Raw genomic sequence first — 72,089 nt, forward strand, 5'->3', positions numbered from 1 at the left:
CCCTCTCGACCCTCTCGCCCCCCTCTGCCCCTCTTGGCCCGTCCCGCCCCTCTCGACCCTCTCGCCCCCCTCTTGGCCGTCTCGCCCGTCCCGCTTCTCCCGCCCCTCCAGCCACCCCCCCACCTGCTCCCCTCCCTCCCGCCCCTCTCACCCGTCCCACCCCTCTTGCCCCTCTCGGCTGTCCTGTCCCGCCCCTCCCGCCTCCCTCAGCCTCTCCCGCCCCCCTCTGCCCCTCTCTCCCTTCCAGTCGCTCTCATCCCCCTCCCACCCCTGTCGCCCCTCTCGGCTGTCCTGTCCCGCCCCTCCCGCCCCCCTCTGCCCCTCCGGTCGCTCTCATCCCCCTCCGCCCCTCTCACCCTCCTCTGCCCCTCTCACACCTCTCGCCCCCCACCAATATCCCACAGCATTTGGGGAGGTCACAACACAGGGCTGTTAGCCGGAGATAATTTCCCTTGGGACAGCGTGGCATAGAGGACCTGGGTAAAAATACACCAACAGCTGACACCAGATCAGGTCTTCCACCAATGGTATAGGGTAACGTGCATCTCAAAAAAAATCACCCTATTCCCTTCATAGTGCACTACTCTGGTCTAAAGTAGTGCACTACTCTGGTCTAAAGTAGTGCACTACTCTGGTCTAAAGTAGTGCACTATGAAGGGAATAGGGTGCCATTGGAGATGCATCCATATTATCTCCCCAGGATAGAACAGCCTAACAGCTTAACCCCAGACCTCTACCATCCTCTCTATGCCACCTCAAACATGCCACCTATTCCAATGTGTGTTCCGGTGTGGGTGGTAATCTTGGCTAAGGAGGATTATGTTATGATGGTTTGATCATATTACTTTTGGTTTTCCATTGCAAGATAGAACGCAAAGGAGAACATACGGTGTCCCTGTCCGAAAACCCATACAAGCCACAGAGAAACATACAGTGTCCCTGTCCGAAAACCCATACAAGCCACAGAGAAACATACAGTGTCCCTGTCCGAAAACCCATACAAGCCACAGAGAAACATACAGTGTCCCTGTCCGAAAACCCATACAAGCCACAGAGAAACATACAGTGTCCCTGTCCGAAAACCCATACAAGCCACAGAGAAACATACAGTGTCCCTGTCCGAAAACCCATACAAGCCACAGAGAAACATACAGTGTCCCTGTCCGAAAACCCATACAAGCCACAGAGAAACATACAGTGTCCCTGTCCGAAAACCCATACAAGCCACAGAGAAACATAGTGTCCCTGTCCAAAAACCCATACAAGCCACAGAGAAACATAGTGTCCCTGTCCAAAAACCCATACAAGCCACAGAGAAACATAGAGCGTATATTCATTTTGAGTAAAGCTAAACGCAGACGTATTGTCGACAAGCTACTGTAACGTAACAAGTGCCGTAACAAGTGGATCTAACACATTATCGAAGGAGAAAAGGTTAATCAGGAACAGTACAGTGATCTGCTAGCGTGCCGTGTCTGGGAGATGGAGCTTCAGCCGTGGAGTTGTGTGTTGCTGACTCATTAAGGTGATATTAATGGTCGCCTGGTAGCTGTCCTTCACTGAGCTACGCCAGTTGCCTGGCCTGAGGTTGACACAGCTGTCGTGGCGCTGTGACTGCTCCCACATGGTGTGGCAATGGAGCAGAAAGGCCAGGGGTCACCAGCATTTAGGCTGAACAGGTGAGGATCTGGTCCCAAGGAGAAGTGAAGGGAAAGAGGACAGAGGCAGACAGCGAGAGAGAGAGACAGCAAGAGTGAGAGAGAGAGAGAGAGACAGACAGCGAGAGAGAGATAGCGAGAGAGAGAGAGAGAGACAGTGAGAGAGGGAGAGAGAGAGAAAGCGAGAGAGAGAGAGACAGCGAGCGAGAGAGAGAGAGAGACAGCGAGAGAGAGGGAGCGAGAGAGACAGCGAGAGCGAGAGAGACAGCGAGAGCGAGAGAGACAGCGAGAGCGAGAGAGACAGTGAGAGAGAGAGAGACAGCGAGAGAGAGAGAGAGATGCAAGCAGACCTGGCTCTCAAGAGAAGACAGGCTATGTGCCCACTGCCCAGAAAATTTGGTGGAAACTGAGCTGCACTTCCTAACCTCCTGACAAATGTGTGATCACATTAGAGACTCAGATTACACAGACCCACAAAGATTTTGAAAAACAAACCCAATTTTGATAAACTCACATATCTTTGTGCCATCACAGCAGCAAGATTTGTGACCTGATGCCACAAGAAAAGGCCAACAAGTGAAGAACAAACAGGACATTTCAAATGTCTTTATTCTTTTGGAACTGCGTGATGTTTACTGAGAGAGAGAGAGGGGGGGGGGGGTGTAGGGAAATAAATATATAAATATATATATATAGAGAGAGAAAACAAAGGAACAGACATCAACATGAGCCGATCTGAGAACAGACATCAATATGAGCCGATCTGAGAACAGACATCAATATGAGCCGATCTGAGAACAGACATCAATAAGAACTGATCTGAGAACAGACATCAATATGAGCCGATCTGAGAACAGACATCAATAAGAACTGATCTGAGAACAGACATCAATATGAGCCGATCTGAGAACAGACATCAATAAGAACTGATCTGAGAACAGACATCAATAAGAATTGATCTGAAAACAGACATCAATATGAGCTGATCTGAGAACAGACATCAATAAGAACTCCCAGCTCTTCTTCATGTTGCTCTGAATCCTCTGTGCATTGATTCCCATCCATAACCTTCTAGAACAATGTACCTTGTGTACAACCTGATAAAAAAAAACATATCTTACTTGAGAACACAATACAATGGCTCCAATATAATAGTCTGTGGTATAGCTGTCTACTACATTTAGAAACTATCAGCATAATTTTACCAATTAATAAACCATAAAAAAAAAAAAGATAAAATAAAAATAGATAAAATATGGATCTTTGTCTCCATGCGCCACTATTCAGAACCACAAATGGTGTAAAACTAACAGGATATGCCCCTCTGGACTTGGTTACCCCCTCAAACACCCCTTTCACTCAGACAGAACCAGAGGTGTTACAGTGTCCCTGTCTGAAGAACCAGAGGTGTTACAGTGTCCCTGTCTGAAGAACCAGGTGTTACAGTGTCCCTGTCTGAATACAGCTACAGTATCCCTGTCTGAATACAGCTACAGTGTCCCTGTCTGAATACAGTTACAGTGTCCCTGTCTGAAGAACCAGAGGTGTTACAGTGTCCCTGTCTGAATACAGTTACAGTGTCCCTGTCTGAATACAGCTACAGTGTCCCTGTCTGAATACACCTACAGTGGGACCTGTGTTGCTGCTGGAGCTGGTGTCAGTGACCCTGTTGGAATTGTCTTTATCCCAAATGGCACCCTATTCCCCATGTACCCCAAATGGCACCCTATTCCTCTAATTATCCCAAATGGCACCCTATTCCTCTAATTATCCCAAATGGCACCCTATTCCTCTAATTATCCCAAATGGCACCATATTCCTCTAATTATCCCAAATGGCACCCTATTCCTCTAATTATCCCAAATGGCACCCTATTCCTCTAATTATCCCAAATGGCACCCTATTCCCTATATATATATCCCAAATGGCACCCTATTCCCTACATAGTGCACTACTTCTGACCAGAGCCCTGTGGGCTCCTTTTTTTGGCAGGGTTTATAGACTCTTTGGACCCAGATCTGATAATGATATGACAGGGTTTATACCCAGATCTGATCATGATATGACAGGGTTTACACCCAGATCTGATAATGATATGACAGGGTTTATTTCAGATATGTCAACAAATCATTATATTCTTCCAGTTCATTACAGGAATGCACTTTTTATTTATTTTATCAATACAATATGAATCCCCATTGTGACCTGGTGTTAAATCTCCACACAGCGTACATCTCCGAGGACACTATCTTACTACATAGGCTCATCTCCTCCCCTTGTAATCCTTCATCTTCATTAACACCAGAGCCATCACAAGGCCACATGCAAGTACACCTTCTCTTCTTGTGCACTAGAGCCATGGAATAGTCTACAATCCCTGCTTCATCTAGATGTGTTAGTGACTCTGAATGGAATAGTCTACAATCCATGCTTCATCTAGATGTGTTAGTGACTCTGAATGGAATAGTCTACAATCCCTGCTTCATCTAGATGTGTTAGTGACTCTGAATGGAATAGTCTACAATCCCTGCTTCATCTAGACATGTTAGTGACTCTGAATGGATTTAAAATATTGATGGGAGACTCTGTTACAGAGGAGTGTAAATGTCCCCAGTCCACCTGGCCGTGCTGCTGCTCCAGTTTCAACTGTTCTGCCTGCGGCTATGGAACCCTGACCTGTTCACCGGAAGTGCTACCTCTCCCAGACCTGCTGTTTTCAACTCTCTAGAGACAGCAGGAGCAGTAGAGATACTCTCAATGATCGGCTATGAAAAGCCAACTGACATTTACTCCTGAGGTGCTGACCTGTTGCACCCTCTACAACCACTGTGATTATTATTATTGAACCATGCTGGTCATTTATGAACATTTGAACATCTTGGCCATGTTCTGTTATAATCTCCACCCTGCACAGCCAGAAGAGGACTGGCCACCCCTCATAGCCTGGTTCCTCTCTAGGTTTCTTCCTAGGTTTTGGCCTTTCTAGGGAGTTTTTCCTAGCCACCGTGCTTCTACACCTGCATTGCTTGCTGTTTGGGGTTTTAGGCTGGGTTTCTGTACAGCACTTTGAGATATCAGCTGATGTAAGAAGGGCTATATAAATAAATTGTATTTGATTTTAATGTTTTTTTTTTAGGCTGGATCATGTATTGATGTAATGTATTGATTGTTGCTGCCTTCTTGGCCTGGTCTCCCTTGAAAAAGAGACTCTGGAAAAGAGACTCTGGGTCTCAATGATATGACTTTCAGTTGTATGATAGTATAGAAAAAAAGGGATCAACCTCCTGCCATGTGACATACATCTCCACATGATCCCCCCATTCCTCCCTCCACTGCTCTGCTTGCAGAATGTGGTGAGGCTGTCTGGCAGACCGGGGGTCAGTTACACAGCTGCCCCATCAGCCATTCCATCCAAAGAGAGAGACAACTGCAGGCAGAGCCAAGTAACAACAGCAAGCCGCAAGCCCAGTTAGGTGTTAGTGAGGTAGACAAGGGGGTTGAGTGGGGTTGAGTGGGGGTAGACAAGAGGGTTGGAGTGAGGGTAGACAAGGGGGTTGGAGTGGGGGTAGACAAGGGGGTTGGAGTGGGGGTAGACAAGGGGGTTGGAGTGGGGGTAGACAAGAGGGTTGGAGTGGGGGTAGACAGGGGGGGTAGACAAGGGGGTTGGAGTGGGGGTAGACAAGGGGGTTGGAGTGGGGGTAGACAAGGGGGTTGGAGTGGGGGTAGACAAGAGGGTTGGAGTGGGGGTAGACAGGGGGGGGGTGGAGTGGGGGTTGACAAGGGGGTTGGAGTGGGGGTAGACAAGACTGAACTCCAGTGTTCAACATATACAATACTTTGCAGGTACACATTATGTACAAATAAGTACATTTAAAGATACCGAAAAGTGTAACACCCAGTAATTCCATTGTACTTCTACAGATACTGCACCACTGGGTTCATCCTCCCAGTTGGATGGCAAGGTAGTTCAGGTTGTCATAATGGGTAATGTAATAAAAATATAGATAAATAAATATACATAATCTGGGATAACACTCGTATGGTAGTCAGTGAGGTGGACCTATATCCGATATGTTTTTGTAAACTCAACCAAGTTAACACAGACGCTGCACTTTTTAGGGGGCAAGCAACAACATCGAGTGGAGATTTTGAAGAGTGCACATTCACGGGTAGGTAATTAGAGCATTTTTAAAATTTTATTTAATTAGGCAAGTCAGTTACCCGTGGCCAAACCCGGACGACGCTGGGCCAAATGTGCGCCACCCTATGGGACTCCCAATCACGGCCCGGGGTTATGATACAGTACAGCCTGGAATCGAACAAGGGTCTGTAGTGACGCCTCTAGCACTGAGATGCAGTGCCTTAGACCGCTGTGCCACTCGGGAGTTCCTTTTGAGCCTCCAACGCATCTGTCCACAACAGATTGCAACCTTGTGACCGTTATTACTGAATCGGATACAGCCGAGAAGAAACTAAACATTAAAATTGGTGAAGGTGTAACGACGTGGTAACAAGATTTCGTCGTTACACCTCTGTAATAACAGACTACAATTACCATCAGATACGTGTTGTCATTACAGCGTAACTATGAATTATTAACTACAACACTGTTTACACTGTATTAAGGATCCCTTAACAGGAAGTGTTACTCTATTTGTCCATATCATTGTGGTTGAGGGGGAGGGGGGGGGGGGGGGGGGGGGGGGGGGTTGGAGGGTTGGTGTCTTTGACCATTTTTAGGGCCTTCCTCTGACAACGTCTGGTATAGAGGTCCTGGATGGCAGGGAGGTCGGCCCCAGTGATGTACTGGTCCGTACACACTTCCCTCTGTAGCGCCTTGCGATCAGATGCCAAGCAGTTGTCATACCAAGCGGAGATGCAGCCAGTCAAGATGCTCTCAATGGTGCAGCTGTAAAACTTTCTGAAGATCTGAGAGTCCATGACTAATCTTTTTAGCCTCCTGAGGGGGAAGAGGCGTTGTCGTGCCCTCTTCACGACTGTGTTGGTGTGTGTGAACCATGATCATTCCTTAGTGGTGTGGACACCGAGGAAGTTGAATCTCTCAACCTGCTCCACTGCAGCCCCATTGATGTGAATGGGGGCGTGGCTCGGCCCTCCGTTTCCTGTAGTCCACGATCAAGCTCCTTTGTCTTGCGGACGTTGAGGGAGAGGTTGTGGTCCTGGCACCACACTGCCAGGTCTCCTACCACCCCCCTGTAGGCCGTCTCTTTGTCGTCAGTGATCAGGCCTGCCCCCGTTGCGTCGTCAGTAAACTTAATGATGGTGTTAGAGTCGTGAGCAGCCACACAGTCGTGGGTGAACAGGGAGTACCGGAGGGGACTAAGCACTCACCCCTGAGGGGCACCGTGTTGAGGATCAGACGTGTTGTTGCCTACCCTTTGAGATTCTGAATCCATCCTTTCAGTGGGATCAACATTATCCTGATCTATCCTAATCACTACTTGAGTTTGAGTTTTGAAAAACACAAAAAAATTACAATTTAATTTAATCCTGATTAAAGGTCAGATTGGATTTCCAATGCAATAATTATGTCACCTTTAATGTATATACTGTCACATCATTCAATTGTTATGTCACCTTTAATGTATATAAATCAAATCAAATTGTATTGGTCACATACACATGGTTAGCAGATGTTATTGGTCACATACACATGGTTAGCAGATGTTATTGGTCACATACACATGGTTAGCAGATGTTATTGGTCACATACACATGGTTAGCAGATGTTAATGGTCACATATACATGGTTAGCAGATGTTATTGGTCACATACACATGGTTAGCAGATGTTATTGGTCACATACACATGGTTAGCAGATGTTATTGGTCACATACACATGGTTAGCAGATGTTATTGGTCACATACACATGGTTAGCAGATGTTATTGGTCACATACACATGGTTAGCAGATGTTATTGGTCACATGGTTAGCAGATGTTATTGGTCACATATACATGGTTAGCAGCTGTTATTGGTCACATACACATGGTTAGCAGATGTTATTGGTCACATATACATGGTTAGCAGCTGTTATTGGTCACATACACATGGTTAGCAGATGTTATTGGTCACATGGTTAGCAGCTGTTATTGGTCACATATACATGGTTAGCAGATGTTAATGGTCACATACACATGGTTAGCAGATGTTATTGGTCACATGGTTAGCAGATGTTATTGGTCACATATACATGGTTAGCAGATGTTAATGGTCACATACACATGGTTAGCAGATGTTATTGGTCACATGGTTAGCAGATGTTATTGGTCACATACACATGGTTAGCAGCTGTTAATGCCAGTGTAGTGAAATGATTGTGCTTCTAGTTCCGACCGTACAGTAATATCTAACAAGTAATCTAACAAATTTCACAACAACGACCCAATACACACAAATCTAAAGGGAGGAATAACAATATGTACATATGAATATATAGATGAGAAGCATAGGCAAGGTGCAATAGATATAAGGTACAGTATATACATATGAGATGATTAATGTAAGATATGAAAACATTGTTAAAGTGGCATTATTAAAGTGACTAGTGATCCATTTATTAAAGTGACCAATGATTTCAAGTCTGTATGTAGGCATCAACCTCTCTCTAGTGGTGGCTGTTTAACAGTCTGAGGGCCTTGAGATAGAAGCTGTTTTTCAGTCTCTCGGTCCCTGCTTTGATGCACCTGTACTGACCTCGCCTTCTGGATGGTAACGGGGTGAACAGGCAGTGGCTCGGGTGGTTGTTGTCCTTGATGATCTTTATGGCCTTCCTGTGACATCGGGTGGTGTAGGTTTCCTGGAGGGCAGGTAGTTTGCCCCCGGCGATGCGTTGTGCAGACCTCACTACCCTCTGGAGAGCCTTACGGTTGTGGGCGGAGCAGTTGCCGTACCAGGCGGTGATACAGCCCGACAGGATGCTCTCGATTGTGCATCTGTAAAAGTTTGTCAGAGCTTTAGGTGACAAGCCAAATTTCTTCAGCCTCCTGAGGTTGAAGAGGCGCTGTTGTGCCTTCTTCACCACACGGTCTGTGTGGGTGGGACCATGTCAGTTTGTCTGTGATGTGTACGGCGAGGAACTTAAAACTTATATAGTTACGTCACCTTACTACACTATTAATGCACAGTACCAGCCAAAGGTTTGAACACACCTACTCAGCCCATGCAGCATCTACATACTAACCAGTTGATCCCAAAATCAAATGTAATTGTATTCAACATTCCCAGCATGTTAGAGGACCTGAGAGGAACCCAGCATGTTAGAGGACCTGAGAGGAACCCAGCATGTCAGAGGACCTGAGAGGAACCCAGCATGTCAGAGGACCTGAGAGGAACATTCCCAGCATGTCAGAGGACCTGAGAGGAACATTCCCAGCATGTCAGAGGACCTGAGAGGAACATTCCCAGCATGTCAGAGGACCTGGGGGGAACATTCCCAGCATGTCAGAGGACCTGAGAGGAACATTCCCAGCATGTCAGAGGACCTGAGAGGAACATTCCCAGCATGTCAGAGGACCTGAGAGGAACATTCCCAGCATGTCAGAGGACCTGAGAGGAACATTCCCAGCATGTTAGAGGACCTGAGAGGAACATTCCCAGCATGTTAGAGGACCTGAGAGGAACATTCCCAGCATGTCAGAGGACCTGAGAGGAACATTCCCAGCATGTCAGAGGACCTGAGAGGAACATTCCCAGCATGTCAGAGGACCTGAGAGGAACATTCCCAGCATGTCAGAGGACCTGAGAGGAACATTCCCAGAATAAACACTGTATTCTCCCAGATGGTGGATTTAGAAATACAACCTCTGATCCCCAGGCACCAATTCAATCTGCATCTACAATAAAACATGTTTCAACACAACTGGAGACAGGAGACAGAGCTTTATTGGCATATTTTAGACGTGCCTTCATTAAGTATTCACAACCCTTTGTTTTTTTCACACATTTTGTTGTTGTTACATCTTGCGTTTAAAATGGATTTAAATTGAGATTTGTTGTCACTTGCCTACAAACAATACCCCATCATGTCAAAATGGAATTATGTTTTAATGATTTAAAAAAATTAAAAAAATAATGAAAAGATGAAATCTGGAGTCAATAAGTATTCAACCCCTTTGTTTATGGCCAACCTAAATCAATTCAGGAGTAAAAATGTGCTCATGTCACACCCTGACCATAGAGAGCTGTTTATTCTGGGGCGGCAGGGTAGCCTAGTGGTTAGAGCATTGGACTAGTAACCGGAAGGTTGTGAGTTCAAACCCCCGAGCTGACAAGGTACAAATCTGTCGTTCTGCCCCTGAACAGGCAGTTAACCCACTGTTCCCAGGCCGTCATTGAAAATAAGAATTTGTTCTTAACTGACTTGCCTGGTTAAATAAAGGTAAAAAAAAAAAAAAAAAATTCTCTATGTTGGTTGGGGTGGGACAGTGACTAGGGTGGTTTATCTAGGTGAATTTGAGATCTCGTGGGATCTTGTCTATTTTGAGCTTCACATTTCGGTTGTTCATGTTTTTGTTCTTTAAGTTTCTCTTCTAAATAAAAGGATGGAAACACGACGCTGCATCTTGGTAACGTGGTAACGTGGTAACGTTATAACGTGACAGCTTAACAATTCACATAATAAGTTGCATGGACTCTCTGTGCAATAATAGTGTTTAATATGATTTTTCATTGACTCTCTCATCTCTGTACCCAACACTTTACAATTATCTGTAAGGTCCCTCAGTCGAGCAGTGAATTTCAAAACACAGATTCAACCACAAAGACCAGGGAGGTTTTCCAATGCCTCACAAAGAAGGGTGCCTATTGGTAGATGGGTTAAAAAAAACAGACATTGAATATCCCTTTGAGCACAGTGAAGTTATTAATTACAATAACCTCAAATACATGGCCAAATCTGTACTCGAGATGCTTACCAAGAAGACAAGGAATGTTCCTGAGCGACCGAGTAACAGTTTTGACTTGACTTGAAAATCTATGGCAAGCCTTGAAAATAGTTATCTAGCAATAATCAACAACCAATCACATCTCCATCTCAAAAATAAATGTTAAAGATAATGACTAAACCAATTTGACAGCACTTGAAGAACTTAGAAAATAATAATGAGCAAAGATTGTACAATCCAGGTGTAAAGCTCATAGAGACTTACCCAGAAAAGACTCACAGCTGTAATCGCTGCCAAAGGTGATTCTACAAAGTATTGACTCAGTGGTGTGAATACTTATGTAAATTAAATAGTTCTGTGTTTAATTTTCAATACATTTGCAAAAATGTATAAAAACATGTTTTCACTTTGTCATTACGGGTAATTGTGTTTAGATCGGAGAAAAAACAACATATTTAGACCCATTTTGAATTCAGGCTGTAACACAACTAAATGGGTCTGAATACTTCCTGAAGAAACTGTACAGGATCACAAACTCACTGTTACGGTTTTCATCCTGGGAAGGAGAGGAGGACCAAAATGCAGCGTGGTTATGGTTGAACATCTTTAATAAAGATGATAACGTGAACAACATACATATACAAAATAAAACTGGTGCAAAACACAGAGACAGGAAACACTCACCCACGAAATACCCAAAGATTATGGCTGCCTAAATATGGTTCCCAATCAGAGACAATGATAAACACCGGCCTCTGATTGAGAACCACTCTAGGCAACCATAGACTTACCTAGAATACTATACTAAACACAACCCCATTATCTACAAAACCCCTAGACAAGACAAACACATAATCACCCACGTCACACCCTGGCCTGACCACAATAATAAAGAAAACACAGAATACTAAGGCCAGGGCGTGACACTCATTGAATGAGAGGCAACATAAAAGCAGCTATTTAGATGTTTCTTCTTTCCTGATTAAATGTCCACTGGGAACAGGAAGGAAGGTTGAGAGGACAACCTGAAGGTAATTCACTTTGCACACAACAGCAGCATCCAGGCCTCCACTGAGTACGGACGGGAGCTGTTCACTGAGGTAAACAATGCAATTGTTTCAAATGTGTGGTTGACTTGGTGTTGTTGTTTGTCTATTGGTGTTGTTGTTTGTCAGTGTTGTTGTTTGTCTATTAGTGTTGTGGTTTGTCTATTAGTGTTGTTGTTGTCTATTAGTGTTGTTCTTGTCTATTAGTGTTGTTGTTGTTGTTTGTCTATTAGTGTTGTTGTTGTCTATTAGTGTTGTTGTTGTTGTTTGTCTATTAGTGTTGTGGTTTGTCTATTAGTGTTGTTGTTTGTCTATTAGTGTTGTTCTTGTTTGTCTATTAGTGTTGTTGTTGTCTATTAGTGTTGTTGTTTGTCTATTAGTGATGTTGTTGTCTATTAGTGATGTTGCTGTCTATTAGTGTTGTTGTTGTCTATTGGTGTTGTTCTTGTCTATTAGTGTTGTTGTTGTTGTTTGTCTTAGTGTTGTTGTTGTCTATTAGTGTTGTTGTTGTTGTTTGTCTATTAGTGTTGTTGTTTGTCTATTAGTGTTGTTGTTGTTGTTTGTCTATTAGTGTTGTTGTTGTCTATTAGTGTTGTTGTTGTCTATTAGTGTTGTGGTTTGTCTATTAGTGTTGTTGTTTGTCTATTAGTGTTGTAGTTGTCTATTAGTGTTGTTCTTGTTTGTCTATTAGTGTTGTTGTTGTCTATTAGTGTTGTTGTTTGTCTATTAGTGATGTTGTTGTCTATTAGTGATGTTGTTGTCTATTAGTGTTGTTGTTGTCTATTGGTGTTGTTCTTGTCTATTAGTGTTGTTGTTGTTGTTTGTCTATTAGTGTTGTTGTTGTCTATTAGTGTTGTTGTTGTTGTTTGTCTATTAGTGTTGTTGTTGTCTATTAGTGTTGTTGTTGTCTATTAGTGTTGTTGTTGTTGTTGTTTGTCTATTTGTGTTGTTGTTGTCTATTGCTATTTTTGTATAACGTACTTTCAGATCACTGAAACCCCCCCTGATGTGGAAGAACCAGATCCAGAACGCCTCCGAGGACCACCTTCAGGCACGGACTGAGAAGGATACAGAGGTTTTTGACCAGGTAAAAATTATTGTCCGCTCTTCATTTATATTCTGGCCCTCCAAGAGATATCTAAGAAATGTATTTCTAATATGAACAAAATAAATTGCATTTATTCCTGATATCAATCAAGGTGAGACTGAACATGGACAAGACACAGGAGAAACAGACTGTCTGTTGAGAACAAGGTGAGACTGAACATGGACAAGACACAGGAGAAACAGACTGACTGCCTGTTGAGAACAAGGTGAGACTGAACATGGACAAGACACAGGAGAAACAGACTGACTGCCTGTTGAGAACAAGGTGAGACTGAACATGGACAAGGAGCAGGAGAAACAGACTGGCTGTGCCTGTTGAGAACAAGGGACAGGCAGAACTTCCCACCCACACAGCAACCACCTCTCTCTACATACCACACACCAGAATTCAGTATTTTAGTCTATGATTATTATGTAAGTGTAAAAAAAATATTACATCTGTGAAAATGAATTCATGACACAACTGTACCAACAAAAAAAAAGATACAAAGTTTATGTATTTACAATCATAAATATTAGCAGGTTGGTTTTCACAGCTGTTTCACAAAGGGTTCATTATTGTAGATCGTAAGGTATCCGTTGATGGTTTTTATTTGTTCCACACGATTCCTAGTTGTATCCTAGGACCTACCACAGATACACACGAGCACATAAGGTTGAGTAACTTTATTGTGTCAAGCAGATGACACGTTTTCTTTGCCATTTCCGTAACTTAGCAACGCTTAAGACATGGATTTCGATATTGTAATGTTAACAAGGTACCCAAAAGTAGTTCAAATTAATATTTTCATTTTATTAGCTGAACAACACTTGCTCAAACAGTGAAATGGTCGCGGAAATCAGTCTTGTTTGCATAGCGATGATTAAAATAATGTTATTTAGGCAGTAATGATGTCCAAAATTCTAATCATTAGGTTATCACACCGTTGATATAGTAACGGACACTAATTGTTCATCGAAACCCCTTGTGACTCAGAAGGGGACACCTAGAAGTTAGAGCGTTGGGGCCAGTAACCGAAAGGTTGATCTAGCCAGGAACCGGAGAGTTGATGAACCTACAGCACCTCCTACTGGAGAGTTGATGTATCTACAGCACCTCCTACTGGAGAGTTGATCTATCTACAGCACCTCCTACTGGAGAGTAGATCTATTAACAGCCACACGTTAGTCTCCCATCCAGGGTTTTAACTAAGCCCTGCACTGCACTGTCCTTCCCTGTCCTACACTGCCCTGTCCTGTCCTGCCCTGTCCTACACTGCCCTGTACTGCCCTGCCCAGCCCTGCCCTGCCCTACACTGCCCAGCCCTACACTGCCCTTCCCTGCCCAGCCCTACACTGCCCAGCCCTGCCCTGCCCTGCCCAGCCCAACACTGCCCATCCCTGGCCTGCCCTGCACTGCCCTACACTGCCCTGCCCTGCCCTACACTGCCCTACACTGCCCAGCCCTACACTGCCCAGCCCTGGCCTACACTGCCCAGCCCTGCTCTACACTGCCCAGCCCTGCCCAGCCCTGGCCTACACTGCCCAGCCCTGCCCTACACTGCCCAGCCCTGCCCAGCCCTGGCCTGCCCTGCCCAGCCCTGCCCTGCCCTACACTGCCCAGCCCTGCCCTGCCCTACACTGCCCTACACTGCCCAGCCCTGCCCTACACTGCCCAGCCCTACACTGCCCAGTCCTGCCCTGCCCTACACTGCCCAGTCCTACACTGCCCAGCCCTGCTCTGCCCTGCCCTACACTGCCCAGCCCTGCCCTACACTGCCCAGCCCTGCCCTACACTGCCCAGTCCTGGCCTGCCCTGCCCTACACTGCCCAGCCCTGCCCTGCCCAGCCCTGCCCTGCCCTGCCCTGCCCTACACTGTCCAGCCCTGACCTGCCATGCCCTACACTGCCCAGCCCTGGCCTGCCCTGCCCTACACTGCCCAGCCCTGCCCAGCCCTGCCCTGCCCTACACTGCCCAGCCCTGCCCTGCCCTACACTGCCCAGCCCTGCCCTGCCCTACACTGCCCAGCCCTACACTGCCCAGCCCTGCCCTACTCTGCCCAGCCCTGCCCTACACTGCCCAGCCCTGCCCTACACTGCCCAGTCCTACACTGCCCAGCCCTGCACTGCCCAGCCCTGCCCTACACTGCCCAGCCCTACACTGCCCAGCCCTACGCTGCCCAGCCCTGCCCTGCCCAGCCCTGCCCTGCACTGCCCAGCCCTGCCCTACACTGCCCAGCCCTGCCCTGCCCTACACTGCCCTACACTGCCCAGCCCTGCGCTACACTGCCCAGCACTGCCCTACACTGCCCAGCCCTACACTGCCCAGCCCTGCCCTACACTGCCCAGCCCTGCCCTACACTGCCCAGTCCTACACTGCCCAGCCCAGCCCTGCCCTGCCCTACCCAGCCCTGCCCTACACTGCCCAGCCCTGCCCTGCCCAGCCCTGCCCTACACTGCCCTGTCCTGTCCTACACTGCCCTGCCCTGTCCTACACTGCTCTGCCCTGTCCTACACTGCCCTGCCCTGTCCTACACTGCCCAGCCCTGCCCAGCCCTGCCCTGTCCTACACTGCCCTGTCCTGTCCTACACTGCCCTGTCCTACACTGCTCTGCCCTACACTGCCCTGCCCTGTCCTACACTGCCCTGCCCAGCCCTGCACAACACTGCCCAGCCCTACACTGCCCAGCCCTGCCCAGTCCTGTCCTACACTGCCCTGTCCTACACTGCCCTACACTGCTCTGCCCTGTCCTACACTGCCCTGCCCTGTCCTACACTGCCCAGCCCTGCCCAGCCCTGCCCTGTCCTACACTGCCCTGTCCTGTCCTACACTGCCCTGTCCTACACTGCTCTGCCCTACACTGCCCTGCCCTGTCCTACACTGCCCTGCCCAGCCCTGCCCAACACTGCCCTGCCCAACACTGCCCAGCCCTGCCCATCGTGAGAATGGTAGGTGATAAATCTCCACCTAATAGATTCACTGGTGCTATCAAAGTAATTCCAAAGGGTAAGTTTAACAGAGCAAATGCAATGTAACCATACTGTATCAATCATATATCATCAATGTATCAACAATTTAGGCCTGTATAGCATTTGGGAAGTCATCAATAGCTATTGATTAAATTCAACCCATGATCCAACTAGGGTTTTCAAGCTTTGGTTGATTTCAAATGGAATTTACAAGTTAGTAAACAAATATGTTCACATCTCCATCTCAAAAATAAATGTTAAAGATTATGACTAAATCAAATCTAACTGTATTTCAAGTTAATTTAAAGTGTTATTTGATTTATTCCTATTAATTAACTTTGATTTATGGTTGAAAGGGAGATCTGAACCCAACATATCAATTATTAATTTGCTGACGAACTGGAATTAAAGCCAGACTCACCGGACAGATCTCTTTCAAAATGTTGATATTTGGTTGCCTTGACAACCAAACGCAATTCATTACCGCACGGCAACAGACAACCAAACGCAATTCATTACCGCACGGCAACAGACAACCAAACGCAATTCATTACCGCACGGCAACAGACAACCAAACGCAATTCATTACAACAGATTAAATAGCCTGTTATTCAAGTGGTAGACTGTTCTCTCTGCTACCGCACGACAACAGATTAAATAGCCTGTTAACCAAGTGGTAGACTGTTCTCCCTGCTACCGCACGGCAACAGATTAAATAGCCTGTTAACCAAGTGGTAGACTGTTCTCTCTGCTACCGCACGACAACAGATTAAATAGCCTGTTAACCAAGTGGTAGACTGTTCTCCCTGCTACCGCACGGCAACAGATTAAATAGCCTGTTAACCAAGTGGTAGACTGTTCTCCCTGCTACCGCACGACAACAGATTAAATAGCCTGTTAACCAAGTGGTAGACTGTTCTCCCTGCTACCGCACGACAACAGATTAAATAGCCTGTTAACCAAGTGGTAGACTGTTCTCTCTGCTACCGCACGACAACAGATTAAATAGCCTGTTAACCAAGTGGTAGACTGTTCTCCCTGCTACCGCACGACAACAGATTAAATAGCCTGTTAACCAAGTGGTAGACTGTTCTCCCTGCTACCGCACGACAACAGATTAAATAGCCTGTTAACCAAGTGGTAGACTGTTCTCCCTGCTACCGCACGACAACAGATTAAATAGCCTGTTAACCAAGTGGTAGACTGTTCTCCCTGCTACCGCACGACAACAGATTAAATAGCCTGTTAACCAAGTGGTAGACTGTTCTCTCTGCTACCGCACGACAACAGATTAAATAGCCTGTTAACCAAGTGGTAGACTGTTCTCTCTGCTACCGCACGACAACAGATTAAATAGCCTGTTAACCAAGTGGTAGACTGTTCTCTCTGCTACCGCACGACAACAGATTAAATAGCCTGTTAACCAAGTGGTAGACTGTTCTCTCTGCTACCGCACGACAACAGATTAAATAGCCTGTTAACCAAGTGGTAGACTGTTCTCTCTGCTACCGCACGACAACAGATTAAATAGCCTGTTAACCAAGTGGTAGACTGTTCTCTCTGCTACCGCACGAAAACAGATTAAATAGCCTGTTAACCAAGTGGTAGACTGTTCTCTCTGCTACCGCACGACAACAGATTAAATAGCCTGTTAACCAAGTGGTAGACTGTTCTCTCTGCTACCGCACGACAACAGATTAAATAGCCTGTTAACCAAGTGGTAGACTGTTCTCTCTGCTACCGCACGAAAACAGATTAAATAGCCTGTTAACCAAGTGGTAGACTGTTCTCTCTGCTACCGCACGGCAACAGATTAAATAGCCTGTTAACCAAGTGGTAGACTGTTCTCTCTGCTACCGCACGACAACAGATTAAATAGCCTGTTAACCAAGTGGTAGACTGTTCTCTCTGCTACTGCACGGCAAGCGGTATCGAAGCGCCAAGTCTAGGACCAAAAGGCTCCTCAACAGCTTCTACCCCCCAAGCCATTAGACTGCTGAACAATTCATAAAAATCGCCACCGGACAATTTACATTTTTATTTTAGTCTACTAGGTAAATATTTTCTTCTTCTTGAACTGCACTGTTGGTTTAGGGCTTGTAAATTAGCATTTCACCGTAATGTCTACACTTGTTGTATTCGGTATTCAGTAAGCATTTCACCGTAATGTCTACACTGTTGTATTCGGTATTCAGTAAGCATTTCACCGTAATGTCTACACTGTTGTATTCGGTATTCAGTAAGCATTTCACCGTAATGTCTACACTGTTGTATTCGGTATTCAGTAAGCATTTCACCGTAATGTCTACACTGTTGTATTCGGTATTCAGTAAGCATTTCACCGTAATGTCTACACTGTTGTATTCGGTATTCAGTAAGCATTTCACCGTAATGTCTACACTGTTGTATTCGGTATTCAGTAAGCATTTCACCGTAATGTCTACACTGTTGTATTCGGTATTCAGTAAGCATTTCACCGTAATGTCTACACTGTTGTATTCGGTATTCAGTAAGCATTTCACCGTAATGTCTACACTGTTGTATTCGGTATTCAGTAAGCATTTCACCGTAATGTCTACACTGTTGTATTCGGTATTCAGTAAGCATTTCACCGTAATGTCTACACTGTTGTATTCGGTATTCAGTAAGCATTTCACCGTAATGTCTACACTGTTGTATTCGGTATTCAGTAAGCATTTCACCGTAATGTCTACACTGTTGTATTCGGTATTCAGTAAGCATTTCACCGTAATGTCTACACTGTTGTATTCGGTATTCAGTAAGCATTTCACCGTAATGTCTACACTGTTGTATTCGGCGCATGTGACAAATAAAGTTTGATTTGAACTTGTCGAAAACTACAAGTTAAAGAGCAGGATTAAAGATTAAAGGGGAAATCCACTGAAAAACTAAATGTCGGTACTGTTTTCACCAGTCCACTGTTGATACAGTCCCAAAAAATGTTTTGCACGTCAACAGTCAAGTTTTCAAGATATTGGACTTTCAACACGCAAAAGTGTCAACAGCCACATCACCAATCTGATGCCAAAAAAGCATTATATAATTCAAAAGGCATCACCATGTTGATTCGATCAGTGTGTGCCCAGTGGGATGTGTCTTATATACGTTTGACTCACGCAAGTAACTGCATTTACTTACCTTTATGTCTCACCAGTAGGAGAATCAAAAAGAGGTCAGATCAAGTGATGTTGCTTTAGACAAATGTAAAGAGAACAGTATATTTTTTTGGAAAACTTGAACACTTCAAGTCATTTTTCCCCAACACAGTAACAGCCTCTATGACTTGTGTTGTACTGTCATTTATTTACCATTGTATCACCTTGTATACAAATACTGACAATCAGTTAATGTAGGATAAACCCAGGGACTCTTGAATATAAAGAGTCTATACACTTCAAGGTACACGTCCCCACACAGTTTGTGGCTTACATAACTTTGACTCAATGACGTACCGTTCACTGCGTTTACACAGCACAGGCAGCCCAATTCGGGTTCAGTACATTACAAGAGCTGCAGATGGACATGACTAGAGCTGCAGATAGAACTAGAGCTGCAGATAGAACTAGAGCTGCAGATAGAACTAGAGATGCAGATAGAACTAGAGATGCAGATATAACTAGAGATGCAAATAGAACTAGAGCTGCATATAGAACTAGAGCTGCAGATAGAACTAGAGCTGCAGATAGAACTAGAGCTGCAGATAGAACTAGAGATGCAGATAGAACTAGAGCTGCAGATAGAACTAGAGATGCAGATATAACTGGAGCTGCAGATAGAACTAGAGCTGCATATAGAACTAGAGCTGCAGATAGAACTAGAGCTGCAGATAGAACTAGAGATGCAGATATAACTAGAGATGCAGATATAACTGGAGCTGCAGATAGAACTAGAGCTGCAGATAGAACTAGAGATGCAGATAGAACTAGAGATGCAGATAGAACTAGAGATGCAGATAGAACTGGAGATGCAAATATAACTAGAGCTGCAGATATAACTAGAGATGCAGATATAACTAAAGATGTAGATATAACTAGAGATGGAGATCGACAAGACTAGAGCTGCAGATATAACTAGAGCTGCAGATAGAACTAGAGCTGCAGATAGAAATAGAGATGCAGATATAACTAGAGATGCAAATAGAACTAGAGCTGCAGATATAACTAGAGATGCAGATATAACTGGAGCTGCATATAGAACTAGAGCTGCATATAGAACTAGAGCTGCAGATAGACCTAGAGCTGCATATAGAACTAGAGATGCAGATAGAACTAGAGATGCAAATAGAACTAGAGCTGCATATAGAACTAGAGCTGCAGATAGACCTAGAGCTGCAGATAGAACTAGAGATGCAGATAGAACTAGAGATGCAGATATAACTAGAGCTGCAGATAGAACTAGAGCTGCAGATAGAAATAGAGATGCAGATATAACTAGAGATGCAAATAGAACTAGAGCTGCAGATAGACCTAGAGCTGCAGATAGAAATAGAGATGCAGATATAACTAGAGCTGCAGATAGACCTAGAGCTGCAGATAGAACTAGAGCTGCAGATAGAACTAGAGCTGCAGATAGAAATAGAGATGCAGATATAACTAGAGCTGCAGATAGACCTAGAGCTGCAGATAGAACTAGAGCTGCAGATAGAACTAGAGATGCAGATAGAACTAGAGATGCAGATAGAACTAGAGATGCAGATAGAACTGGAGATGCAAATATAACTAGAGCTGCAGATATAACTAGAGATGCAGATATAACTAAAGATGTAGATATAACTAGAGATGGAGATCGACAAGACTAGAGCTGCAGATATAACTAGAGCTGCAGATATAACTAGAGATGCAGATAGAACTAGAGATGCAGATAGAACTAGAGATGCAGATAGATATAGAGCTGCAGATAGAACTAGCGCTACAGATAGAACTAGAGATGCAGATAGATTTAGAGCTGCATATAGAACTAGAGCTGCATATAGATCTATAGCTGCATGTCGAACTAGAGCTGCAGACAGAAATATAGATGCAGATAGACAAGACAAGAGCTGCAGATAGAACTAGAGCTGCAGGTAGACATGACAAGAGGTGCAGATAGAACTAGAGATGCAGATAGATCTAGAGCTGCATATAAAACTAGAGCTGCAGATAGATCTAGAGCTGCGTATAGAACGAGAGATGCAGATAGAACTAGAGCTGCAGATAGATATGAAGCTGCAGATAGAACTAGAGCTATATAGAACTAGAGCTGCATATAGAACTAGAGATGCAGATAGACCTAGATCTACAGATAGAACTAGAGCTGCATATAGAACTAGAGATGCAGATAGAACTAGAGCTGCATATAGAACTAGAGCTGCATATAGAATTAGCGCTGCAGATAGACCTAGATCTACAGATAGAACTAGAGCTGCATATAGAACTAGAGATGCAGATAGAACTAGAGCTGCATATAGAATTAGAGATGCAGATATAACTAGAGCTGCATATAGATCTAGAGCTGCAGATAGAGCTGCAGATAGAGTTAGAGCTGTAGATAGACATAGAGCTGCAGATAGAACTAGATCTGATCTGAGTCCTTATTCTGTATACCGGAGATGTGCTTGTTTTATATAATTTAGACATTTATATCCGAACATTGGCCAAAGTTGTGTCCTGCTGAACGAGGCCCTGGTTTTTATCAAATTATTGGCAAAATAACCAATTGATCTAAAGATGAACAAAACTGGGTTGGCCACGTAAACACAGCTTTAAAATCTCAGGACTATAAATGTGAGAATCAAAGGATGTAAACTGTCTTCCTGTTGCTTTTAAATGAACTTGAATAGAAAAGCATCTGTTGAAACGTCCTTATCCTTACTGATCGTCCCAACAAAAGACTATATCACTTGAGCCTGGTATTATCCTGGTATTATTTTTAGACCCTGAGAGCCCCATACAAACCACTTCTATCCATCAGTCTTTGAAGCCGCTCTGTGGGGTGTCTGTTGACGTCAGCCCACCTCATTCAGGACTGGGCCTGGAGCCCTTGGGGCCATTGTGAGGTCTTCTATAGTCCCAATCGCTGTTGGATAGAACATCACGGCCCTGCCCGCCTGTGGGGAAAAAAACCTGTGGTTACCAAGGTATCACAGAAAAAAACTTTTTCAATCTCCATTTTCTTGTTGTCTGCTTGTTTTAGACAATTACAAAACTACATTTAAGAAAAGTAGAACATGTCTAAAGATGACTTTTCAACATCGTCTGCTCCCGGGCGTTCTCACGACTTAGAGAAATGTAATATGGTAGGGCTTCCCTCATGCTTCTTTTCATGACGGTGCTAGCTAGCTACCGACCACAAGACCAAGAACACAAACAAACAGACTGTATGGCTACAAGTAGAGAGTGGTGTTACAAACAGACTATACAGCTACAAATAGAGAGTGGTGTAACTAACAGACTGTACTAAACAAGTACTCTCCCACTCCGAATAGCCTGAAGAGACACCGGGTTCCCACAGTTCCCCCTCTCCCACTCCGAATAGCCTGAAGAGACACCGGGTCCCCACAGTTCCCACTCTCCCACGCCGAATAGCCTGAAGAGACACCGGGTCCCCACAGTCCCCACTCTCCCACTCCGAATAGCCTGAAGAGACACCGGGTCCCCACAGTTCCCACTCTCCCACTCCGAATAGCCTGAAGAGACACCGGGTCCCCACAGTTCCCACTCTCCCACGCCGAATAGCCTGAAGAGACACCGGGTCCCCACAGTTCCCACTCTCCCACACCGAATAGCCTGAAGAGACACCGGGTCCCCACAGTTCCCACTCTCCCACACCGAATAGCCTGAAGAGACACCGGGTCCCCACAGTTCCCACTCTCCCACTCCGAATAGCCTGAAGAGACACCGGGTCCCCACAGTTCCCACTCTCCCACTCCGAATAGCCTGAAGAGACACAGGGCTTTTTTCCCCCCGCAGGCTCTATTTCCCTTACGTGTACATTGAACAACACAGCACCTTTACAACATATTTGGTTATTTCTTTAAAATATGGGAAATAATGTTTGTTTTCCCCAATTTGTGGGAGTGGTGGAGGGGAATTCCCTAATATACCATTAATTGGCCTGCAGACCCCATGCAGAGAAGCCCTATGGCTTTTAACGGTGTTTTCCCTAATATACCATTAATTGGCCTGTAGAGCCCATGCAGGGAAGCCTTATGGCTCTTAACGGTGTTCTTACACGTCATTCTAGTACAGTGCACTACTTTTGACCAAGGCCCATAAAGGCTCTTCATAAGGCAATAGGCTGCCATTTGGAACACATCGTCGTGCATTGGGGCGGCAGCAGGCAGCGGTGGAAGGTGGTTGCCGCGGTAACCGGTCGCGGGGGGGGGGGGGAGGGGGAGGGGGGGGGGATGGAATAGATGGTGAAGACATCACGGAACTCCTCGTCTGTTTTGTTTAGGATAAACAGTCCAAGGTTTTTATTTATTTATTTTTAGGTTAGACTGTCTTTTCCTTGTCATCAATAATATGTTGTGTTATTGTGTACTGTGGGCCTTTCAGTGGGATGACTCTGAGTGGATCAAATCAAATCAAATTGTATTTGTCACATACACATGGTTAGCAGGAGTTAATGCGAGTGTCGCGAAATGCTTGATGATCAAGTCATGTTTTAATGAGTATACCATCGTAACACTCACGTCCGTGGCCATGAAGTGCTTTGAAAGGCCAAGTCTTGGACAATAAGGCTTCTCAACAGTTTTTACCCCCAAGCCATAAGACTCCTGAACAGGTAACCAATGGTTACCCGGACTATTTGCATTGTGTGCCCCCCCCAACCCCTCTGTTTACGCTGCTGCTACTCTCTGTTCATCATATATGCATAGTCACTTTAACGATACCTACATGTACATACTACCTCAATCAGCCTGACTAACAGGTGTCTGTCTGTATGTAGCCTTGCTACTCTTTTTTCAAATGTCTCAAATGTATTTTCTTACACACACGCACACACACACACACACATTTTTTGGCACCATTGGTTAGACCCTGTAGGTAAGCATTTCACTGTAAGGTTTACACCTGTTGTATTCGGCACACGTGACAAATGAACTTCGGTTTGATCAAACACCGCGCCTGTCGTTCAGAGATATTGTTTACAAAGCATTTGAGAACATCAAGCTTGTAGTGATATTAGGAGGTGAATACCGTTGTGCACTCTTCTGTGCCTCACATCAGATTTTGTGTGAAACTAATTTTCACTTTCTCCATCCTCTGCTGTTCCACTTACCCAGTGATTCGATGCAGGAATACGTCCTGGCCAGAGAGGAAGCCATTCAGAGGGTGAATGGGAAAGACAACATATCTAAGTGCCCTTTAAACAGGTTATTGTGGTAGGTGCCAGGTGTACTGGTTTGAGTCAAGAACTGCAACGCTGCTGGGTTTTTCACACTCAACAGTTTCCCGTGTGTATCAAGAATGTTCCACCACACAAAGGACATCCAGCCAACTTGAAACTATGGGAATTTTTTTTTGTCAACATGAGCCAGCATCCCTGTGGAACACTTTCGACACATTGTAGGAGGGGGGATTGCAACTCAATATTAGGAAGGTGTTCCTAATGTTTTGTATACTCAGTGTATAAACTACTATAGAGCCCTAGTGCAATATATATGTAATATAGGGAATAGGGTTGGGACTCAACCAGTGTCCATCTCAGTTCATGGTAGATCCTGCTGAAGACAAATGTTGATGGTGTGCAGGGAAACAGCAGTAAACTACTCTGTGGTGGGTGGTCTCTGTCAGGTCCTGTCTGCCCCCTTTACTCAATATTGTTTCAGTATGGGACACCACGTACACAACGCACACAACACACGTCAATGTCACTTACATTGGTCAGTCTCCTCTTCTCAGATTCGTTGGAGTCGGCACAGAGGCAGATCAGTTTCTTCTTGTGAGGATGGAAAGGGAGGAGCCTGGGTGATCCCAAGTCAGTCAGGTAGTCAGTCAGTCAGGTAGTCAGTCAGTCAGGTAGTCAGTCAGGTAGTCAGTCAGGTAGTCAGTCAGGTAGTCAGTCAGTCAGGTAGTCAGTCAGGTAGTCAGTCAGTCAGGTAGTCAGTCAGGTAGTCAGTCTGGTAGTCAGTCAAGTCAGGTAGTCAGGCAGGTCAGGTAGTCAGTCAGTCAGGTAGTCAGTCTGGTAGTCAGTCAGTCAGTCAGGTAGTCAGTCAGGTAGTCAGTTAGTCAGTCAGGTCATCAGTCAAGTCAGGTAGTCAGTCAGTCAGTCAGGTAGTCAGTCAAGTCAGGTAGTCAGTCAGTCAGGTAGTCAGTTAGGTATTAGTCAGTCAGGTAGTCAGTCACATCAGTTAGTCAGTCAGGTAGTTAGTTAGTCAGTCAGTCAGGTAGTTAGTCAGTCAGGTAGTCAGTCAAGTCAGGTAGTCAGTTAGTCAGTCAGGTAGTCAGTTAGTCAGTCAGTCAAGTCAGGTAGTCAGTCAGTCAGGTAGTCAGTCAAGTCAGGTAGTCAGTCAGTCAGGTAGTCAGTCAAGTCAGGTAGTCAGTCAGTCAGGTAGTCAGTTAGTCAGTCAGGTATTAGTCAGTCAGGTAGTCAGTCAAGTCAGGTACTTAGTCAGTCAGGTAGTCAGTCAATCAGGTAGTCAGTCAATCAGGTAGTCACACACAAACAGACCCTAAGGTTTTCTAATAATTTCTACACAATCCATTATGATTATCCATCTTGACTAGATAGATGTTGTCATGACGTTGGCCTGAGGGTAGGTTTATGACAGTCATAAATACCTCTTCCTCCCTTTTTCCTCTCTCTACCCTACTGATGTTACATTTGCAAACCCCTTGGTTAACATAGAGATTCTGGGAACATCAGAAGGTGGGGGAAAATAACTATATTCTGGTAATCCGACCAATTGAACATATGCGGTGATACTTAATGAATATGATGTCAGTTCGGTTGTCATCTGAGACATTCTCATCAATGATAAGATGACATAAACTCTACAGTGGAAAGTCTACACATCAGAGTTATCGGATTCACATGGAATTGTTGTTCAATTTAAATGTTTGAATATGAAATTATTCGTGATGGGATGAAATCTGATTTTAGCTTCCAAATGAGAGATTTTGATTTTCATAAGATAGGGCTGCTCAATCAGTGGCCCTCCCCTGTGAAGGGACATGGGCTATAAAACTTTTCAAACACGCCTTCCTCTCCCTTCCTATATAAAGCCTTGACGACAATATAACCTCCTGTTTCGAAGATGTGACGACGAAGGCCCGATGTCAGAATGGTTCAGATAATAACTACAGAACGAAGCCAACATCAGCGTGAGCCTTGGTTGCGAATGGTATGAACTTTGAACTCTTATTCACTACAGAAGTGATACCTCCTAGCCGTTGAGGTAGCAACAGCAGCTGCAAACGAAGGTTAGGAAGGAACAGACAGAGTATCCCGTCTATCACCCAACGACATTACTACAACGTCTTCAATTGACCACCAGAGACACTCTTCAAAGGACAAAGGACTCGGTTTGGCAACACGGCCTTCCATCTACCACCAAGCATATTTATTGCATTTTCCTTTTCCAAATGGGCGGTAATTTAGAATGCATAAGATTTATTTACGATAGCACAGCTTCTTCCTTTGTTACTCAGTGTTCCCGCTCTTTCACTCAAACCCCGCCCCTTTTCTTTTGTGTAACCAGCTGTCATATCTGTTCCGCCCACTTCGGGCCGTTTTCCTTTATGACATAATTTGTAATCAAGTTATGATTAATTATGTGTATATGTAATTCTGTGTGATTAGTCAGGTAGCTAGTAAATAAATAATTAAACCCAATTTTGTATTGCTGATTCAACTTGTTAGCCAGGGTTCGTGAAGATAACCAAGAATTTACAACTTTCAGATGAGACTGAATTAAGGTGACGATTAATATTCTGCTGTTGATGTAAAATATTACTAGGTCTTTAAGAGTTTATTCAGAAGATAACAGCTCTATAAATATTATTTTGTGGTGCCCCGACTGTCAAGTTAATTAGATTTACATGATTAGCTCCATCAGGTAATATTAATTACAGAGAAAGGATTTTATAGAATAGCATGTCATATCACTTAATCCGGCATAGCCAAAGACACAACAATGTTAATATATTTTGATGATGCCATTACTTTGACACATACAGTACCGGAATGTGCATGTGTCTCTTCTTTTAAGTGTATTCTTCAAAATCCACTCTTATGATCCCGGTGATGTCAAAATGTTTATGCGCTGGAATGTAGTTCAACATTATGCACAGTGGACAGTCAACCAGTGGACAGTCAACCAGTGGACAGTCAACCAGTGGGCAGTCAACCAGTGGGCAGTCAACCAGTGGACAGTCAACCAGTGGGCAGTCAACCAGTGGGCAGTCAACCAGTGGGCAGTTAACCAGTGGGCAGTCAACCAGTGGACAGTCAACCAGTGGACAGTCAACCAGTGGGCAGTCAACCAGTGGGCAGTCAACCAGTGGACAGTCAACCAGTGGACAGTCAACCAGTGGGCAGTCAACCAGTGGGCAGTTAACCAGTGGGCAGTTAACCAGTGGGCAGTCAACCAGTGGACAGTCAACCAGTGGACAGTCAACCAGTGGACAGTCAACCAGTGGGCAGTCAACCAGTGGGCAGTTAACCAGTGGGCAGTCAACCAGTGGACAGTCAACCAGTGGACAGTCAACCAGTGGGCAGTCAACCAGTGGACAGTCAACCAGTGGGCAGTCAACCAGTGGGCAGTTAACCAGTGGGCAGTTAACCAGTGGGCAGTCAACCAGTGGACAGTCAACCAGTGGACAGTCAACCAGTGGACAGTCAACCAGTGGACAGTCAACCAGTGGACAATCAACCAGTGGACAGTCAACCAGTGGGCAGTCAACCAGTGGACAATCAACCAGTGGACAGTCAACCAGTGGACAGGCAACCAGTGGACAGGCAACCAGTGGACAGGCAACCAGTGGACAGTCAACCAGTGGACAGTCTTCCAACCAAAATTATCTACAGATGGTACAAACATTTCAAGAATTCTAGGAAGTGACTTAGAAAAGGAAAGGAAACTACAAAGACGTCCCTATATGTTAATTTATTGTCAGTACTCAGTACAAATGTATACTGTCCATATTCATAAACTTGAACCAAAAAGTTAAGCCAAAATGACCTGACAAAGTGTACTTACAAGCTGTTACGTTAAAAAGTACAAATAGGTACCAAGATAATCACACTGAGGCAATATGTATATTAGTAAAACACCATTGAAATACTGCAACCCTTTTGTTGTACACTCACCAACATTCCAACCAATCAATTCCAACCAATCAATTCCAACTAATGAATATAAGTCTGATTTTTTAACCGTTTTTTTCTTATTTGCCATTCAGATTCATTGTTTTGTTTAAACGTATCTCTAACCAATCAGATTCATTGTTTTGTTTAAACGTATCTCTAACCAATCAGATTCATTGTGTTTTGTTTAAACTTATATCTAACCAATCAGATTCATTGTGTGTTGTTTAAACCAAGTAAATCCTAAGCCATTGATAACAACTTCATTGTGTTTCAATTTAATTATAATTTGAGATAAATACTATGTATAAATTATATGAAGAGGGAGAAAATATATGTATTTCTGCTACACAGTGTTTCCGTCTAAAACTTCCGGAGAATTTCATTGAGAATCTGCTGATGCTACTGTAAGCATTCAATAGATCAGGGAAGGGAAACTTTGATTGGGGGTGGGGCCACAAAAAAATCAGAACTTATTATTTAAATTTGGGGGGAGGGAATTTATCTGAGGGCCTTCAAAAGTGGGGGTGGCCCATTCCTGCACTAGAGGAAGGATTTAAATAATCACACTTCACAAGTCAATCCGTTTGAAACTAAATTGTCTTTCTGATTGAATCAAGCTCTCTTCATGTAGAGCTCATACTAGATATATAGTGGCATGACCTCTTAATCAAGCCATTCAGTCACTAGTTTATAAAGTCACTAGTACATAAAGTCATTCGTTTGTAAAGTCACTAGCTAGTTCATAAAGTTTTGTTCACAAAAAGTGCCTATTCATTAGAAGACATACCTTCTCGTAAACATCGTAGTCTAAAAACAGTTTTTTTCATCCATCAAAGACCAAACAAACACTGCCCAACGAGTTGCCCGTAGCAATACTAAACATATACATTACAAAACTAGCTACTTCAAGACATGTTTCCTATTTAGGAACATTAGATTATGATACGTCTTCAATATGGCCGATGATTCAGCCGCTACAGTTCAGTTCAGTTCAGTGCAGTGCAGTGCAGTGCAGTTCAGTTCAGTGCAGTGCAGTGCAGTTCAGTTCAGTTCAGTTCAGTTCAGTGCAGTGCAGTGCAGTGCAGTGCAGTGCAGTTCAGTTCAGTTCAGTTCAGTTCAGTGCAGTGCAGTGCAGTGCAGTGCAGTGCAGTGCAGTTCAGTTCAGTTCAGTTCAGTTCAGTGCAGTGCAGTGCAGTGCAGTGCAGTGCAGTGCAGTTCAGTTCAGTGCAGTGCAGTGCAGTGCAGTGCAGTGCAGTGCAGTGCAGTTCAGTGCAGTTCAGTTCAGTTCAGTGCAGTTCAGTTCAGTGCAGTGCAGTGCAGTGCAGTGCAGTGCAGTGCAGTGCAGTGCAGTGCAGTTCAGTTCAGTTCAGTTCAGTTCCTACCAGGTCAAAGTTGTACTTATGCTTTTTTTTATTTTCTTTTTTTTTACATCTTGGTCCCAAGCCCAGCCTATAAAAAGCATTCATCTTCGTTAGACAAAGTCACAAACTCTCTCATCCTGACAGCATTTGGTGTCAGGCCCGTAGAGGTATCTCGTTTATCAGGTCTGGTCCCAGGTAGAGATAGCGGACCAATTGTGCCACGGATTCAAACCCTCTATCTCTATAATCAAATCGTTATCTTTTTTTTCATTTTTATGAACCTCAAACCGCATTTTGGTATCATTGTTTCTCTCCCCCTCAAAGGAAAGTCCATTCAGCAATACATTCTTTCTCACAGCGTTCATTGTCTTTCCAAACCACGTTCTGCCATTGTCTTTCCAAACCACACTCTTGTCATTGTCTTTCCAAACCACGTTCTGCCATTGATTTTCCAAACCACGTTCTGTCATTGTCTTTCCATACCACGTTCTGCCATTGTCTTTCCAAACCACGTTCTGCCATTGTCTTTCCAAACCACGTTCTGCCATTGATTTTCCAAACCACGTTCTATCATTGTCTTTCCAAACCACGTTCTGCCATTAGCTTTGTCCCCTGTTACCCCCTCAGACCTCGGTGTATCACAGTGTTATTCCCTAATGTTCCTACTACGTCCTTCAGCCACGTCCTTCAGGCCCTCCATGGGCTTCATGACCTCGAAGGTGGTGAGGGACTTCTCCTTAATTTTCCCACTCTTGTCCACGTGTCTGATGCTCTGTGTCACTGTGATGGTTACCTGCTTCGTGGACATCCTGTTGTCTTGCCATTTAGTCTGCGGGGGGAAACAAGGGTAACTCTTTATAAATGTGGTATATATGTGGTATATACACTACCAGTCGATAGTTTGGAAACCAACTCTTTCAACGGATTTTCTTAATGTTTTACTATTTTCTACATTGTACAATAGTAGTGAAGACATCAAAACTATTAAATAACACATATGGAATCATGTAGTAACCAAAAAAGTGTTAAACAAATCAATATATATTTAATATATTCTTCAAAGTGGCCACCCTTTGCCTTGACGGCAGCTTTGCACACTCTTGGCATTCTCTCAACCAGCTTCATGAGGTAGTCACCTGGAATGCATTTCAATTAACAGGTGTGCCTTGTTAAAAATTAATTTGTGGAATTTATTTCACCCTTAATGTGCTTGAGCCAATCAGCTGTGTTATGACAAGGTAGAGTTGGTATACAGAAGATATCCCTATTTGGTAAAAGACCAAGTCCATATTATGGCAAGAACAGCTCAAATAAGCAAAGAGAAACGACAGTCCATTATTACTTTAAGACATGATGGTCAGTGAATCCGGAAAATGTCAAGAACTTTGAACGTTTCTTCAAGTGCAGTCGCAAAAACCATCAAGCGCTATGATGAACATGGCTCTCATAAGGACCGCCACAGGAAAGGAAGACCCAGAGTTACCTCTGCTGCAGAGGATAAGTTCATTAGAGTTACCTGCACCTCAGATTGCATCTGAAATAAATGCTTCACATAGTTCAAGTAACAGACACATCTCAACATCAACTGTCCTTTGGTCTGATGAGTCCAAATGTGCGATTTTTGGTTCCAAATGCCATGTCTTTGTGAGATGCAGAGTAGGTGACCGGATTATCACTGCATGTGTGGTTGCCACCGTGAAGCATGGAGGAGGAGGTGTGATGGTGTGGGGTGATTTGCTGGTGACATTGTCAGTGATTTATTTAGAATTCAAGGCACACTTAACTAACATGGCTACCACAGCATTCTGCAGCAATACGCCATCCCATCTGGTTTGCGCTTAGTGGGATTATCATTTGTTTTTCAACAGGACAATGACCCAACACACCTCCAGGCTGTGTAAGGACTATTTGACCAAGAAGGAGAGTGCTGGAATGATGCATCAGATTACCTGATCTCCACAATCACCGGACATCAACCCAAATGAGATGGTTTGGGATGAGTTGGACCGCAGAGTAAAGGAAAAGCAGCCAACAAGTGCTCAGCACTTTAACACTTTTTTGGTTACTACATGGTTCCATATGTGTTATTTCATAGTTTTGATGTCTTCACTATTATTATACAATGTAGAAAATAGTAAAAATAAAGAAAAGCCCTTGAATGAGTAGGCGTGTCCAAACTTTTGACTGGTACTGTGTGTCGTATGAATGTGTTGTGTTATGTTGGTACTCTTCAATTGTTACTAAAGAGAGAATGGTTAGTCACCATTATAGGGACAAAAACAGTTTAGATAAGCAAACATAATAATTTGTGGTATTGGAAAAAAGATATACAATATATTGCTTATGGATGTGGTATGTACGGGTTATGAATGTGGTATGTACGGGTTATGAATGTGGTATGTACGGGTTATGGATGTGGTATGTACGGGTTATGGATGTGGTATGTACGGGTTATGAATGTGTTATGTACGGGTTATGGATGTGGTATGTACGGGTTATGGATGTGGTATGTACGGGTTATGAATGTGGTATGTACGGGTTATGGATGTGGTATGTACGGGTTATGGATGTGGTATGTACGGGTTATGGATGTGGTATGTACGGGTTATGGATGTGGTATGTACGGGTTATGAATGTGGTATGTACGGGTTATGAATGTGTTATAAATCGACTATGTAGGTAAACTTGAAGTGTTACCGAAACAAGAATGCTTTAATACATTGTGGGTAAATCTAAAAAGTATTTTTTCAATGAATCTCATCCTCAACCTCCTCAAGGAGGGACGAGAAGAGTGTATTTTGAACAAGGACCTTCTCCTCCAATGCTCTTACAGGTTCCCATTTTGAGAAGGAGATGAGAGAGAATCGAGGAAAATACTTTAAAAATTTAACCATTAACTTACTGTTTCCTCAGTGATAAAGTTGACTTACTATTCCCCCAGTGATAGAGTTGACTTACTATTTCCTCAGTGATAGAGTTGACTTACTATTTCCTTAGTGATAGAGTTGACTTACTATTCACTCAGTGATAGAGTTGACTTACTATTTCCTCAGTGATAGAGTTGACTTACTATTCCCTCAGTGATAGAGTTGACTTACTATTCACTCAGTGATAGAGTTGACTTACTATTCCCTCAGTGAGAGTTGACTTACTATTCCCTCAGTGAGAGTTGACTTACTATTTCCTCAGTGATAGAGTTGACTTACTATTCCCTCAGTGATAGAGTTGACTTACTATTTCCTCAGTGAGAGTTGACTTACTATTTCCTCAGTGATATAATTGACTTACTATTCCCTCAGTGATAGAGTTGACTTACTATTCCCTCAGTGATAGAGTTGACTTACTATTTCCTCAGTGATAGAGTTGACTTACTATTCCCTCAGTGATAGAGTTGACTTACTATTCCCTCAGGGATAGAGTTGACTTACTATTCCCCCAGTGATAGAGTTGACTTACTATTCCCTCAGTGATAGAGTTGACTTACTATTCCCCCAGTGATAGAGTTGACTTACTAATCCCTCAGTGATAGAGTTGACTTACTATTCCCTCAGTGATAGAGTTGACTTACTAATCCCTCAGTGATAGAGTTGACTTACTATTTCCTTATTGATAGAGTTGACTTACTATTCCCCCAGTGATAGAGTTGACTTACTATTCCCTCAGTGATAGAGTTGACTTACTATTCCCCCAGTGATAGAGTTGACTTACTATTCCCCCAGTGATAGAGTTGACTTACTATTCCCTCAGTGATAGAGTTGACTTACTATTCCCTCAGTGATAGAGTTGACTTACTATTCCCTCAGTGATAGAGTTGACTTACTATTTCCTCAGTGATAGAGTTGACTTACTATTCCCTCAGTGATAGAGTTGACTTACTAATCCCTCAGTGATAGAGTTGACTTACTATTCCCTCAGTGATAGAGTTGACTTACTAATCCCTCAGTGATAGAGTTGACTTACTATTCCCCCAGTGATAGAGTTGACTTACTATTTCCTCAGTGATAGAGTTGACTTACTATTCCCCCAGTGATAGAGTTGACTTACTATTTCCTCAGTGATAGAGTTGACTTACTATTCCCTCAGTGATAGAGTTGACTTACTAATCCCTCAGTGATAGAGTTGACTTACTAATCCCTCAGTGATAGAGTTGACTTACAATTCCCTCAGTGATAGAGTTGACTTACTAATCCCTCAGTGATAGAGTTGACTTACTATTCCCTCAGTGAGAGTTGACTTACTATTCCCTCAGTGATAGAGTTGACTTACTATTCCCTCAGTGAGAGTTGACTTACTATTTCCTCAGTGATAGAGTTGTACTATCCCTCAGTGATAGAGTTGACTTACTATTCCCTCAGTGATAGAGTTGACTTACTATTCCCTCAGTGATAGATTTGACTTACTATTCCCTCAGTGATAGAGTTGACTTACTATTCCCTCAGTGATAGAGTTGACTTACTATTCCCTCAGTGAGAGTTGACTTACTATTCCCTCAGTGATAGAGTTGACTTACTATTCCCTCAGTGATAGAGTTGACTTACTATTCCCTCAGTGATAGAGTTGGCTTACTATTCCCTCAGTGATAGAGTTGACTTACTATTCCCTCAGTGATAGAGTTGACTTACTATTCCCTCAGTGATAGAGTTGGCTTACTATTCCCTCAGTGATAGAGTTGACTTACTATTCCCTCAGTGATAGAGTTGACTTACTATTCCCTCAGTGAGAGTTGACTTACTATTCCCTCAGTGAGAGTTGACTTACTATTCCCTCAGTGATAGAGTTGACTTACTATTCCCTCAGTGATAGAGTTAACTTACTATTCCCCCAGTGATAGAGTTGACTTACTATTCCCTCAGTGATATAATTGACTTACTATTCCCTCAGTGATAGAGTTGACTTACTATTCCCTCAGTGATAGAGTTGACTTACTATTCCCTCAGTGATAGAGTTGACTTACTATTCCCTCAGAGATAGAGTTGACTTACTATTTCCTCAGTGATAGAGTTGACTTACTATTCCCTCAGTGATAGAGTTGACTTACTATTCCCCCAGTGATAGAGTTGACTTACTATTTCCTCAGTGATAGAGTTGACTTACTATTTCCTCAGTGATAGAGTTGACTTACTAATCCCTCAGTGATAGAGTTGACTTACTATTCCCTCAGTGATAAAGTTGACTTACTATTCCCTCAGTGATAGAGTTGACTTACTATTTCCTCAGTGATATAATTGACTTACTATTCCCTCAGTGATAGAGTTGACTTACTATTCCCTCAGTGATAGAGTTGACTTACTAATCCCTCAGTGATAGAGTTGACTTACTATTCCCTCAGTGATAAAGTTGACTTACTATTCCCTCAGTGATAGAGTTGACTTACTATTTCCTCAGTGATATAATTGACTTACTATTCCCTCAGTGATAGAGTTGACTTACTATTCCCTCAGTGATAGAGTTGACTTACTAATCCCTCAGTGATAGAGTTGACTTACTATTCCCTCAGTGATAAAGTTGACTTACTATTCCCTCAGTGATAGAGTTGACTTACTATTCCCTCAGTGATATAATTGACTTACTATTCCCTCAGTGATATAATTGACTTACTATTCCCTCAGTGATAGAGTTGACTTACTAATCCCTCAGTGATAGAGTTGACTTACTATTCCCTCAGTGATAAAGTTGACTTACTATTCCCTCAGTGATAGAGTTGACTTACTATTCCCTCAGTGATATAATTGACTTACTATTCCCTCAGTGATATAATTGACTTACTATTCCCTCAGTGATAGAGTTGACTTACTATTCCCTCAGTGATAAAGTTGACTTACTATTCCCTCAGTGATAGAGTTGACTTACTATTCCCTCAGTGATATAATTGACTTACTATTCCCTCAGTGATATAATTGACTTACTATTCCCTCAGTGATAGAGTTGACTTACTATTCCCTCAGTGATAGAGTTGACTTACTATTTCCTCAGTGCGTAGGACGCTTCTTCTCTGTACTGTAACAGGTGACGGTTGAAGCGCCTGGTTGTGGGAGGGCAGTATTGCAGGGTGGGCACTCAGCTTTACATTGTTCAGTCCTGCTTCAGACATGTCAGAGCACACCTGTAGATAGGCCTGGGCTGGGGCAGGCAAGCCGTCTTCAAAGAAATCTGCATCTAGAAGAAAACACCTTTTAATGTCCCCCTTTATCGACCAGTCTCTTGTGCAGTGGGCTCCCAAGTTGCACAGCGGTCTAAGGCACTGCATCTCAATGCGAGAGGCATCACTACAGACACCCTGGTTCAAATCCATGCTGTATCACAACTGGCCATGTTTGGGAGTCCCGTAGGGCGGTGCACAATTGGCCCAGTGTCGTCTGGGTTTGGCCGGAGTTGGCCGCCATTGTAAATAAGAATTTGACCTTTTCGAACAACTTCTAAATTTGACGTTTGAGAAACATGGATGAACGTCTAATTCTGATGTGAGACTGTGAGAGCTGGTTGAAACACCACTGCTCGATGCATAGGTTTGTCACATCTGCACTAAGTGAATGAGTCATGCAGCCTAAACATTGTTTTCTTGTTAAACATGATAATGGATGATAATGGATCTCCCTTAGTGACCACTAAAATACTTACTATTTCCATGGCAACTACAGGCCTTTTGGCAATGTTTTCAACCTTTGCTGGCTTCAAACACATTCCACAGAAGGCCTAGTGTCTGCGGAATTTAGGATTTTCCCTTTCAATTAAGACCTAGACAACCAGGTGAGGGGATTTCCTTAATAATCAGTGACCTAGACAACCAGGTGAGGGGATTAATTTAATAATCAGTGACCTAGACAACCAGGTGAGGGAATTTCCTGAATAATCAGTGACCTAGACAACCAGGTGTGGGGATTAACTTAATAATCAGTGACCTAGACAACCAGGTGAGGGGATTTCCTGAATAATCAGTGACCTAGACAACCAGGTGTAGGGATTAACGTAATAATCAGTGACCTAGACAACCAGGTGAGGGGAGTTCCGTAATAATCGGTGACCTAGACAACCAGGTGAGGGGATTAACTTAATAATCAGTGACCTAGACAACCAGGTGAGGGGAGTTCCTTAATAATCAGTGACCTAGACAACCAGGTGAGGAGAGTTCCGTAATAACCAGTGACCTAGACAACCAGGTGAGGGGAGTTCCTTAATAATCAGTGACCTAGACAACCAGGTGAGGGGAGTTCCTTAATAATCAGTGACCTAGACAACCAGGTGAGGAGAGTTCCTTACTAATCAGTGACCTTAAGTGAGGAGTGAAAACCTGCAGACACTCGGCCCTCTGTGGAATGAGTTTGACACATGTGCCCTACTGTACATAGTGCAATACTTTGGACCAGAGGTCTATATAGCAAATAAAATGGCGTTTCAGGTGCAGCCTAAAGCCGAACCAGGTAGGTTCTCTTACCAGGTGTGATGGTTTTCTCAGAGACAAAGCTTTCAGATGAGTTCTCAGAAGGGATATCCATACTCTGTATGGAGGAGAGTGGGATGTCTGTGTCTGTACTGGTCAGCCAGGTAGATTCTGTTTCCTTGGTCCAGCTCTCCAGGTACCTGGGCTCCAGAACATCAGTCCTGCTGCCACCACACCCCATGGTGCCTCCTATAGTTCCACCTACTTAGCAGGGAGAGAGGGACAGACCAGGTTCTCCTCAGACAGAGAAAGAGGAGGGAGAAACCCAAACGGCGGGACTCTGGCTCTTGGGTCCTCTCAGACAGAGACAGGAAAATGAAGAGACAGACAGGTACCTCCTCTCAGACAGAGACAGGAAAATGAAGAGACAGACAGGTACCTCCTCTCAGACAGAGACAGGAAAATGAAGAGACAGACAGGTACCTCCTCTCAGACAGATACAGGAAAATGAAGAGACAGACAGGTACCTCCTCTCAGACAGAGACAGGAAAATGAAGAGACAGACAGGTACCTCCTCTCAGACAGAGACAGGAAAATGAAGAGACAGACAGGTACCTCCTCTCAGACAGAGACAGGAAAATGAAGAGACAGACAGGTACCTCCTCTCAGACAGAGACAGGAAAATGAAGAGACAGACAGGTACCTCCTCTCAGACAGAGACAGGAAAATGAAGAGACAGACAGGTACCTCCTCTCAGACAGAGACAGGAAAATGAAGAGACAGACAGGTACCTCCTCTCAGACAGATACAGGAAAATGAAGAGACAGACAGGTACCTCCTCTCAGACAGAGACAGGAAAATGAAGAGACAGACAGGTACCTCCTCTCAGACAGATACAGGAAAATGAAGAGACAGACAGGTACCTCCTCTCAGACAGAGACAGGAAAATGAAGAGACAGACAGGTACCTCCTCTCAGACAGAGACAGGAAAATGAAGAGACAGACAGGTACCTCCTCTCAGACAGATACAGGAAAATGAAGAGACAGACAGGTACCTCCTCTCAGACAGAGACAGGAAAATGAAGAGACAGACAGGTACCTCCTCTCAGACAGAGACAGGAAAATGAAGAGACAGACAGGTACCTCCTCTCAGACAGATACAGGAAAATGAAAAGACAGACAGGTACCTCCTCTCAGACAGATACAGGAAAATGAAGAGACAGACAGGTACCTCCTCTCAGACAGAGACAGGAAAATGAAGAGACAGACAGGTACCTCCTCTCAGACAGAGACAGGAAAATGAAGAGACAGACAGGTACCTCCTCTCAGACAGAGACAGGAAAATGAAGAGACAGACAGGTACCTCCTCTCAGACAGAGACAGGAAAATGAAGAGACAGACAGGTACCTCCTCTCAGACAGATACAGGAAAATGAAAAGACAGACAGGTACCTCCTCTCAGACAGAGACAGGAAAATGAAGAGACAGACAGGTACCTCCTCTCAGCGGGCGCAGAGAAGGGAGGGATCAGAGCTGTGGATTCTGTGTTTCAGAGGTGATTTGGAATCCCACTCTCTTGAAGAGATAGCCCTTGCCGGGACTCGTAAGCCCGGATGTTGTAACCCTATGTTAACTCTGATGTTGACCTCTGACCTTTGTTCTAATGGGTTGGTGAGTCAACAGGAGATCGGGATGTCTACTTGGTCTAATGGGTTGGTGAGTCAACAGGAGATCAAGATGTCCTCTTGGTCTAATGGGTTGGTGGGCCAGCAGGATGCCTGGGGTTGATTGCAATGTACCAAATGCACGAGATCTAAGAAAAGAAAATCCGCCAGATGTCCAGAAATCAGCAGGAGATGCAATCCTCTCTCAAGGGGAAGGCTGAGGTGGTTTGTAGTGGCATTTCACTACCAGTATCCATTTGTTCGATTTTCCGCCATTTTCTTAAAAATCACTTCAGTTCATTTGTTTCAGCAGAATTGCTGGGGGCTTTTTTTCTACAGATTCCTGTTCCTCTGCAGGTGAAGTAGGACACGCAGTGGGCGGGTCTTACATCTCACCTGGCCAACCTCTGCGCCTGCATCATCAACACCCCATTGGTCCAATGACATATCAGTCTGTCAGGGAAGGGAGCCTGAGGGGTTTTGCCTAGGGAAAGGATGGAGAAAGCATGTCAACTGTGCATGTCATTTGTTGTGCATAAGAAAGTTACATCTTGTTGTGTTATTAGCTGCTGTTTTATGATTTAAATGAAATGCCTCAAGCCTATCTGACACAGCAAGTAGGGTGACTGTCATCTTAATTGATTGTTTCCGTGTCTAATATTTGGCGTGTTTTTTTTTTTAACGTTTTTTTGTGCAAAATGAAAATTACTGTTTGGGATTTTGAAATCACACTGACATCATAACCAACTGAAATGTCATATATATATATATATATATATATATATATATTGTTTTTACCAATGTATCGAAATACTGTATGCATTAGCGATGTATTGGCACACGCCTGTAATAACAGTACGACAACACAGAGCACCACATCTATGTCGTTGTGGGCCATAATAACATCACAATAAATCAATGACGTTTCAATAGAAAATTAGACAGATGCGACGGAAGAAAAAAATATATATATGAACGTGAATGGCTAATATTCAGCTGTAAGAAAGGTTACCCTTTTCGTGTGTTCACCTGATATAAAAAGCAATAACAATAGTCTTTCGCTTGCATTCATTTACTTACTATCCACGGACATCCACCGGGTTCCTCTTTTTCCGCCTGACCTCCTCTCCTACTCGCATCCCTCCTTTCAGAGCGAGTAGCCTTCCACCAGAGCCAGTAGAACCACTGGACCAATAACGACACTCCCCCTTCACCGTGTGTGTGTGTGTTACGTGCGCGGGGGCTGGCGCTCGCAAGCGTGAACGAGCCTGCCCTATGCGCGCATATTAGTGCTTGTAGCCAATTTGAACATTGATAGCAGAAATGCCACGTCATCTGCAGTCTCTTGATTCGTGTCTCACATATTCTCCGTAATGGGGCTATAGTGAACAAAAACACACTGTCATTTATTAGACCTTCTTCTCTTGATTAAAGCATCACACTGGATTACATTTACAATGTGCATTACAGGTAATTCCATTGTAATTAATTGCTCTTTGAAACTCAGAGTACATTGGAAATCAACTAAAGTAAAAGCACGTCATGATGCTGGATGTAACATCCCTGACACACCTACTCTCTGCTCACTGTGAGGCATCTAAGTATGAGTCAGATGTATTGTGTAATGCTAAAGAGATGATGTTACATCCCAAATGGCACCCCATTCCCTAAATAGTGCACTACTGTTGATGAGGCCCATAGGACCTGCCGTTTGGGAAGCTCCCATTATGGTCCTTGTTCTCCTACACAGAAAAAAAAGGGGTTCTTCGGCTGTCCCCATAGGAAAACCCTTTGAATAACCCTTGTTAGTCCCAGGGAGAACCCTTTTTGGTTCCATGTAGGACTCTTTCCACAGAACCAAAAAGGGTTCTCTCTGGAACCAAAAAGGGTTCTCCCTGGAACCAAAAAGGGTTCTCCTATGAGGACAGCTGAATAACTATTTTGGAGCTGTTTTTTTTCTAAGAGTGTGGTGCTGCATGTCCTTTGTTATCCATTTATAGATTTTATTTGACATTATACTATACATTATACTATACATTATACTATACATTATATATTATACATTATACTATACATTATACTATACATTATATATTATACATTATACTATACATTATACTATACATGATATATTATACATTATACTATACATGATATATTATACATTATACTATACATGATATATTATACATTATACTATACATTATATATTATACATTATACTATACATTATACTATACATGATATATTATACATTATACTATACATTATACTATACATGATATATTATACATTATACTATACATGATATATTATACATTATACTATACATGATATATTATACATTATACTATACATGATATATTATACATTATACTATACATGATATATTATACATTATACTATACATTATACTATACATTATATATTATACATCATATTATAGATGGACTTTATAGATTATAATATAGATGTTATTTTACATTATACTATACATGATATATTATACATTATACTATACATGATATATTATACATTATACTATACATGATATATTATACATTATACTATACATTATACTATACATGATATATTATACATTATACTATACATGATATATTATACATTATACTATACATTATACTATACATTATATATTATACATTATACTATACATGATATATTATACATTATACTATACATTATATATTATACATTATACTATACATGATATATTATACATTATACTATACATTATACTATACATGATATATTATACATTATACTATACATGATATATTATACATTATACTATACATTATATATTATACATTATACTATACATTATACTATACATGATATATTATACATTATACTATACATTATACTATACATGATATATTATACATTATACTATACATGATATATTATACATTATACTATACATGATATATTATACATTATACTATACATGATATATTATACATTATACTATACATGATATATTATACATTATACTATACATTATACTATACATGATATATTATACATTATACTATACATGATATATTATACATTATACTATACATTATACTATACATTATACTATACATGATATATTATACATTATACTATACATGATATATTATACATTATACTATACATGATATATTATACATTATACTATACATGATATATTATACATTATACTATACATGATATATTATACATTATACTATACATGATATATTATACATTATACTATACATGATATATTATACATTATACTATACATTATATATTATACATTATACTATACATTATACTATACATGATACATTATACATTATACTATACATGATATATTATACATTATACTATACATTATACTATACATTATACTATACATTATATATTATACATTATACTATACATTATATATTATACATTATACTATACATGATATATTATACATTATACTATACATGATATATTATACATTATACTATACATTATATTATACATTATACTATACATGATATATTATACATTATACTATACATGATATATTATACATTATACTATACATTATATATTATACATTATACTATACATTATACTATACATGATATATTATACATTATACTATACATGATATATTATACATTATACTATACATTATATATTATACATTATACTATACATTATACTATACATGATGTATTATACATTATACTATACATGATATATTATACATTATACTATACATTATACTATACATTATACTATACATTATATATTATACATTATACTATACATTATATATTATACATTATACTATACATGATATATTATACATTATACTATACATGATATATTATACATTATACTATACATTATATTATACATTATACTATACATGATATATTATACATTATACTATACATTATATATTATACATGATATATTATACATTATACTATACATTATATATTATACATTATACTATACATTATACTATACATTATACTATACATTATATACTATACATTATACTATACATGATATATTATACATTATACTATACATTATACTATACATTATACTATACATGATATATTATACATTATACTATACATGATATATTATACATTATACTATGCATTATACTATACATGATATATTATACATTATACTATACATTATACTATACATTATATATTATACATTATACTATACATTATACTATACATGATATATTATACATTATACTATACATGATATATTATACATTATACTATACATGATATATTATACATTATACTATACATTATACTATACATTATATATTATACATTATAGTATACATTATACTATACATTATACTATACATGATATATTATACATTATACTATACATGATATATTATACATTATACTATACATGATATATTATACATTATACTATACATTATATATTATACATTATACTATACATTATACTATACATGATATATTATACATTATACTATACATTATATATTATACATTATAGTATACATTATACTATACATTATACTATACATGATATATTATACATTATACTATACATGATATATTATACATTATACTATACATGATATATTATACATTATACTATACATGATATATTATACATTATACTATACATGATATATTATACATTATACTATACATGATATATTATACATTATACTATACATGATATATTATACATTATACTATACATTATACTATACATGATATATTATACATTATACTGTACATGATATATTATACATTATACTATACATGATATATTATACATTATACTATACATGATATATTATACATTATACTATACATTATACTATACATGATATATTATACATTATACTATACATTATACTATACATGATATATTATACATTATACTATGCATTATACTATACATGATATATTATACATTATACTATACATGATATATTATACATTATACTATACATTATACTATACATTATACTATACATTATACTATACATGATATATTATACATTATACTATACATTATACTATACATTATACTATACATGATATATTATACATTATACTATGCATTATACTATACATTATACTATACATGATATATTATACATTATACTATACATTATACTATACATTATACTATACATTATTCTATACATTATACATTATACATCATATTATAGATGGACTTTATAGATTATAATATAGATGTTATTTTACATTATACTATACATTATATATTATACATCCTATTATAGATGGACTTTAAAGATTATAATATAGATTTTATTATACAGTATGTTATAGATTGACTTCATAGATTATATTATAGACTTCTGTAACGATCGTTATAAGGAGTGGACCAAGGCGCAGCGTGCTTTGGGATCATCGTAATTTATTTAAATGTGAACCAGCAACAAAACAATGAAGAGTAACAAACAAATTAAAGTACAGCCGTGTAGGGTTCAAAAGCAACAATACAAAAACAAAATCCCACAAACAACAGGTGGGGAAAGGCTGCCTAAATATGATCCCCAATCAGAGACAACAATAGACAGCTGCCTCTGATTGGGAACCATACCAGGCCAACGTAGAAATACAAAAACTAGACTACATAAAGAAATAATCAACTAGAACACTCCCCCCAGTAACGCCCTGACCTACTCCACCATAGAAAATAAAGGTTTATATTATTATAACATATAATAATTATATTATTACAATTATATTATAGATCGACTTTATAGATTATATCATAGATTATATTATAGATCGACTTCCACAGAATACTCTCACTGCACACAATCTGGAAAATATTTATGTAACTACAGTTGCGGCCAAATATGTTTTAAAAATATATTTTATTCAAGAAATAGGAATGTATAAAAAAAAGGGACAATTGTGACAATATATTTGCACGCAACTGTACATACATAAACAAACATTTTCCAGATTGTATGAAGTCGATCTATAATATAATGTATAATATAATCTATAAAGTCGATCTATAATATAATGTATAATATAATCTATGAAGTCAATCTAGAATATAATCTATAATATAATGTATGAGATCAATCTAGAATATAATCTAGAATATAATCTATATTATAATCTATAAAGTCGATCTATAATATAATGTATAAAGTCAATCTAGAATATAATCTATAATATAATCTATAAAGTCGATCTATAATATAATGTATAATATAATCTATGAAGTCAATCTAGAATATAATCTATAATATAATCTATAAAGTCGATCTATAATATAATCTATAAAGTCGATCTATAATATAATGTATAATATAATCTATGAAGTCGATCTATAATATAATGTATAATATAATCTATGAAGTCGATCTATAATATAATCTATATTATAATCTATAAAGTCGATCTATAATATAATCTATATTATAATCTATAAAGTCGATCTATAATATAATGTATAAGGTCAATCTAGAATATAATCTATAATATAATCTATGAAGTCGATCTATAATATAATCTATATTATAATCTATAAAGTCGATCTATAATATAATTTCTAAAGTCGATCTATAATATAATGCATAATATAATCTATAAAGTCAATCTATAATATAATCTATAAAGTTGATCTATAATATAAAATTTACAAAATTGACTCTCTGTGTTTCATACATTTCCTTCAATTTGCAAGAGGCTGAATGTATCTCACCGGCGAAAGCATCCGAGCGAACGAAACAGCGCCCCTCTGTCTCAGTATGTGTAGCGTATCTATCTGAAGCTGTCTGATCAGAAAGAGCATGACATTGTTGACGCCTGTAGCATTGAATGCAAGGGAAGCTAGCAAGTATTTCGCCTCCTTTCATATTTTTATTTTTGTATAATGATATTTTTATTTTTGTATAATAGCCGATCTGCGTTGAACCTAATTAAGTGAGCTCAGCTATGAGTGGTCCTAGTGCAACAACAAAAAAATGGAAGCCAGTTTGGATTTGGCTTCAGACCAATCACATCACAAACCAAACGTCAGAAAAAAAACTTGCATTGTTGCATCTTTTTGTGTTGTCTTCATCCGTTGGCTAGCTAGCTAGCTAAAACCATCCCTTTCCTAAATTAGCCATGGATGGAGATAGGGATCTGAACTTGTGGTATTACCTAATTCTCCATACTGGCCAATGATTATAACGGCGATTTTGATCTAACCATAAATTCATACATTGTGCCCCTGGCCTGAGAGGATGGAAGTTCAACATGTAGCTAGATGTAGTATGCTAATGTTAACTAGCTGGTTTGGCATACCATGAAAGGAAGTTAGGCTAGCGAGCAAATATTTTAGCCAAGTAGCTTAGGACAACAAAAAATAAAGCGTATGACTGTTTAGGCAACAAGAAAGAGAGGAGGATGTCATCGGCATTTCTCTACAAGAAGGGTGAGTCAACATGTCTTTCTACTGGAATGCACGCACACAAATATCAGAACCATGGACAGCCAATCATTATTGGTATCTATTAGTTGTCACTGTCACTAAGCATAGGTGAGATGATGCTGAAATGTTGAAGTTGAAATGGTGCTGAAATAGTGGAGGCAGCGCCCGTTTTCTTTGCGACTTGCGGTAACTCTCCGTGGATCTAAATCAATAGCTGTTTAGTAGTCCGAAAATGTCGGGAAAATGACCTTGCTTGACCATGCTGTAGGTAAATATGTTTTGTGGACTTCACCGGACAGAGGTTTCTCTCCGGTTTTGTCATGAAACAAAGGTGTGGTTGAATTTATTCTGCCACTGTGTCTTCTTATTGTCTTGGCCTTCAGGCCTACAGTATATATCAGGGTGGCAAGGCATATGAACTAAACAGTGTCTTCTTATTGTCTTGGCCTTCAGGCCTACAGTATATATCAGGGTGGCAAGGCATATGAACTAAACAGTGTCCTCTTATTGTCCTCTTATTGTCTTGGCCTTCAGGCCTACAGTATATATTAGGGTGGCAAGGCATATGAACTAAACAGTGTCTTCTTATTGTCTTGGCCTTTAGGCCTACAGTATATATCAGGGTGGCAAGGCATATTAACTAACAGGTTATAGAGCAAACAACACAATTATCACAACACACAGGTTGTAATATGGCTTTTATTTCGGGATTGGCTTCCCTAGTGATTTTACCCACGCCCTACTACTCAAAGGAGACAGGATGTGAGATGCAAAGAAAGGGTCCAAATCACAGGTGTGGTTGGTGACCCCTGGGGAGTACGGGCTTGTGGTAATGGCTGGAGCGGAATCAGTGGAATGGTGTCAAATGCACTAAACAAAGCAACATGGTTTCCATGTGTTTAATGCCATTTCGTCTGCTATCCCTGGACCCTAGCTGTCTGAATCGCCGTGTCTCCAGCTCGCCTTACGTAGTAGAGACTACTAAATTGGCTCCCTGACTCATCTAGTGCTACTCACTGGACCCTATGATCACTATGCTACACATGCCTCTCCCTAATTTCAATATGCATTGTCTATTGCTGTTTTGGTTAGTGATTATTGTCTTATTTCACTGTAGAGCCTCTGGCTCTGCCCAATATGCCTTAGATAGCCCTTTTTTTCTACCCCCCCACACATGCGGTGACCTCACCTGGCTTAACTGGTGCCTCTAGAGACAAAACCTCTCTCATCGTCACTCAGGTTACCTAGGTTTAACTCCACTGTTCTCACATCCTACCATACCCTTGTCTGTACATCCTACCATACCTTTGTCTGTACATTATGCCTTGAATCTATTCTTCCGCGCCCAGAAGTCTGCTCCTTTTACTCTCTGTTCCGAACACACTAGACGACCAGTTCTTATATCCTTTAGCTGTACCCTTATCCTACTCCTCCTCTGTTACTCTGGCGATGTAGAGGTTAACCCTACAGCCCCTAGCTCCACTCCCATTCCCCAGGCGCTCTCATTTGTTGACTTCTGTAACCGTAAAAGCCTTGGTTTCATGCATGTTAAGAAGCCTCCTCCCTAAGTTTGTTTTATTCACTGCTTTAGCACACTCCGCCAACCCGGATGTCCTAGCCGTGTCTGAATCCTGGCTTAGGAAGGCCACCAAAAATCTTACCAGATACAACCCTAAATCCATAATCATGGGCACCCTCTTAGATATCTTCCTGACCAACTTGCCCTCTAAATACACCTCTGCTGTCTTCAACCAGGATCTCAGCGATCATTGCCTCATTGCCTGTGTGCGTACTGGGTCCGCGTCAAACGACCACCCCTCATCACTGTCAAACGCTCCCTAAAACACTTCAGCGAGCAGACCTTTCTAATCGACCTGACCCGGGTATCCTGGAAGGATATTGACCTCATCCCGTCAGTAGAGGATGCCTGGTTGCCCTTAACAGTGCTTTCCTCGCCATCTGAAATAAGATACCCCGGCCAACAGCTCAGCACCCCCTGCAGCAACTTGCCAAAGCCCCCCCATTCCCTCACGTTTCTCCTTCACCCAAATCCCAAGAGCTGATGTTCTGAAAAAGCTGCAAAATCTGGATCCCTACAAATCAGCTCGGCAAGACAATCTGGACCCTCTCTTCCTAAAATTTTCCGCCAAAATTTTTGCAGCCCCTATTACTAGCCTGTTGAACCTCTCTTTCGTATCGTCTGAGATCCCCAAAGATTGGAAAGCTGTCGCGGTCATCCCCCTCTTAAATGGGGGAGACACTCTAGACTAAAACTGTTATAGACCTATATCCATCATGCCCTGCCTTTCTGAAATCTTCAAAAGCCAAGTTAACAAACAGATCACAGACAATTTCGAATTCCACCGTACCTTCTCCACTATGCAGCCTGGTTTCCGAACTGGTCATAGGTGCACCTCAGCCATGCTCAAGTTCCTAAATGATATCATAACCACCACCGGTACTCTTTTTTCTGTATATATCAATGTCGCTCTTGCTGCTGGTGATTCTCTGATCCACCTCTACGCAAACGATACCATTCTGTATACATCTGGCCCTTCTTTGGACACTGTGCTAACTATCCTCCAAATGAGCTTTCTATGCCATACAACACTCCTTCCATGGCCTCCAACTGCTTTTAAACACTAGTAAAACTAAGTGCATGCTATTCAACCAATCGCTGCCCACACCTGCCCGCCCGTCCAGCATCACTACTCTGGACGGTTCTGACTAAGAATATGTGGGCAACCACAAATACCTAGGTGTCTGGTTAGACTGTAAACTCTCCTTCCAGACTCACATTAAGCATCTTCAATCCAAAATTAAATCTAGAATCGGCTTCCTATTTCGCAACAAAGCCTTCTTCACTCATGCTGCCAAACATACCCTCGTAAAACGGACTATTCTACCGATCCTTGACATTGGCAATGCCATTTACAAAATATCATCCAACACTCTACTCAGCAATCTGGATGTAGTCTATCACAGTGCCATCCGTTTTGTCACCAAAGCCCCATATACTACCCACCACTGCAACCTGTATGCCCTTGTTGGCTGACCCTCACTACATATTCGTCGCCAAACCCACTGGCTCCAGGTCATCTGTAAGTCTTTGCTGGGTAAAGCCCCGTCTCATCTCAGCTCACTGGTCACCATAGCAACACCCACCCGTAGCACGCGCTCCAGCAGGTATATTTCACTGGTCATCCCCAAAGCCAACACTTCCTTTGGCTGCCTTTCCTTCCAGTTCTCTGCTGCCAATTACTAAAGTGAATTGCAAAAATCACTGAAGCTGGAGTCTTATATCGCCCTCTCTAACTTTAAGCATCAGCGGGCAGAGCAGCTTACCGATCACTGTACCTGTACATAGCCAATCTGTAAATAGCGTACCCAACTACCTCATCCCCATATTGTTATTTATCCTCTTGCTCTTTTGCACCTCAGTATCTCTACTTGCACATCATCATCCGCACATCTATCACTCCAGTGTTAATGCTAAATTGTTATTATTTATATTTATTTATTTTCGCCTCTAGGGCCAATTTATTGCCTTACCTCCCTACAATTCTACATTTGCACACACTGTACATAGATTTTTCTATTGTGTTTATTGACTGTGCGTTTGTTTATGTGTAACTCTGTGTTGTTGTTTTTGTCTCACTGCTTTGCTTTATCTTGGCCAGGTCACAGTTGTAAATGAGAACTTGTTCTCAACTTGCCTACTTTGTTAAATAAAGTTGAAAAAAAATTACAAAATTTGTTCCGTTCCTGATGTTATTATGAGCCGTCCTCCATTCAGCAGCCTCCTGTGGTCTCTGGAGCGTTTGCCATAATATTTGATTTTCTGAGTGAGAACGAGATTTTGCATAAATATTTGATTTTCTGAGTGAGAACTTCACTATAATGTCCACAAGAGGACAGTCACTGTTCAATTATGTTGTTATACAGGAGTTCTGCACAGGTTGGCTGGATATTTGTAGCACACACACACACACACACACACACACACACAACAAACAAATAATTTCCATGATGTGAGATACAGTATCTCACTTAGAGGAAAAATACATCCCAGTAGTTTGAATCCTATAGAATCACGGGTTTCAGATTTAAGTAATGAACTACAGAAGAGATATATCAACAATAAATTGTGTGTGTGTGTGTGTGTGTGTGTGTGTGTGATCTTATTAAAGAGATAAGGCTTATCAACAGCTGCATTTAAGTAGGAAGATGAGAGTGAGGAAAACACAGTAATAGAACAGTATTTTCACATATATTTAGTGTAGATATAATTTCACATATACAGTGCCTTGCGAAAGTATTCAGCCCCCTTGAACTTTGCGACCTTTTGCCACATTTCAGGCTTCAAACATAAAGATATAAAACTGTATTTTTTTGTGAAGAATCAACAACAAGTGGGACACAATCATGAAGTGGAACGACATTTATTGGATATTTCAAACTTTTTTAACAAATCAAAAACTGAAAAATTGTGCTTGCAAAATTATTCAGCCCCCTTAAGTTAATACTTTGTAGCGCCACCTTTTGCTGCGATTACAGCTGTAAGTCGCTTGGGGTATGTCTCTATCAGTTTTGCACATCGAGAGACTGACATTTTTTCCCATTCCTCCTTGCAAAACAGCTCGAGCTCAGTGAGGTTGGATGGAGAGCATTTGTGAACAGCAGTTTTCCGTTCTTTCCACAGATTCTCAATTGGATTCAGGTCTGGACTTTGACTTGGCCATTCTAACACCTGGATATGTTTATTTTTGAACCATTCCATTGTAGATTTTGCTTTATGTTTTGGATCATTGTCTTGTTGGAAGACAAATCTCCGTCCCAGTCTCAAGTATTTTGCAGACTCCATCAGGTTTTCTTCCAGAATGGTCCTGTATTTGGCTCCATCCATCTTCCCATCAATTTTAACCATCTTCCCTGTCCCTGCTGAATAAAAGCAGGACCAAACCATGATGCTGCCACCACCATGTTTGACAGTGGGGATGGTGTGTTCAGCTGTGTTCAGCTGTGTTGCCTTTACGCCAAACATAACGTTTTGCATTGTTGCCAAAAAGTTCAATTTTGGTTTCATCTGACCAGAGCACCTTCTTCCACATGTTTGGTGTGTCTCCCAGGTGGCTTGTGGCAAACTTTAAACAACACTTTTTATGGATATCTTTAAGAAATGGCTTTCTTCTTGCCACTCTTCCATAAAGGCCAGATTTGTGCAATATACGACTGATTGTTGTCCTATGGACAGAGTCTCCCACCTCAGCTGTAGATCTCTGCAGTTCATCCAGAGTGATCATGGGCCTCTTGGCTGCATCTCTGATCAGTCTTCTCCTTGTATGATCTGAAAGTTTAGAGGGACGGCCAGGTCTTGGTAGATTTGCAGTGGTCTGATACTCCTTCCATTTCAATATTATCGCTTGCACAGTGCTCCTTGGGATATTTAAAGCTTGGGAAATCTTTTGTATCCAAATCCGGCTTTAAACTTCTTCACAACAGTATCTCGGACCTGCCTTGTGTGTTCCTTGTTCTTCATGATGCTCTCTGCGCTTTTAACGGACCTCTGAGACTATCACAGTGCAGGTGCATTTATACGGAGACTTGATTACACACAGGTGGATTGTATTTATCATCATTAGTCATTTAGGTCAACATTGGATCCTTCAGAGATCCTCACTGAACTTCTGGAGAGAGTTTGCTGCACAGAAAGTAAAGGGGCTGAATAATGTTGCACGCCCAATTTTTCAGTTTTTGATTTGTTAAAAAAGTTTGAAATATCCAATAAATGTCGTTCCACTTCATGATTGTGTCCCACTTGTTGTTGATTCTTCACAAAAAAATACAGTTTTATATCTTTATGTTTGAAGCCTGAAATGTGGCAAAAGGTCGCAAAGTTCAAGGGGGCCGAATACTTTCGCAAGGCACTGTATTTAGTGCAGATATATTTTCACATATATTTAGTGTAGATATATTTTCACATATATTTAGTGTAGATATATTTTCACATACATTTAGTGTAGATATATTTTCACATATATTTAATATTAATGATAATTCAGACGTCTCTAAGGACTTGGCAACAAAACAACCTGTATCTACACACATTGAGGATTGATGGATAGGTGACAGACGGTGGAATGCGCTATAGGGTTGAAGTATTTGTAGTCCCATATTAGGTCATGGGCTAGTCTGGGTACCAGTCTGTTTAGACAAAGGCAAATGACATGGAGTACAATGAGTGGAATGTAAGCTAAACAGACTGGCAACCAGGCTAGTCATGACAGTATTATGTAGACTGGCAACCAGGCTAGTCATGACAGTATTATGTAGACTGGCAACCAGGCTATTCATGACAGTATTATGTAGACTGGCAACCAGGCTAGACATAACAGTATTATGTAGACTGGCAACCAGGCTAGTCATAACAGTATTATGTAGACTGGCAACCAGGCTAGTCATGACAGTATTATGTAGACTGGCAACCAGGCTAGTCATAACATTATTATGTAGACTGGCAACCAGGCTAGTCATGACAGTATTATGTAGACTGGCAACCAGGCTAGTCATGACAGTATTATGTAGACTGGCAACCAGGCTAGTCATGACAGTATTATGTAGACTGGCAACAAGGCTAGTCATGACAGTATTATGTAGACTGGCAACCAGGCTAGTCATAACAGTATTATGTAGACTGGCAACCAGGCTAGTCATGACAGTATTATGTACACTGGCAACCAGGCTAGTCATGACAGTATTACGTAGACTGGCAACCAGGCTAGTCATGACAGTATTATGTAGTCATTACAAGTACAGTTCCGTCACCATCCTGGTTGTGTTACAGTGAATCTAGTCGTAGAGCTGTTTTTTCTCCGTTTGGCCTGTATGACTTTGAACATATGGCCCTTGGTTAAAAGTCTCTCTGCAACAGATAAGCCTCAAGGCTTTTTATTTTTTTTAATTTCAAGGCTCTTGTTACTTTCGAAGCTCACGCTGTGTTTTCACGTGTCTGTTTGCCAACAGACACGTGTGTCTGAACGATGCTTTGAGCATGACAGTTTATTTCTGTTGGTCATTACTCATCAGAGCTTTGCTCCAAACAGCTGGGAAAGTTTGATAGCAAATAATATGCATTTCTCTACTGATTTACGAGTAGGCTTTGGCAGGGGGAGAGGAACTGGGGTGGCCAAGGAGGAAAGGGGGAGGAGGAGGAGAAGGAAAGGGGGTAATGTCATGCTCTGGCTCAGTCTGTCAGTGTGCAGGAGAAAGACAACAACCAGTGAAGTGCAAGCATAGTACGGCAGGCTGAGTTATGGAAGACATAAGTAGGATGGTTTAAGGCTGTGGAGAACTAAGGAGGATGGTTTGGGTTTGTGGACAACTAAGGAGGATAGTTTGGGGTTTGTGGGTAACTAAGGAGGATAATTTGGGTTTGTGGGTAACTAAGGAGGATGGTTTAGGGTTGTGGGTAACTAAGGAGGGTAGTTTGGGGTTTGTGGGTAACTAAGGAGGATAGTGTAGGGTTGTGGGTAACTAAGGAGGATAGTTTGGGGGCTGTGGGTAACTAAGGAGGGTAGTTTCGGGGTTGTGGGTAACTAAGGAGGATTGTTTAGGGTTGTGGGTAAACAAGGAGGAATGTTTTGGGTTGTGGGTAACTAAGGAGGATAGTTTCGGGGTTGTGGGTAACTAATGAGGATAGTTTAGGGTTGTTGATTAACCAGGGAGGATAGTTTGGGGGTTGTGGGTAACTAAGGAGAATAGTTTAGGTTTGTGGGTAACCAAGGAGGATAGTTTGGGGTTGTGGGTAACTAAGGAGGATAGTTTGGGGGTTGTGGGTAACCAAGGAGGATAGTTTGGGGTTGTGGGTAACTAAGGAGGATGGTTTAGGGTTGTGGGTAACTAAGGAGGGTAGTTTGGGGGTTGTGGGTAACTAAGGAGGATAGTTTGGGGTTGTGGGTAACTAAGGAGGATAGTTTGGGGTTGTGGGTAACTAAGGAGGATAGTTTGGGGTTGTGGGTAACTAAGGAGGATAGTTTGGGGTTGTGGGTAACTAATGAGGATAGTTTAGGGTTGTGGGTAACTAATGAGGATAGTTTAGGGTTGTGGGTAACTAAGGAGGATAGTTTGGGGTTGTGGGTAACTAAGGAGGATAGTTTGGGGTTTTGGGTAACTAAGGAGGATAGTTTGGGGTTGTGGGTAACTAAGGAGGATAGTGTAGGGTTGTGGGTAACCAAGGAGGATGGTTTGGGGTTGTGGGTAACTAAGGAGGATAGTTTGGGGGCTGTGGGTAACTAAGGAGGATAGTTTTGGGGTTGTGGGTAACTAAGGAGGATTGTTTAGGGTTGTGGGTAAACAAGGATAAATGTTTTGGGTTGTGGGTAACTAATGAGGATAGTTTAGGGTTGTTGATTAACCAAGGAGGATAGTTTGGGGTTGTGGGTAACTAAGGAGGATAGTTTGGGGGTTGTGGGTAACTAAGGAGGATAGTTTGGGGTTGTGGGTAACTAAGGAGGATAGTTTGGGGGTTGTGGGTAACCAAGGAGGATAGTTTGGGGGTTGTGGGTAACCAAGGAGGATAGTTTGGGGTTGTGGGTAACCAAGGAGGATAGTTTGGGGTTGTAATGAACTAAGGAGGATAGTTTAGGGTTGTGGGTAACCAAGGAGGATAGTTTGGGGTTGTAATGAACTAAGGAGGATAGTTTAGGGTTATGGGTAACCAAGGAGTATAGTTTGGTGTTGTGGGTGAACTAAGGAGGCTGTGTTCCCACACAAACCTGAACTTGTAGGCCTATTTTATGTGGAAGTCAGACTGGCACGCACGCACGCCCACCCCAGTCTTGGGGGAATTCCATGGATGGTAGATAATAATGGAATCAGTACCATGAGGAAGACAGGGGAGAAGTGTTTCAGAACGTTGATTATTCACAGTTGTTCTGTGGCTCATATCGTATCTGTGCAGTTACGCTCAAAAGCTTTTTTAGTTCCGTCTCGCTCCAGTTTTAAAGGCCCCCTCCCTGAGCCTGTGTCTTTAAGCAATCAGCACCAAGTCTGCGTTCAAACAAACGTAACTCATCAGACGCTGATACTGTCATGGGAGATGGTCGTATCACTTCTATAACCTTCCCACTTCTAAATGAATATCCAATTTCCTCACTTCTTTAAATGAATGGGAACCAACAGCTAAAAGAGAGGGATAAGAGGAGGTATAGGACAGCTGTCCATGATAACATCTAGGCTATGTTCTGCTTTGTCAACGTTGTCCACTTCAGTCTTTTGTGCAGATAAATACAATACGTTTCTGTTTCTTATCAATCAAGCCCAGCTTTGGTCTATGAGTCAATCTGAGAAAAAACAGCCCTAGGCTTTATTCCAAATGGCACCCTATTCCCTTTATAGTGCACTACTACCAAAGGGCTCTGGTCAAAAGTAGTGCACTAGTGAAGTATTAGATAGGGTGCGATTTAGAATGTAGTGCTTGAACTCAGATAGACATCTCCTGATCCGCTCTCCTCGTGTCCGCTCGTTGCTTGCTCCCAAATCCATCCGCAAATCACGGATATTGTTGCCAGGCCAGGCCAGGCCCCATACCGTCTCTCATTATAGATACCAGTGGTCCCCATACCGTCTCTCATTATAGATACCAGTGGACACCATACTGTCTCTCATTATAGATACCAGTGGACACCATACTGTCTCTCAGTATAGATACCAGTGGACACCATACTGTCTCTCAGTATAGATACCATACTGTCTCTCATTATAGATACCAGTGGATCCCATACCGTCTCTCATTATAGATACCAGTGGACCCCATACTGTCTCTCATTATAGATACCAGTGGACCCCATACTGTCTCTCATTATAGATACCAGTGGACCCCATACCGTCTCTCATTATAGATACCAGTGGACCCCATACTGTCTCTCATTATAGATAGCAGTGGACCCCATACTGTCTCTCATTATAGATACCAGTGGACCCCATACTGTCTCTCATTATAGATACCAGTGGACCCCATACTGTCTCTCATTATAGATACCAGTGGACCCCATACTGTCTCTCATTATAGATACCAGTGGACCCCATACCGTCTCTCATTATAGATACCAGTGGATCCCATACCGTCTCTCATTATAGATACCAGTGGACCCATACTGTCTCTCAGTATAGATACCATACTGTCTCTCATTATAGATACCAGTGGACCCCATACTGTCTCTCATTATAGATACCAGTGGACCCCATACTGTCTCTCATTATAGATACCAGTGGACCCCATACTGTCTCTCATTATAGATACCAGTGGACCCCATACTGTCTCTCATTATAGATACCAGTGGACCCCATACTGTCTCTCATTATAGATACCAGTGGACACCATACTGTCTCTCATTATAGATACCAGTGGACCCCATACTGTCTCTCATTATAGATACCATACTGTCTCTCATTATAGATACCAGTGGACCCCATACTGTCTCTCATTATAGATACCAGTGGACCCCATACTGTCTCTCATTATAGATACCAGTGGACCCCATACCGTCTCTCATTATAGATACCAGTGGACCCCATACTGTCTCTCATTATAGATACCAGTGGATCCCATACCGTCTCTCATTATAGATACCAGTGGACCCCATACTGTCTCTCATTATAGATACCAGTGGACCCCATACTGTCTCTCATTATAGATACCAGTGGACCCCATACCGTCTCTCATTATAGATACCAGTGGACCCCATACTGTCTCTCATTATAGATACCAGTGGACCCCATACTGTCTCTCATTATAGATACCAGTGGACCCCATACTGTCTCTCATTATAGATACCAGTGGACCCCATACCGTCTCTCAGTATAGATACCAGTGGACCCCATACTGTCTCTCATTATAGATACCAGTGGACCCCATACTGTCTCTCATTATAGATACCAGTGGACCCCATACTGTCTCTCATTATAGATAGCAGTGGACCCCATACCGTCTCTCATTATAGATACCAGTGGACCCCATACTGTCTCTCATTATAGATACCAGTGGATCCCATACCGTCTCTCATTATAGATACCAGTGGACCCCATACCGTCTCTCATTATAGATACCAGTGGACCCCATACTGTCTCTCATTATAGATACCAGTGGATCCCATACCGTCTCTCATTATAGATACCAGTGGATCCCATACCGTCTCTCATTATAGATACCAGTGGACCCCATACCGTCTCTCATTATAGATACCAGTGGACCCCATACCGTCTCTCAGTATAGATACCAGTGGACCCCATACCGTCTCTCATTATAGATACCAGTGGACCCCATACCGTCTCTCAGTATAGATACCAGTGGACCCCATACTGTCTCTCATTATAGATACCAGTGGACCCCATACTGTCTCTCATTATAGATACCAGTGGACCCCATACTGTCTCTCATTATAGATACCAGTGGACCCCATACCGTCTCTCATTATAGATACCAGTGGACCCCATACCGTCTCTCAGTATAGATACCAGTGGACCCCATACCGTCTCTCATTATAGATACCAGTGGACCCCATACCGTCTCTCATTACCGTCTCTCATTATAGATACCAGTGGACCCCATACCGTCTCTCATTATAGATACCAGTGGACCCCATACCGTCTCTCATTATAGATACCAGTGGATCCCATACCGTCTCTCATTATAGATACCAGTGGACCCCATACTGTCTCTCATTATAGATAGCAGTGGATCCCATACCGTCTCTCATTATAGATACCAGTGGACCCCATACTGTCTCTCATTATAGATACCAGTGGACCCCATACTGTCTCTCATTATAGATACCAGTGGATCCCATACCGTCTCTCATTACCGTCTCTCATTATAGATACCAGTGGACCCCATACCGTCTCTCATTATAGATACCAGTGGATCCCATACCGTCTCTCATTATAGATACCAGTGGACCCCATACCGTCTCTCATTATAGATACCAGTGGACCCCATACCGTCTCTCATTATAGATACCAGTGGACCCCATACCGTCTCTCATTATAGATACCAGTGGATCCCATACCGTCTCTCATTATAGATACCAGTGGATCCCATACCGTCTCTCATTATAGATACCAGTGGATCCCATACTGTCTCTCATTATAGATACCAGTGGATCCCATACTGTCTCTCATTATAGATACCAGTGGACCCCATACCGTCTCTCATTATAGATACCAGTGGATCCCATACTGTCTCTCATTATAGATACCAGTGGATCCCATACCGTCTCTCATTATAGATACCAGTGGATCCCATACTGTCTCTCATTATAGATACCAGTGGACCCCATACCGTCTCTCATTATAGATACCAGTGGACCCCATACTGTCTCTCATTATAGATACCAGTGGACCCCATACCGTCTCTCATTATAGATACCAGTGGACCCCATACTGTCTCTCATTATAGATACCAGTGGACCCCATACCGTCTCTCAGTATAGATAGCAGTGGACCCCATACTGTCTCTCATTATAGATAGCAGTGGACCCCATACTGTCTCTCATTATAGATACCAGTGGACCCCATACTGTCTCTCAGTATAGATACCAGTGGACCCCATACCGTCTCTCATTATAGATACCAGTGGACCCCATACCGTCTCTCAGTATAGATACCAGTGGACCCCATACCGTCTCTCATTATAGATACCAGTGGACCCCATACCGTCTCTCAGTATAGATAGCAGTGTCTGTGTTCCTCTCTGTAAAACATTTTAATGGAGATTCCAGGATCAATAGTATCCATCACATCCCGATGGAAGTCATCTGAAAAGTCCTGATTCTCTTTTTATTACGATGAGGAGAGAGAAAAAAACGTCTGAAAACTGCTGACCTCTACGCTGACTAAGACTGTTTAAGAGAGGAAAAGGGTGGGTCGTTAAAAGTCATGTTTTACCTAAAGAGCTGAATCCTATTTCCATAATCATATCATCCCGCCTGGCAGATTGATGTCATCTTCTTTAATACCGAGGATATAGCCAATAGATGGACCCTAACACCCTGGTTTCCTCCACCCTTCCTCCCTCCAACCTCGGGTCTCCATTAATATTTCCACCTTTTTAAACATTGTTCAGGGTCGGTCGCTCCCACGAACGCAACTTCGGCACTTTAACGTTTCTGTGTTTAGTTTTAATCCCTCTAAACACACAACATGCTAATTCTATCAGAGACTGAGACTGTTCCAGAAACGGGCATTACTGCCGGCTTACTGCCGCCAGGAATCTGTAGGAGTGGGAGTATTAGTATCCATGAAGTTTCTCGAAACAGACACTTTCGTTTTAAGGAAATGAATTTAGGAAGCTCTCACAGAACAACAACAACAACAACAACAACAACATCAACAACACACAAACTGTACAAAAACAACGTCCCATAACATCAGTGTTAACTATGGATCATCAGGATCTGCAGGCTGGTGGACAGAGACAATCTCTGAGACAGTTCTACATGTATTAGTTACAGTGTGTGTGTGTGTGTGTGTGTGTGTGTGTGTGTGTGTGTGTGTGTGTGTGTGTGTGTGCATGCGTGCGTGTGCGTGTGTGTGCGTGTGCGTGCGTGCGTGTGTGTGTGTGTGTGCGTGAGTCAGAGAGAAAGCAAGTAGATCATAATCTCTGTTCACCTGTCTAGCACTCCCTGAAATCCTTGTTTTCTAAAGTGGATCACCATGCAGTGGTGTGACATTTGAAGACATTAGTAATTAATTATATAATGCTCCAAAATAATTAAATAGATAATGCTCTGAAAATAATTCATTAGATAATGCTCCAATATTTAATTAGATAATGCTCAAAGAATTTATTAGATCATGCTGAAACAACTAATTAGATAATGCAAAAATAATTAATTAGATAATGCTAAAATAAATCATTCGATAATGCTCCAATATTTCATTAGATAATGCCTCAATAATTCATTAGATAATGTTCCAAGAATGAATTTGACAATGCTCCAAGAATTCATTGGATAATGCTCAAATATTTAATTAGATAATGCTCCAATAATTCATTAGATAATGCCGAAATAATTCATTAGATAATGCTGAAAAAGAATTAGATAATGCCCAAAGAAATCATTAGAATTCATTAGATCATGCTGAAACAACTAATTAGATAATGCAAAAATAATTAATTAGATAATGCTAAAAGAAATCATTCGATAATGCTCCAAGATTTCATTAGATAATGCCCCAATAATTCATTAGATAATGTTCCAAGAATTAATTTGATAATGCTCCAAGAATTCATTAGATAATGCTCAAAGAATTAATTAGATAATGCCCCAATAATTCATTAGATAATGCTCCAAGAATTCATTAGACAATGCCCCAAATAATGAATTAGATAATGCCCAAGAATTCGTCAGATAATGCTCCAAAAAATAATGTATTAGATAATACTCCTAAATAATTAATTAGATAATGATCCAAAAATAATTAACCAGATAAAGCACCAAAACAATTAATTAGATAATGCCCCAAAACAATTAATTAGATAATGCCCAAAAACAATTCATTAGATAATTCTCCTAAATTATTAATTAGATAATCCTCCAAAATAAACTTTTCAGACTAGGAATCTTCAATGCATTCTCGGAAAATTAAAGAAACCCTCCCAATCACATAACTCAATGTTTTTGAGACAATGTGATTTCAATATGATTCTTTGAAAAACTTGCAGCCAACAAGAGAGAGTACTGAAAATGCATTTTAATCTTTTAATAAGCTGTTTCAAGACTTGTAAACTCTTTGAGAATTGTGTCTAATGTATGGTTACTAATGCATTGTTCCCAATACTCAGTCATCGAGAGAGAGAGAGAGAGAGAGAGAGAGAGAGAGAGAGAGAGAGAGAGAGAGAGAGAGAGAGAGAGAGAGGGAGACCAAGGCGCAGTGTGATATGACTACATTCCTCTTTATTAAACGAAGAACACTAAACAAACAAACAAAATAACAAAACGAACGTGGAGCTATATAACACGAGTGCTGACATGCAACTACACATAGACAGAATCACCCACCAAATAAGAACCAAGCAGCATGTGAATGTGGAGTTGACATCCTGGGCTCGGGAGAAAGATGAGTGGAGGACATCCTGGGCCTGGGAGGAGGTAATGTCAGGGGACAAGACCCGCCATGGAAGCAGGTGGAGATAGCACAGGAGGAAAGGCGACGATACGAGGAGTCAAGGCAACCACAGAAACCCCAATATAATTTTTTGGAGGGGAACATGGAGCAGTCGGAGGAGCCGAGGAATAAACCAGAGCCAGTCTGGGAGAAGAAGGAGGATTCGGAGGAGAGAGAAATGGGGGAGTTGTTGAGTTGGTGGAGGACACACGGATTTGGAATAAAAGAACGTGTTGTCAGTTTGGTGCCATTCGAGTTAGCTCTCCGTAGTCGTCCTGAAACGTGTGTTAAAGTTCCGGAACAATTGATGCCGGCTATACACACCAGGTCTCCAGTGTACCTTCAAGACCCAGTATGTCCTGTGCCAACTCCTCGCACTCTCCCTCAAGTGCGCTTTCCCAGTCAGGTGTGTCCTGTTCCTGCTCCACACACTCGCCCTGAGGTGTGTGTCCCCAGCCCGCTACCACCAGTGCCGGTACCACGCACCAGGCCAACAATGCTCCTTGGCAGTCCAGAGCGTCAGGCGACAGGACCCAGTCCAGAGTGTCAGGCGACAGTACCCAGTCCAGAGCGTCAGGCGACAGGACCCAGTCCAGAGCGTCAGGCGACAGGACCCAGTCCAGAGCCTCTGATGATGATCCACGCAGCGAGGGTCCCCAGCCTAGGGCCTACGGCGAGGATCTGCAGTACTGTCACGCCCTGACCTTAGTTGTCTTTTTTTCTTTATTATTTTGGTTAGGTCAGGGTGTGACAAGGGTGGTTGGTTTGGTGTTTGTATTGTCTAGGTGTTTTTGTCCTGTCTAGGGTTTTTTGTATATATATGAGGTTTTAGTATGTCTTGGTATATGTAGGTCTATAGTGGCCTGAATTGGTTCCCAATCAGAGACATCTGTTTATCGTTGTCTCTGATTGGGGATCCTATTTAGGTTGCCATTTACCATTTTGGTTTTGTGGGTTATTTTCCATGTGTAGTTGCATGTCAGCACTCGTGTTTATAGCTTCACGGTCGTTTTTGTTATTTTGTTAGTTTGTTTCGTGTTCTTAGTTTAAATAAAGAAGAATGTATTCATGTCACGCTGCGCCTTGGTCGTTATGACGACCGTGACAGAGACATTGTCAAGGCGCGTATTACAGGGAAACATATCTAAAGGATAGTAAAACCACTTAAAAAGTGCAAATAGATTTCTCTGTATTTATTTAATGTGATTCCAAGAAAATTAACAATGAATCGGTGAAATCTTGAAGGACAGTATGCAAAAAAATTTGTTTTTCCTTCTGTGGAAGAAGGCACCTTCTGTTTCATTGTTCGCTCAATTATCACAAACAAAACATTTTTTTTTGTGTGAGCCATGTGCAATATCAGTTAAGGTCAGTAGTAGAAAAAAGGTGTGAGTGTGTGTGACTCTAAGTGAGAGAAAAAGAGTGAAAGAGACAAAGAGAGAGAGACAGAGAGAGAGACAAAAAGAGCGAGAAAGAGAGAGAGAGAGACAAAAAGAGCGAGAAAAAGAGAGAGATATATAGAGAGAAAGAAAGAGAGAGATATAGAGAAAGAAAGAAAGCCAGAGAGAGAGAGAAAGAAAGAGGGAGAAAGAGAGCGAAAGAACGATACAGATTGTGACTGAATACCTGTGTCTGACAAACACATCTGTTCTTGGTCTTCAAGGGGAGGAAAGCAGCCTGGAGATTTATGGAGCTGAGCTGAGAGAGAGAGAGAGAGAGAGAGAGAGAAGAGAGAGAGAGAGAGAGATGGAGAGAACAGGGCTTCTCAGGTGTGTAGAGAGACATCTGTTCAGGTGTCAGACTCTCTCCCACTCGAGAAAGAGCCTCATCAGAACACAATGCTTACCTACAGAGTTTCCCTTCAATTCTTATGAGTAATTGTAGCATATAATGTGAAAAATATACAATCTGAATTAAAACCTGTTGAGTGTAGGGGGAAGAATTTAGATTTTTGGATGAAAAACGTAACCAAATTGAACTGCCTATTTCTCATGCCCAGAATCTAGAATATGCATATAATTGTCAGATTATGATAGAAAACACTCTAAAGTTTCCAAAACTGTCAAAATATTGTCTGTCAGCATAACAGAACTGATATTACAGGTGAAAACCTGAGGAAAATTCAACCAGGAAGTGACCTCTATTTTGAAAGCTCCATTTTCCATTGAATGCCTTCCCTCCATTTAAAGGGATATCAACCAGATTCCTTTTCCTATGGCTTCCCCATGTTGTGAACAATCTTTAGACATAATTTCAGGCTTTTATGTTGAAAAATGAGCGATAAAGATCACATTGCGTCTGTGTATAGCTGGGTGTCCCCAGAATTTTGCTTGCGCAACAATTTGGAGCAGCCATTGTGTCTCTCTCTCTCCTATTGACGAAGCTAAAGTCCCGGTTGATATATTATCGATTATATATTGATAAAACAACCTGAGGATTGATTATAAAAAACGTTTGACATGTTTCTGTGGACATTACGGATACTATTTGGAATTTTCGTCTGCGATGTCGTGACCGCTCGCGCCTGTGGATTTCTGAACATAACGCGCCAAACAAATGGAGGTATTTTGGAAATAAAAATCATCTTTATGGAACAAAAGGAACATTTATTGTGTAACTGGGAGTCTCGTGAGTGCAAACATCCGAAAGATCATCAAAGGTAAGCGATTTAATTTATTGCTTTTCTGACTTCCGTGACCAATCTACTTGGCGGCTAGCTGTTTGTGATATTTTGTCTACTGAGAGAGATGTTCTTACATGGTATGCATGTTTTGCTTTCGCCGAAAAGCTGTATTGAAATCTGACCAGGTGGATTAACAACAAGCTAAGCTGTGTTTTGCTATATTGCACTTGTGATTTCATGAAAATTAAATATTTTGAGTTATTTAATTTGAATTTGGCGCGCTGCAATTGCAGAGAATGTTGACGTAAATGATCCCGCTAACAGGATGGGTGCATCTAGTTAAAGCAACAATGACACTCAAAAGTATATAGTACTTAGGCTTGTGGGTATTAGCTGGCCAACATAGTCATTACTGTGTTATTCTCTCTCTCTCTCTCTCTCTCTCTCTCTCTCTCACGCACGCATGCAAACACACACACACACACACACACACACACACACACACACACACACACACACACACACACACACATAATTATTATCTAATTCCCGGGGGGTTACTGGATTAATTGCAGTGCCTCAACAGTGACATTCTGACAGTGTCATGTCTGGCGTCGCTGCTCAGTGCCTCAACGGTGTCGTTCGCCTTAAGAGTTTAACAAGCCTTTTACAGGCCTCCCAAATGGCACCCTATTCCCTACATAGTACACGACTTTCTACCAGAGCCCTCATCAAAAGTAGTGCACTATATAGGGAATAGGGTGCCTTTTGGGATGCAAGCTTTGAGATGAGTTCATTATTGGTGTTCCTTAGTTAATGTCAGTCACTATATTCTCTTAACCTAGGTGTGAAGAGTGATGACTGTTAAATCAATACGGTGAACAACACAGTAGATATATAGTTTAAACCACGATGCACAGATAGAGAAACATTACTACTGATCAACACAATCAGACCATGCATATAGTGGCAAGGTCGGTGTCGTCAGGGTTATTAAACAGACATGTCATCAGGGTTATTAAACAGACATGTCCTCAGGGTTATTAAACAGACATGTCATCAGGGTTATTAAACAGACATGTCGTCAGGGTTATTAAACAGACATGTCATCAGGGTTATTAAACAGACATGATATTAAACAGACATGTCATCAGGGTTATTAAACAGACATGTCATCAGGGTTATTAAACAGACATGTCATCAGGGTTATTAAACAGACATGTCATCAGGGTTATTAAACAGACATGTCCTCAGGGTTATTAAACAGACATGTCATCAGGGTTATTAAACAGACATGTCCTCAGGGTTATTAAACAGACATGTCATCAGGGTTATTAAACAGACATGTCATCAGGGTTATTAAACAGACATGTCATCAGGGTTATTAAACAGACATGTCATCAGGGTTATTAAACAGACATGTCATCAGGGTTATTAAACAGACATGTCATCAGGGTTATTAAACAGACATGTCATCAGGGTTATTAAACAGACAGGTCCTCAGGGTTATTAAACAGACATGTCATCAGGGTTATTAAACAGACATGTCATCAGGGTTATTAAACAGACATGTCATCAGGGTTATTAAACAGACATGTCGTCAGGGTTATTAAACAGACATGTCATAAGGGTTATTAAACAGACATGTCATCAGGGTTATTAAACAGACATGTCATCAGGGTTATTAAACAGACATGTCATCAGGGTTATTAAACAGACATGTCATCAGGGTTATTAAACAGACATGTCCTCAGGGTTAATAAACAGACATGTCATCAGGGTTATTAAACAGACATGTTGTAACGGTTTTCTTTATGAGAAGGAGAGTCGGACCAAAATGCGGCGTGTAGATTACGATCCATGTTTATTGTGACTATAGCAACACGAATCTAAATACAAACAGTGCAAAATAATAAACGTAATGAAAACCGAAACAGCCTAAACTGGTGCAAACTAACACTAAGGACAATAAGGACAATCACCCACGACAAACTCAAAGAATATGGCTGCCTAAATATGGTTCCCAATCAGAGACAACGATAAACACCTGCCTCTGATTGAGAACCACTTCAGACAGCCATAGACTTAGCTAGAACACCCCACTAGCTACAATCCCCATATATACACACCACATACACAAACCCATGCCACACCCTGGCCTGACCAAATAAATAAAGATAAACACAAAATACTTTGACCAGGGTGTGACACATGTCCTCAGGGTTAATAAACAGACATGATATTAAACAGACATGTCATCAGGGTTATTAAACAGACATGTCCTCAGGGTTAATAAACAGACATGATATTAAACAGACATGTCATCAGGGTTATTAAACAGACATGTCCTCAGGGTTAATAAACAGACATGATATTAAACAGACATGTCATCAGGGTTATTAAACAGACATGTCCTCAGGGTTATTAAACAGACATGATATTAAACAGACATGTCATCAGGGTTATTAAACAGACATGTCATCAAGGTTATTAAACAGACATGTTATTAAACAGACATGTCATCAGGGTTATTAAACAGACATGTTATTAAACAGACATGTCATCAGGGTTATTAAACAGACATGTTATTAAACAGACATGTCCTCAGGGTTATTAAACAGACATGATATTAAACAGACATGTCATCAGGGTTATTAAACAGACATGATATTAAACAGACATGTCATCAGGGTTATTAAACAGACATGTCCTCAGGGTTATTAAACAGACATGTCATCAGGGTTATTAAACAGACATGTCCTCAGGGTTATTAAACAGACATGTCCTCAGGGTTATTAAACAGACATGTCCTCAGGGTTATTAAACAGACATGTTATTAAACAGACATGATATTAAACAGACATGTCCTCAGGGTTATTAAACAGACATGTCCTCAGGGTTATTAAACAGACATGTCCTCAGGGTTATTAAACAGACATGTCCTCAGGGTTATTAAACAGACATGATATTAAACAGACATGTCATCAGGGTTATTAAACAGACATGTCATCAGGGTTATTAAACAGACATGTCCTCAGGGTTATTAAACAGACATGTCCTCAGGGTTATTAAACAGACATGTCCTCAGGGTTATTAAACAGACATGATATTAAACAGACATGTCATCAGGGTTATTAAACAGACATGTCATCAGGGTTAATAAACAGACATGTCATCAAGGTTATTAAACAGACATGTCATCAGGGTTAATAAACAGACATGTCATCAGGGTTAATAAACAGACATGTCCTCAGGGTTATTAAACAGACATGATATTAAACAGACATGTCATCAGGGTTATTAAACAGACATGATATTAAACAGACATGTCATCAGGGTTATTAAACAGACATGATATTAAACAGACATGTCATCAAGGGTTATTAAACAGACATGTCCTCAGGGTTATTAAACAGACATGTCCTCAGGGTTATTAAACAGACATGATATTAAACAGACATGTCATCAAGGTTATTAAACAGACATGTCCTCAGGGTTATTAAACAGACATGATATTAAACAGACATGTCCTCAGGGTTATTAAACAGACATGATATTAAACAGACATGTCATCAGGGTTATTAAACAGACATGTCCTCAGGGTTAATAAACAGACATGATATTAAACAGACATGTCATCAGGGTTATTAAACAGACATGTCCTCAGGGTTAATAAACAGACATGATATTAAACAGACATGTCATCAGGGTTATTAAACAGACATGTCCTCAGGGTTATTAAACAGACATGATATTAAACAGACATGTCATCAGGGTTATTAAACAGACATGTCATCAAGGTTATTAAACAGACATGTTATTAAACAGACATGTCATCAGGGTTATTAAACAGACATGTTATTAAACAGACATGTCATCAGGGTTATTAAACAGACATGTTATTAAACAGACATGTCCTCAGGGTTATTAAACAGACATGATATTAAACAGACATGTCATCAGGGTTATTAAACAGACATGATATTAAACAGACATGTCATCAGGGTTATTAAACAGACATGTCCTCAGGGTTATTAAACAGACATGTCATCAGGGTTATTAAACAGACATGTCCTCAGGGTTATTAAACAGACATGTCCTCAGGGTTATTAAACAGACATGTCCTCAGGGTTATTAAACAGACATGTTATTAAACAGACATGATATTAAACAGACATGTCCTCAGGGTTATTAAACAGACATGTCCTCAGGGTTATTAAACAGACATGTCCTCAGGGTTATTAAACAGACATGTCCTCAGGGTTATTAAACAGACATGATATTAAACAGACATGTCATCAGGGTTATTAAACAGACATGTCATCAGGGTTATTAAACAGACATGTCCTCAGGGTTATTAAACAGACATGTCCTCAGGGTTATTAAACAGACATGTCCTCAGGGTTATTAAACAGACATGATATTAAACAGACATGTCATCAGGGTTATTAAACAGACATGTCATCAGGGTTAATAAACAGACATGTCATCAAGGTTATTAAACAGACATGTCATCAGGGTTAATAAACAGACATGTCATCAGGGTTAATAAACAGACATGTCCTCAGGGTTATTAAACAGACATGATATTAAACAGACATGTCATCAGGGTTATTAAACAGACATGATATTAAACAGACATGTCATCAGGGTTATTAAACAGACATGATATTAAACAGACATGTCATCAAGGGTTATTAAACAGACATGTCCTCAGGGTTATTAAACAGACATGTCCTCAGGGTTATTAAACAGACATGATATTAAACAGACATGTCATCAAGGTTATTAAACAGACATGTCCTCAGGGTTATTAAACAGACATGATATTAAACAGACATGTCCTCAGGGTTATTAAACAGACATGATATTAAACAGACATTTCATCAAGGTTATTAAACAGACATGTCATCAAGGTTATTAAACAGACATGTCCTCAGGGTTATTAAACAGACATGTTATTAAACAGACATGATATTAAACAGACATGTCCTCAGGGTTATTAAACAGACATGATATTAAACAGACATTTCATCAAGGTTATTAAACAGACATGTCATCAAGGTTATTAAACAGACATGTCCTCAGGGTTATTAAACAGACATGATATTAAACAGACATGTCATCAAGGTTATTAAACAGACATGTCATCAAGGTTATTAAACAGACATGTCATCAGGGTTATTAAACAGACATGATATTAAACAGACATGTCATCAGGGTTATTAAACAGATATGTCATCAGGGTTATTAAACAGACATGTCATCAGGGTTATTAAACAGACATGTCCTCAGGGTTATTAAACAGACATGATATTAAACAGACATGTCCTCAGGGTTATTAAACAGACATGATATTAAACAGACATGTCATCAAGGTTATTAAACAGACATGTCATCAAGGTTATTAAACAGACATGTCCTCAGGGTTATTAAACAGACATGTTATTAAACAGACATGATATTAAACAGACATGTCCTCAGGGTTATTAAACAGACATGTCATCAGGGTTATTAAACAGACATGTCCTCAGGGTTATTAAACAGACATGATATTAAACAGACATGTCATCAAGGTTATTAAACAGACATGTCATCAAGGTTATTAAACAGACATGTCATCAGGGTTATTAAACAGACATGATATTAAACAGACATGTCATCAGGGTTATTAAACAGACATGTCATCAGGGTTATTAAACAGACATGTCATCAGGGTTATTAAACAGACATGTCATCAGGGTTATTAAACAGACATGTTATTAAACAGACATGTCATCAGGGTTATTAAACAGACATGTCATCAGGGTTATTAAACAGACATGTCATCAGGGTTATTAAACAGACATGTTATTAAACAGACATGTCATCAGGGTTATTAAACAGACATGTCATCAGGGTTATTAAACAGACATGTCATCAGGGTTATTAAACAGACATGTCCTCAGGGTTATTAAACAGACATGTCATCAGGGTTATTAAACAGACATGATATTAAACAGACATGTCATCAGGGTTATTAAACAGACATGTCCTCAGGGTTATTAAACAGACATGTCATCAGGGTTATTAAACAGACATGATATTAAACAGACATGTTATTAAACAGACATGTCATCAGGGTTATTAAACAGACATGTCATCAGGGTTATTAAACAGACATGTCATCAGGGTTATTAAACAGACATGATATTAAACAGACATGTTATTAAACAGACATGTCATCAGGGTTATTAAACAGACATGTCATCAGGGTTATTAAACAGACATGTCATCAGGGTTATTAAACAGACATGTCCTCAGGGTTATTAAACAGACATGTTATTAAACAGACATGTCATCAGGGTTATTAAACAGACATGTCATCAGGGTTATTAAACAGACATGTCATCAGGGTTATTAAACAGACATGTCCTCAGGGTTATTAAACAGACATGTCATCAGGGTTATTAAACAGACATGATATTAAACAGACATGTCATCAGGGTTATTAAACAGACATGTCCTCAGGGTTATTAAACATACATGTCATCAGGGTTATTAAACAGACATGATATTAAACAGACATGTTATTAAACAGACATGTCATCAGGGTTATTAAACAGACATGTCATCAGGGTTATTAAACAGACATGTCATCAGGGTTATTAAACAGACATGATATTAAACAGACATGTTATTAAACAGACATGTCATCAGGGTTATTAAACAGACATGTCATCAGGGTTATTAAACAGACATGTCATCAGGGTTATTAAACAGACATGTCCTCAGGGTTATTAAACAGACATGTTATTAAACAGACATGTTATTAAACAGACATGATATTAAACAGACATGATAATAAACAGACATGTCATCAGGGTTAATAAACAGACATGTCATCAGGGTTATTAAACAGACATGTCATCAGGGTTATTAAACAGACATGTCCTCAGGGTTATTAAACAGACATGTCATCAGGGTTATTAAACAGACAGGTCCTCAGGGTTATTAAACAGACATGTCATCAGGGTTATTAAACAGACATGTCCTCAGGGTTATTAAACAGACATGTCATCAGGGTTATTAAACAGACATGATATTAAACAGACATGTCCTCAGGGTTATTAAACAGACATGTCATCAGGGTTATTAAACAGACATGTCATCAGGGTTATTAAACAGACATGTCCTCAGGGTTATTAAACAGACATGTCCTCAGGGTTATTAAACAGACATGTCCTCAGGGTTATTAAACAGACATGTTATTAAACAGACATGATATTAAACAGACATGTCCTCAGGGTTATTAAACAGACATGTCCTCAGGGTTATTAAACAGACATGTCCTCAGGGTTATTAAACAGACATGTCCTCAGGGTTATTAAACAGACATGATATTAAACAGACATGTCATCAGGGTTATTAAACAGACATGTCATCAGGGTTATTAAACAGACATGTCCTCAGGGTTATTAAACAGACATGTCCTCAGGGTTATTAAACAGACATGTCCTCAGGGTTATTAAACAGACATGATATTAAACAGACATGTCGTCAGGGTTATTAAACAGACATGTCATCAAGGTTATTAAACAGACATGTCATCAAGGTTATTAAACAGACATGTCATCAGGGTTAATAAACAGACATGTCATCAGGGTTAATAAACAGACATGTCCTCAGGGTTATTAAACAGACATGATATTAAACAGACATGTCATCAGGGTTATTAAACAGACATGATATTAAACAGACATGTCATCAGGGTTATTAAACAGACATGATATTAAACAGACATGTCATCAAGGGTTATTAAACAGACATGTCCTCAGGGTTATTAAACAGACATGTCCTCAGGGTTATTAAACAGACATGATATTAAACAGACATGTCATCAGGGTTATTACACAGACATGATATTAAACAGACATGTCATCAAGGTTATTAAACAGACATGTCCTCAGGGTTATTAAACAGACATGATATTAAACAGACATGTCCTCAGGGTTATTAAACAGACATGATATTAAACAGACATGTCATCAAGGTTATTAAACAGACATGTCATCAAGGTTATTAAACAGACATGTCCTCAGGGTTATTAAACAGACATGTTATTAAACAGACATGATATTAAACAGACATGTCCTCAGGGTTATTAAACAGACATGTCATCAGGGTTATTAAACAGACATGTCCTCAGGGTTATTAAACAGACATGATATTAAACAGACATGTCATCAAGGTTATTAAACAGACATGTCATCAAGGTTATTAAACAGACATGTCATCAGGGTTATTAAACAGACATGATATTAAACAGACATGTCATCAGGGTTATTAAACAGACATGTCATCAGGGTTATTAAACAGACATGTCATCAGGGTTATTAAACAGACATGTCATCAGGGTTATTAAACAGACATGTCATCAGGGTTATTAAACAGACATGT

At 40.9% G+C, this 72,089-nt stretch overlaps 1 protein-coding gene across 1 annotated transcript; it reads right to left on the minus strand.

Annotated features, from left to right (window-relative positions):
- Nucleotides 1–29,399: 29,399 nt before the first annotated feature.
- On the minus strand, nucleotides 29,400–39,585 carry baalcb (BAALC binder of MAP3K1 and KLF4 b). Its single transcript, XM_036984586.1, has 5 exons — nucleotides 39,464–39,585; nucleotides 38,216–38,867; nucleotides 36,775–36,984; nucleotides 35,305–35,498; nucleotides 29,400–30,171 (listed from the first exon to the last, which is right to left on the minus strand). The coding sequence occupies exons 3-5, from the start codon at nucleotides 36,959–36,961 to the stop codon at nucleotides 29,989–29,991; spliced, it is 564 nt and encodes a 187-aa protein (XP_036840481.1). The 5' UTR covers nucleotides 36,962–36,984; nucleotides 38,216–38,867; nucleotides 39,464–39,585; the 3' UTR covers nucleotides 29,400–29,988.
- Between the last annotated feature and the right edge of the window lie 32,504 nt (nucleotides 39,586–72,089).

This window comes from Oncorhynchus mykiss, chromosome 8 (assembly GCF_013265735.2).
Source record: "Oncorhynchus mykiss isolate Arlee chromosome 8, USDA_OmykA_1.1, whole genome shotgun sequence".
In the NCBI taxonomy this organism is placed as follows: domain Eukaryota; kingdom Metazoa; phylum Chordata; class Actinopteri; order Salmoniformes; family Salmonidae; genus Oncorhynchus; species Oncorhynchus mykiss.

Bases quoted from the DNA above. Each gene is read 5' to 3' on its own strand.
- baalcb (XM_036984586.1), bottom strand. From the start codon at position 36,961: ATGGGGTGTGGTGGCAGCAGGACTGATGTTCTGGAGCCCAGGTACCTG. The intron at 35,499-36,774 runs GTAAGAGAACCT...GTTTTCTTCTAG, and splicing joins TGAGAAAACCATCACACCTG to ATGCAGATTTCTTTGAAGAC. The intron at 30,172-35,304 runs GTAAGTCAACTC...TTCCCCCCGCAG, and splicing joins TCCTACGCACTGAGGAAATA to ACTAAATGGCAAGACAACAG.